The sequence below is a fragment of the Onychostruthus taczanowskii genome, unplaced genomic scaffold, assembly GCF_017590055.1.
Source record: "Onychostruthus taczanowskii isolate IOZ18803 unplaced genomic scaffold, ASM1759005v1 scaffold89, whole genome shotgun sequence".
NCBI classification, from domain to species: domain Eukaryota; kingdom Metazoa; phylum Chordata; class Aves; order Passeriformes; family Passeridae; genus Onychostruthus; species Onychostruthus taczanowskii.
In genome coordinates, this window is record NW_024506882.1 from 644,886 (window position 1) to 715,103 (window position 70,218).

Sequence of the window (70,218 nt, forward strand, 5' to 3'; positions counted from 1 at the left end):
CTCTTAGAAAGCCAGCCACGGTGAGAGCAGGAGGGTCTGAGGCTCAGCTTGGGTGTGGGAGCCAGCATCTGCTGTTTCCTGTGTGGTTCTGGGTGGGTCATTTGCCTGCCTGCTTCTCCTGCCTCGCCGTGGTTTCTGATGAGACATCCTTTAACACTCTGCACCTGGAGGAGCTGCAGGGGAGCTGGCAGATGTTTTTGTCAGAGAATTTGCTGCCCTGAGAGTCAGAGGGATGTGGCTGTAAGTAATGGCTCAAAGGTGTGGTGAGTGCTGGCTCCTCTTACCAGGTTCAGGGAGGCTTGGAAGGGGTCAGGACCTGGGACTACAAAATTTCATGGGTGTGCCATGACAGGGAGCTGAGAAATGAATTCTGCTTCAGTTTCTGCATCCTCACCGAGAGAGCAGGTGTCTGAGGACATTGTAGTGGGGTTCTGAACTTCTGTGTTCAAAATTAAATTATTTCTTAGGAAACCCCAGTATTGGTCCTGGCAAAGTTTTGAGAACTCTTTGTTGATTTACCTGCATATTTAATTGAATGTAAAGCAGGAATCTTATTATAAGTGACATTTCAAATACACCTGCTCTCCTGAACTCAGCATGATCTGCTAATGTTGTGGTGATGTCCTTTGGCTTTTAGAGCACAGAAGAATACAACAAATGGAAGTTTTACAACAGCCCAAATATCCTGGAGGTGCTGGAGGAGTTCCCCTCTGCTGAGGTCTCCACAGCTTTCCTGCTGACTCAGCTGCCCCTCCTGAAGCCCAGGTACTATTCTGTCAGCTCCTCCTGTGACATGACACCCAGAGAGATTCATCTGACAGTTGCAGTTGTAAACTACAGGACAAGAGGTAATGAACTGTTGTTTTCATCTCTCTCTTAATTAAATGGTGTTTAGACTACATTGTGGTTCAGGAAAAAAAACCTGTCTGCCACACAGCATGAAGCATATCTGTAATAAAAAATTTGTGTTGTCATACCTGCAGAATGGTACCTGCAGGGCAGGTGTTCCTCCTGGGCCAAGATTTGCTAAAATCATGCACCATCATCAGTGTCTCCACGTTTTATAAATCATTACTAGACATACATGTATTTTAAAGCTGTGGTTTTAAGTCTAAAGTGTGCTTTTTTACAGCCAGAGGGCTTTTGGGGGCTATCAGTGCTCTGCCTTGCTCTGTTTAGATGGAGAAGGGCCTGTGCACCACGGCGTCTGCAGCACGTGGCTGGACACGGTCGCGCTCGGTGAAACCGTTCCCTGCTTCATCCGCAGGTAAGGAAATGAACCCAGTAACAGCAGCTCATGGTTCAGCTTCTGCACTGGGTTTTCCTGTGCATATTTTCAAGGGATTGCTGAGTTGAAGTTGGAACAGTTGGGTCTGAGAGGGAATCCCCTGTCTTCCAGAGATTAGACCTGTTACTATGCCTTACATTTAGTAAAATTACAAATCATTAGAAAATTCTGAAATAATTCTATTGCTGTGACCCCATTCTCCACTGCAGAGCAAGGAAAGGGGAGGGAACAAGGAGCACCCAGTTCAGCCCCACTGCTGCTTTCACACTGGGGACTTGGGCTGTGCCGCTCAGTCATTCAAGCAACTGAGCACGAGTTTCAGTCAGAAACCAGGTACTTAATTAACACATTCTTGCCTTTTAGTGCTGGTGAGTTCCACCTCCCGGAGGAGCCGGCCAAGCCCTGCATTCTGATCGGCTCGGGCACGGGCATCGCTCCCTTCAGGAGCTTCTGGCTGCAGCGCCTCTACGACCTGGAGCACAGAGGTACTGCAGGGCCCTGGGCAGGGCCGGCCCAGGGACAGCCCGGGGCTGCAGCGGGGGCTCTGCAGCCACAGACAGCCATAAAACAAACATCAGCCAGGACCTGGGCAGGGCCGGCACAGGGACAGCCCGGGGCTGCAGCCACAGAGAGCCACAAACATCAGCCAGGGCTCTGCAGCCACAGACAGCCACACAACAAACATCAGCCAGGGCTCTGCAGAGGTTGGACCCCCAGGCTCCTCGGGCACTGCGCTGGCACAGCCAGTCCATCCCCCAGGGACCATTCCCGTGGGCAGGGGTCCTTTGGGGACTTGGAGAGCACAGCCTGTGTGCCAGTGCTGTGTGCCAGCCTGTGTGCCAGTGCTGTGTCAGTCCTGTGTGCCAGTGCTGTGCCAGTGCTGTGCCAGTGCTGTGTGCCAGGGGCTGTGCCAGTGCTGTGTGCCAGTGCTGTGCCAGTGCTGTGCCAGTGCTGTGTGCCAGGGCTGTGTGCCAGTGCTGTGTACCAGTGCTGTGCCAGTGCTGTGTCAGTCCTGTGTGCCAGTGCTGTGTGCCAGGGCTGCCCCAGGCACTCAGGCTGTCACTGTCCCACGCGGTTTCAGGGCTCAGAGGAGGGGACATGACCTTGCTGTTCGGCTGCCGGCGGCCAGACCTGGATCACATCTACAGGGAGGAGACTGAGGAGATGAAGAGGAGGGGAGTCCTCAGAGATGTCTACACAGCTTACTCCAGACTGCCTGGCCAAGAGAAAGTAAGGCTGGTTCCTTTGTTTTTTAAGGGTTAACTCCTCCAGAATCATCCCTCAAGTTAAGATCTGGACTCTGTTTGTTTGTTCTTAAAAAAATGTTAGAATTTTGCTTCAGTGTATTGTGAGCAGGTTTGAGCTTCTTCAAATGAAGGAAAATCCTGTACACTCCAGCACAAGCAAGCTGTGCTATAAATTGCTATAAATATAACCCCTCACTGCCACAGAGAGGCACGTCCAGTGCAAACAGCCTTTGGAACTAGAACTGCAACATTTTCAGAAACCTTGTATTTTGCAGGACTTGATTAGCCCATGAGTTAGAAATGAGTTGGCACTGGCCATTTTCCCCCATTTCAATGACACGGTGACCATGGAAATTAATTTTATGTAGCAGAATCTTGACTGGGAAAAACCACAACTGAATAAAAGTTATCCTCTTTTTAGCTCTCCTGGCAGTTAGGAGACTTTGGCATGTAGAAGAGTCTTTGTCTGCTCAAGTTTGATCAAGAGACAGGCCCAGCTTCCAAATGTGGGCTTGTAAAGGGCAGCCTGAAGACGTTTTCACCTTTGCTGCAGGACAGCGCTGGGCCCTCAGAGCCGGGCTGAGACAGGCTCGCGCTGGGCTCGGAGGAGCCAGCAGCCAAGCAGCGTTCCAGAAGCCGGGCGTGCTGATGTCTCTGTGTTTGCCAGGTCTACGTGCAGGACGTGCTGCGGGGGCAGCTGGCGGCCCGCGTGTGCGAGGTGCTGCAGGGGCAGCAGGGCCACGTCTACGTGTGCGGGGACGCGCGCATGGCGCGGGACGTGGGCGCCGCGCTGCGCGCGCTGCTGGCGCGGGCCCTGCGCCTCGGCCCGCGGCAGGCCCACGAGCAGCTCCAGCAGCTCAAGGTACCCCGTGACAGGCACAGCGTGCCCCCCGGGTGGGCACAGCCAGGCCGGGCTGCGCTCCTGAGCCCCGGGCTGGCCGGGGGGGACAGGGACCCTGCTCTCACACCGGGGTCCTGGGGATCAGTTTGCAGGGTGTTGGCAACACCAGGAGCTTGAGGCTTTGTTGTACCAACAGAGGAAAAGTGAGTTCAGGAATTTCGTGGGCCCCTCACTAAACCCAGTGCCTGGGGCTGCTGCTTTTTCAGACCCTCCTGTTACCAGAACTCGTCCTGGTGCGTTTGTGCCCCGGATTCAGGGAGCTCCCTTTCACTGGCAGCAGCAAAAGTCTGCAACCACACAACCAGTGCTGCAAATGCAAAAGGCCTTTTAGTCACTGAGCTGATGGATAAGGAGTAGCTGGCAGCATTTCATTCATCTCCTGCGTGTCCTTCTTTTTGCAGAGCCAAAAGCGATACCATGAAGATATATTTGGGGCTGTGTTCCCACATGATGTCAAAAGAGCTTTGCAACCCACCAGCTGAAGAAGAAATCCACTTGTGTTTTAGACAATGCTTGCACATTTGTTATTTTCAAGAAACAGAGTCAAATCCTTCTTCTTATACTTGCTCAATCATGCATGTGTATAGGGTTGTAGGATTTGGCTCTTAAACTTCAGCCTTAATTAAGTAAAATATTAAATTTAAATTTTGTTGCTATTTATTCTGACATTTTAATACATTATCTTAATACTGAAAGTGCAAATTATTTTTTTAATACCATCTATGCTAGTATAATCTGGTGGTTTTTATACATACAAGGAAAATCTACAGTTTTGTACTAAGTTAGCTAGAGCTGAAATCTTTTTTTTAAATGTATTGTTTATCTTTGTGACTTTATTTATATCAGATTGGTTTACTTGCATATTATCTTCACTTGAAAGCGAGTGAATGCAGGGTTGTGTTGCTGGGAGTTGTGTGGCCGCATGCCTGGATCTGGAGCAATGTTTGCAAATGAAATAATCATGTGCTGGTCCCCGGGTGGCAACAGCTGCTGCATCCACGTGGGTCTGCTCAGCAGGGAGCAGAGGGCAGCTCTGCTCTGGGGGACCCAGCTACACGGGCATCAGCTGCTGTTGCTGTTGTTGTTACAGAGCCTATAGCAGGAAGGTTCCAAAAATTCCAAAGCACTTTGTACATCTGAATTCTGTGCTCTGGTTTACTTGATTTGTTTGTAATAAAAGCTGTCTTTATACGGAGGCAAAGCGTGTGGGTCAGTGAAGCTCTTCTTGCTCTTGGCTCCAGCCTGCAAGGCAGAGTAACAAACAGCTCTGAGGCTGTGGTGAGGTGGCTTGGGCTCCTCCCTGAGCTGAGGCATCTCCAGGATTTCAGTCTGCCCATCAGCAGTTTTGCATTTTTGTTACTGCCAGGCGAGTGTGAAATGTTCCTGTGGGGGCTTTGAGTGCCTTTGAGCGCTGGGAATGCTCCCTCTGTGCTGGGCTGCTCCTGCTCCCTCTGCTGTGGCTCTCCCGGGGCACAGGGACCCCGATGCTGGGGCCTCCTGGGACAGCTGTGGGGTTCAGCTCTGTGCAGGGAAGCATCAAACTGCTCCAGTCACAGCCAGGGCAGAGCCTTTGTGCTTGGGGACTGGAGTTTGTGTGGTTTGGTTTGTTAAATGAAACACCTCTGCCCTTCAAGTATGATTGAGAATTAACTTTATTATTTCTTTATAAAAGACAACAAAGCTCAACTTATCTTAAGCTTTTTATTGTTTGCACGTGAGATGTAGATAAGATGGATGGATGTAAAGCTGTGCCTTTATGATGCCCTGGCCCATTCCTGGCAGGATGGCACAAAGCTGCCGTTATTCCCAGCACAAAGCTGCTGGCAGCAGCAGAACCTTCCTGGGATTAATTAACACCCGGTAATTGCAGTTCCAGTGCAGAGCCGGGTCTGTCTGGCAGAGCTCTGCCCCTCTCTGCAGGTGGCAGGTGGTGACAGGACCTTGTGCAAAGGACAGAGAAGGTGCTGGGGGTCCCAGAACGGCCTCAGGTCCTTTTGGGAGGGAAGCAGCTTCTTCAACACTGCAGTGCTTCGAGAAAACTCTGTGCTGGTTTTATTACCCATTTAATAATGTGACTCATCATATCCGGGAGGGAAAACTTGGGTAATTGCAAGGGACTTGTGCAGGGGGGATCACCTGGTGTCCCTCAGGGAATGGGCAGGGAGCAGAGGGGGTGGAGGAGCTGCTGTGCTCGGGGGCTCCGTGGGAGTCTGCTCCTCTTCTGGTTCAGCTACAAGTCAGTGGGAGGGAAAGGTCAAACCAGGACTCAGTAATGCTTTATCCAGACCAAAGATTTATTCACTGAAAAGATTCCTACATATCCAGAATTCCAGTAGCATAGAATGCACTCTTTTTTTCTCTTTTTTTTTTTCTGGTTGCATAAACTAATACAGAAACTGTTGTTAATTCTAACAATTTGTAATTAATTTAATAGTAATTCTGGAAGACACTCAGTTCATAGAAAATATAAAAAAAAATTTGTACTGTACAAAGTTTACATCACATTTGAAAAGAAAACGTGTCCATGTTCACCATGTTACGACCATTTACATTCACTACTGACATGTGGCTCCTGTAGCAGCATTGACAGCATTGTCACATTGGCAGCTCCACCGGGGCAGGACGCGTGACACGAACACAACCCAGGGTCTTGGCTTGGTGTGTGGGCTGGGACAGCCCCAGCTCTGTGCCCAGAGCCGGGCTGACCAAACAAAAACCACCCCCAGACACACACCCACACAAAAACCACCCCCAGACACACACCCACACAAACACCCCACAGACACACACCCACACAAACACCCCACGGTCGGTGTCGGGCTGCTCGGGGGCACAGCGGGAGCTTTGTGTCCCAGGGCAGCTCACGGGTGTCCCACTCGGCACCCAGGTCAGGCTGGGTTCCAACCCCAATGCCCCCGTTAAGGGCAGCTATGAGCAAACGCTGTGCCAGGACTGGGGCACAGTGTCCCACGCCTGAGCCGGGGCACGGCAGGACACAAAGGGCCACAGGCCTGGCCGAGGGAGGGACCGAGGCTCACAGCCCTGGCTGCGATCCCACACTGAACGCTGGGCTGTCCCAGCTCTCGGGGCCTGCTTTGTGCACCCAAAAGCAGAGTGAGGAGCACCCCGAGGCTGCTGCTGCCCTCGACACCCACTGAGCTGAGGGCCGGTCTGCACCCAGCAGCAGCCCCTGCCCTCCCTCCCTAAGGCAGGAAGCCCCCGCAGGGCTCCAGCCGAGGGGCAGCACCTTTCTTCCCTGCTTTGGGTTTGTGTTGTGCTGCTCTTAATTAAGCAGCACTTTTGGGAAAATTTCTGCTTTAGGCTGCTGACACATGGTAGTGAGAAGAGCAGAGCCCCAGGGGGAAGGGATCAGGACAGCACTGCAGTGCCTGGCCATGCCAAACACATTTCTCTTTTTGATCTGAGACACATTTAAAAAGTCTTTGTCAACACTTGTAAGAGCTACGATGGACTGGCACACAGGACTGAGGCTCTCTGCTCAACAGAACTCAGGTTTTGTGCCCCTTAACTCCTCACACAAGGCAGCCAAACTGAGGGCTGCTGCTTTGCCTGCTCAGAGATGTGGGAGCTCCCCCTGAGCCTCGGGATGATGTGGGAAAGGGGAGCCTCTGCTAATGGGGCCTGCAGGTGGTTTCCAAGGGGATTGGTTTTGGTTTTAAAAGTAACCTCTGAAACAAGTTTGAGGTGTTGGGGTCAGGCAGAACCTGACCCAGATATTGCCTTCTTGGTTACAAGATTTGTTATTATTAAAGGGTTTTTTTTCCTCAAAGCATCTGCTTTGGTCCTATGTTTCTCAAACAAGGAACTTGCAGGTTCAATCGTGGCCAGCTGTAGGCAGCGGCAACACTGTGTGTGTGTGTGCAGGGGCTCTGAAGCTCTGTGCATCAAGGCCTTAATTAATGCATTATTTAGGGACAGCTTTTCACTTGTCCTGTTTCTCTTGCCTTTCCCTGCATTCAAACTTGGGTCTGAACTTCAAAAGAAGAATTTGGTTGCTGTGCAGAGCTGTGGCAAGTCATGAGTTTATTTTTTAAGGCCAGCAATTCTTAATTCCTGTGGGATTGTATGAGAAGGAGCAGGTTTCAGTGTGAGTTCTGTGGAGAAGAGCACTGAGTCACCAACAGAGCCAGCCCCCGTGGCCAGACACTCCACCTGCAGCAGCTCTGTCCTGGTGAAGCTGAATTCAGGGAGACCCAGAGCTGGGGCAGCCCTGCTGGAACAATGGGTGCTTTGGGCAAGTCCCAGGGCAGCAGGCTGGCTCTGCCTTCAGGAGAGCTGACCTCAGGAGGAGCCACTCCTGCTCCACTGCCCTCAGGGCAGCGTGGCTCCTCCTGACCACGGACACGAGGAGGAACCAGAACAGCTCAGCTCTTTTTCAGTGCTGTTTGAGAATGGCTGTAGTTCAACTTGATTCACTGTTTATTATGTTTAAAAAAATATAGTTCACACAAAAGTATCATGTAAACATTGTTAAATAACTGCTGGTGCTCAGGCAGGCACGGGGCTGAGCTGATGGTCTTCAGTGGAGCAGCCAGGGAGGGTTTCTGGCGCTGTGTGGGAGCAGGCAGCCAGCATGGCCACAATGACACCGGGCTACAGCTTTGGGTTACTCGGCTCCAGGATTCCCAAGCCAAATCTTTCAAAACGCAGGACAACTTTGCTACTGTTAATGCTGCAGAGAGTGGGGAGGAGAGGAGAAGGGAGGGGGAAACAGTTACTGATGATTCCTCTTACAAAGCTACTGCCCTATCACAGGAGCTGAAATGAGTTTGGTTCTGCTCTCACATCACTTCAGATCACCCAAGAGATGCTCGAGTAATTCAGCAGCAAACACATGAAGTTGTTCATGCAAACATTATCAGTGGGAAGAAACTGCACAATCTGATTTGCTATGGGGGAGGAGCAGGAGGTTTTCCCAGGTCTCTACCGTGGGTAGAAGCCTGACACTGGTTTTCAGTGGGCACTTGCTTCTCTTGAAGTAGAAGGGAAGGAAAAACTGACAGAATGTTCTTTGTAGGAGAAAGAGGAGTTTTGACAAGGTACATGAACAGGCTAAGAACCCCAAACAGGACAAACCCAAACCCATTTGCTCCTCTCAGCCTCTACACACATAAAGGGGTCTCTCCCTTGCTCTCACACTGCTGGCAGAGCCAGAAGCACTTTCAGCTCAGAGCTTTCCTGAGCAGGCTCAGGGAATGATGTGGGAGCTTGTCCTCAGACAGCAGAGGGCCCTTGGTGGGTGCTCTCCTCTGTGCCTGTCCTCTCCCCTCCAGACCTTTTGTGGAAGGCACATGTTTGCTGTGGTAGCTGTGACTCTGCCAAGGCCCAGGGATGTAAACAGAAGCAAACCATAACATTCCAGGGCCTGGATCTGCAAGGGGAGGAGCTGAAGGGTGCTCTTGCTTTCCTCCTCTCTTACACAGCCTTGCAGCTGACCCCAGCTGACCCACGCGGACCTGCCCCGGACACTGCCCCTGCCTGGTTCTCAGTGGGCAAGGGCCCCTCAGCTGCTCCAAGCAGAGCAAGGACCATCCTTCCTTCCACTCCAGGACTGACCCTGGCCCCAGGGCCGGCTCTGTGCCCGAGGGAGAACCAGCCTGGCCTCAGCTCCTGCTGGTTTGCAGTGCAGGTGCTGTGGCAACGTCCCTGTCACCTGCAGTGACAGAGCTGCAGCCCTAAGGACACAGAGGGGCCGGGGGGCCTGGCAGGACACGCAGCAGTTTGGGGACAGCCCTGCCGTGGTGTGCACCTGGTCAGCGAGAGCGGGCCTGGCCCTTCCCGAGGAGCGTCAGCCGCCGCTGCAGCCACGGGGTCCCGCAGACAGGAGTGGTTATTGAAGCTACAGCCCACACCAAGCGAAAGGCAGAGAGCAGAACTCGGGTAAAGTGTTGATTATGTCCAGGGGTTAATTTCGTGGTTTGTTTTTGCTTTTTTAATGGAAGGTGATTGTCCAAGTTGCCGGTTAGGATACGACACATGGAAGCATGCAAGGTGGAGCCCGTTATTGCACCAGTAGCTACAACCTACAAAGAAATACGGGAGGGAAGGGAAAAAGACACCATGAGAGTTAGTCTTCAGTTATTTAAAGCAAGCCCTTGAGAACTACACACTGTACAGCTTCGAGCAGGCTGCAGCAGGGGTTAGTGCAGTGTGTGAAAGGATCTGGGTGAGGTGGGGCATGTTCTTTGTGCGAGGGGGAGGCCAGAGTCTGGGGGAAGCCTTCTGCAGTTTAAAGTTGTTGGACATCACCTGTGTGTCAGGGATCCAGTACAAATGGGAGGGAAACCACACAGGAGAAGTGGCAGAATTTTCAACCAAAACTCCAAAGCCCCCACGACCAGCAGAGACCAAACTGCCATGACAGTTCCTGTGTCAAGAGTTTGGGTGGTTCTGATCAGGTGTTGCAGGAAGAGGGTGAAGGATTATAGGAAGGGAAGGGGGGTTAACATCAGAAAAAAGAGAAAGTAAATACGAGCAGCTGAGGAGATGAAAAGAAACCCTGAGGCAAGGACGTGGTGAATGGGCACTGGGCACAGATGTGCCTGTGGCCTCAAAGCCATGCAGTCTGAACACTTCAGAGGGAAATGGTGGCCTGCTCCTGGGCCCTTCCCTTCCTCAGCCTGTACTGCCATTACCAGCACAGGGCAAGTTCTGACCACTCTGGGGTCAGCGTGGGCCCTTCCCAATGCTGTCGTGGATATTCTCTGACACAAACAGGGGGATCAGTCAGCTGCTGGAGAGAGGTGAATATGGTGAAGTAGGAAACTGTCTGAGGCTCATGGCTTAGTCACATCATTTCCCAGGAACTAGAGAAGCAGAGCAGCAGTGCTCCCACCCTGTCAGGTCTGACAGCCCCAGGAAAGCAAATAAAGCTCAGAAATGACCAGTCAGCAAATTGCATGGCATCAGTGCAGTGACCAGCAGCAGGTACTCACTCAGCAGACTTCCAGAAGTGCCCTGGGTGGGAGAGCCGGCGGTTCAGTTTTGGCAGTTTTTCAAGCATTTCCATGAGGACAGTGAAGCTGGGCCTCTCACTGAGGTCGAAGGCCCAGCAGGCCGAGAGGATTTCCTGCAGAGGACAGTGGTGGCTCATTATCTCAGCTCATGGGTCAACTGTGCAGACCAGAAAACTGTCTGAGCACTGGGCTGTGTGTGAGCCCAGGCAGACACTGCTCACAGAGGGCCTGGACACTGCCAGAACCCAGGAGTGTCCCGTGCTGGGGATGTTCACTGTGCTCCACAGTTACAGGCACAGGCTAAACCTGGTCTCCCATTCCCATCTGTTCTTTCCTGCCCCTTCTCTTTTGAGTTATAACAACTCTCTTGAAGCAGCCCCCCTCTCCCTGACCAACAGCTGTAGGAGGGACTCCTGCAGTGAGGTACTTACATTGACCTCTTTGCCCAGGCTGACAGTGGCAAGGACTTGTCTCACTCCCTCTCCGCTGCCGATCTGCCAGATGAGAGCCTCTGCAGGCTGGGTCCTGAACGGCCACTCCCGCGCCTGCAGCTCGTACCACACGGTCCTGCAATGCCACAGAGTGTCAGGCCTCTGCTGCTCCTGGCACACAGAGTACCCAGTGCTGGCACTGTTCCAGCTGCTTCAGCTGAGCTCTGGGAGGTGCCTAAGGCCGTGCAGCAAACCCCTTCCACCCGTGACTTTTGGAACAGGTGAGGAAAATGTGTCCCAGGCTGGAATCCTGAGTCTGAGAGAAGGGGAGCACAGACTGGAAGGCTTAGGCCAGTAGCCAGTCTCCCTCAGCGAGCTCTCCTGGTACTCCTGGGTGTTCCTTTCTTACCCAAAGGCATAGATATCTGCAGCTTTGGAGAAAGGCAGCTTGTCTTCATCTTTCCCTGGGGCCATCTCCCGGACAATCTCAGGGGCCAGGTAGCACAACCAGTCATGAGGCAGCTTCAGTTCATTCTCCCTCCTGAGTCCAAAAGAAAGAAGCAGGACTAAAACATCGGTGTGGAGGCCATATCTGTGCTGCACCTGATGCTTTGGCTTTTTTACTCCAATGTTTTTGGTGATGTTTTGTTTCTAATTTTCTTGCCATGTTAGCAAATAAGCACATGTTAGCCTGACACTCACAGCTCCTTCCTGGGCTTAAGGTCTGGTTTGTTCTGTGCTCTGAGTCTTAATCCAAACTCTCTAGCTGTGCTACTGCAGCTGTAGGAAGAACTTTGCTCAAAAGGAAAACAAAGTGAACATGCAGAAGGCAAAGTGAGTGTGTACTAATCCAATGGATGCTTCTCGTGCACTGCAGGAAATGTTTCCCTGTTTGACCATTTGTCATTCCAGAGCTGGAACCAAGCACTGAAACCTCCACTTACCTTCCTTCCTGAACCACACCCGAAATTCCAAACAATCCAAAGTCGGTGATCACAACTTTCCCATTGTCATAGAAGACATTTTTGGATTTCAGATCCTTATGTACAATCCCCTTTGCGTGGAGATACCCCATGCCCTGTGAAACACAGCAGAGATGGAAATGTTTTTGGGGTTTTATTATTTCCAAGCATACTCTGCTTTCTGACACATTTCCCCTTCCTAACTCCAGTGTCAAGGGTTAGCTGTGACTGGGGGCAGGGCCCCTGGGGCACTTGTGCAGGAAGGTGTTGGGAGAGGTTGAGGGAGCAGCTCCCAGTCCCACGTGCAGCTCTGAGCTCTGGCTGAGGCCCTACCCAGTGGCTCCCTTGGCAGAACAAGCCCTTACCTTAATGATCTCCTGTGCTATCTGCCTGGTTTTGTTGATGTCCAGGGAGATCTTGGGGTCCCTCACAAAGGAGTGCAGCGTCCTTCCTTTGCAGAAGCTACAGGAAATGTTTATGTATAAGAACAGTATTAGCTAGCTCTACAATACCTATCTAGTAGAACTAATAGAAAGACCTCTCTCCTCACCTGGTAATGATTGCTAAGTGAGGGGGGTTCATGCAGGCTCCCATGAACAGCACCACGTTCTCATGCCGGGTCTGCCTGTAGTTCATCACCTCCTTCTTGAAGAGCTTGAGATGATCCTGGTTGTTGCCGTCGATCTCCAGCAGCCTGATGGCCACCTCCCCGTGCCACTTGCCCTTGTAGACCTTGCCCCAGCGGCCCTGGCCGATGGGGTCCCCCAGCTGGATCTGCTCGAAGGGGATGTCCCACTCCTGCAGGTACACGCTGGTCTGGCTGGGTTTGCGGTAGATCATCCCCTGCAGGTGCGGCCGCCGGTTGGGCAAATCCTCCACCTCGTCCTCGTCGTCCTCGGGCTCCGACTTACTCGCCTCTGGCTCCTCCACCTGCCCACAGCAAGGGAAGGGAAAGGTGTGCTCGCAGTCCCTCAGGGCTGGCAGAGCAGCCCAGCAGCACAGGCTGCTCCAGAGACCTCCGGGGCAAAGCAGCAGACCCACCTGTGCTTCCCGCGCGCCTCTGCCCGTGCCCGGCTGCTGGGCAGCGCTGCAACAGAAGCAGTGAAAACAACCTTTGGCATCACTGGGGAACGGGGCCCCTGCTGCCATCAGAGAGCAGAAGAAGCCAATACACAACAGATCCTGACAGTTACAGAAGCAGAGAAAAATACAGTTCCTGCTCCGTGTAAAAGAGAAGGACTCTAAGCTCACTTTGGCAAATGAGGGACAAAGACTTGCAAGTGATTCTTGATAATTAAGTGGCAGGAATTGATTTGGCAGTGGCATAGCTCTGTTAATACACTGTGTTCCAGGAATAGATGCTCCCATTCCTACCCCTGAAACACCTGCAGTGGAGCAGCTGGCAATGCAGGCTGGAAGCTTTTCCATGCCCTGCAGCTGAGATCCTGAACGAGCTGTTTGCTTTCAGCCCAGTGTGCCATGCCCTTCAAGGTACAGAACTCCAACTGCTGTTTCATCTGACCCTTCACACAACCAGGACTACATATTAAAGGCTTGGACTCCTTAGTGTGCCATTTAAAGTTAAGTGTCATATTCAGCTTTATAAAACTGGCAATACCAGCATCACCCTCACTGACTAAAGTTACCCTGAGAATTCTCAGGTGTTAAATCTGGTTTTGGCCATAACACAGCACTTCTGGGCTAACCTGAGGATTACCAGGTAAATGCTGTGCAAATGAAAGGATTTAACTCTACTTACTTAGTGTCTGCAGCAGTTTCTGGAAGTTGTGCTGTTTGTGCAGGACTGGGAATTTCTGGGAAAGTAGAAACAGTTATGATACATCTTCTACACTTCAATCTCCTATAGACTGCAAGTTTTAATATTGCAATAGCAACTATTTGCTTCTTATTTAGGAATTACAAACTCAACCACATACAAAGTGATTTTATACTTTTACTGATTTAAAACTATGCTCATCTCTCCTGTGCCTGCATGTTGGCTGAGCCCAGTCCTCTTCCATTTCCCCCACCTATCTGTAAAGTCCTTTTGGCCAGGCACAGAGCCATAAAAGTGAATCTTTAGAAAGGAGGAACATGGATGTGAAGAGAATCCCACATCAGGAAACAAATGTTCTACAGCTAAATATTCAAAGTTCCATCTCAACACATAAATCACATCACTACCTCAGATTAGGGGAGAGAGGCCTGAGTACACACTGAGATAAGAGAAAGTCTGGATTGTTTTAGACAGGTTTTTTAAAGCAGAATGATTGTTCTTGGGCAGCATGCACAGGTTTACAAACAAGCTATGTTTTGGCAGAAGAAGTTGATTAGCAGAATTAAAACAATCAACTCACCTGGGAAGATAAATTGTTGTCTATGCTGAAGGTAGTAGGCAGCTTTTTAATTAATTGGGGTTTTGTAAAAAAGGAACAGCAAAAAAATACCAGGAGAAAAAAACAAAACAACACAAACAAGTTAGAGGATCATCAGTGAGTGCCTCATGTGCATTCAATGAATTAGTCCCAGGTCACTGCTGGGAACAGATTAGTGGATTATCAGCCTGCTGGGGGGAATTTCAGCACATGCATTTTGGGAGGGCCCTGACAGATGAAAGGTATCACACACAAGCTGTGCCTCCTCTCTCAAACAGCCTTGGATCCCCAGGGGTAGGAGCAAAGGGAGACAAGGCAGGCCCACATCAGGTGTGATGTGATGTGCTCTCATGTCTCAGCTTTGCAGAGGTGCCCCCACAGAAGCTGAAGCTCATGAACTGTCTGCCTTTTATATTTTTTCAGTGAATCTGAGCAGTTTGTCCCAATGCAAAAGTAGCTGCAGTGGAATCCTTACACTGAACTGCCTGTGGTCCTTTTTAGCAGGCTCAAACAGCAACTTGAACTCACAGGTCAGAAGGTGATGCAAAATTCAGCAGTGTTGAAGGCCAGATGTAGCAGCTACTGCACAACATGTGACTTCAGGTCAAAGGAATTACATTATTCTCACTCTTTAGATCTTTGCCCTTGTCAGAGATACTTGCCCCTCTCAGCCCTGGTTGAAGCTGCACACTGGGGCTCTCAGTCCATAGGGCATGAAGGGTAAACTTCTCTCCACCAGTCATGCTTGACAGTGGTTTAAAAGTTGGTGTTGATTGTGGGTTATATTTTGGAAGGCTCTGGTAAAGTAATTCATTCCAGTTCTCATTTTCACAGCCTGCTCCAGCAAGCACCTCCCTCCTGACTGAAAGCCCCTGGTGAGCACACATTGCAGGCAGCATGCATTGTACAGCACAAAGGGGAAAGGAGGAGAAAAAAAAATAGCTTTTTTCTTCAGTCCTTTTTCAAAAAGGAAAAGGAGAAACGTTCCTCAATCATCTGTTTCCTGCAAAGATATCTTGCTGATACCCTTTAAGAATTTGTAAGGAAGACATTTTCATTTTATCAGATAATGAGATACACTTTTACACCTTGTTCAAGGCACGAGCATGTATTCAGAAACCTACAACTCCCCAGGAATTCCTGGTCAGCCTGTTGCAGAGGCTGCTGGCACAGAGGAGCTTACCTGGGAAGTTGAAGCGCCCGTCCCTCTGGCCCATGGGGGACGGGTTTGGGGGCGGCGTCGCACTGGGGGGGTTGGAAGACTGGAAAGGTGCTGGAGAAGATGGAGTGGATGAGGTTGTGGAAGAAGGATTACTGCTGGAGTCCAGGTGGTTTATTGCTGGTGGATGCTCCTGCAAAGCAGGGAAAGACACTTGTGAGAGAACAGTAAGGAGAAAGGAGGAGCTCCCCTCAGTGTCTGCTGGACAACAGACAGAGGGAACTTGTTCCCAGGGTGATCATAGCATTGCTTTGCTGAATAAGCACCTGGAGTCTGCACAACCCCTGTTTCACAGGGAGAAAATGTCTCATATCCAAGTCCTGCAAAGGGAAAGCTCTCACAACAAGCAGTGAGATCCAGCCTCTCCCTACTGCAGCTCCCCAGGGACTCTGGACATGCTCCTACCTTTTTAGTTAGTGCTTTGGGGAGAGTTCCAAACTGGGGTTCTGTGGGTCTGTCTACTGGGTTATTGATATCAGATGGGACAGACTCTGTTCTTCTTATTTTTGTTACTGCAAAACAGGTTGGAGAAGGGAGAAAAAGATCTTTAATGAGACTTTTTATTCCTTCCATACCATCAATTATATTGAAGTGACAAGAATTTGTAGAAAATTACTTACTGGGAAGGAAGGATATTCTACAAGCAGGTGCCTCTTTAGTACATTTGTTGTGACATTTTAATCTGAAAGATAACCATTACATGTTAAATAGCAACTTGTTCTTTCCCAAAAAGAGGAAGCCTACCCTTAATTTGTAATTCTTATGCTAATCTCAGAAGGAGTTCTGGAATGCTCAGCCCCAGAGCAGCAGGCATTCGTATGGAGAATTCTAATACTTAGGCTAATGAAACCACAAACATATCTTAGCATCTGATTTATTTTTTATGAAGTTACTTTCACTAACTCTCAGCTAGCAACCATGAAGTAGTAAAACCTCAGTCCTCTGGACTAGCAAGCCTGAGAGAGAAACAAAAATTAATATTCTGGCTGTTATTTAGTGATCCAGCTCCCACTACAAGATTTGCCCAGGATGAGGTAGGAAGCCTGTGGCAGGGAAACAAATTTGGTTCATTCATGTGTCAGGCTGCCAACTTCAAGTGTGGGTTGTGCCAGGTCAGAAGGACTGAAAAAATGATGCCACTGACAAAAGTGCACCACATCAAGAGATACAAGTCACTGCAGGCTGTGGTGAGTCCAGTTCCAGGCTGTTCTGAAGGAGACCATCCCCGTGTGCTCACCTGCAGTACTTACACTTCACCCCGAACATCATGCTTTTCTGGCACACTTGGCAAATCTGAGACAACCAGGACTTTGTAGAGAACCTTCCAGAGACAAGAGAGGGAAAACTGATGTTAGCTGGTGTCCAAGGGAAAATGAACATTTGTAGGCAACTGAACTTGACAGCTGAGACACCCAACCCAACTCCAAACCCATCTCAGATTTCTGTGCCACATGGCCCTGCCTGGGCTGCTGGGCTCTGTCCCTGGCTGCTCACCTGTGAGCCACAGCCATGCCCAGCTCCTGGCTGCTCACCTGTGAGCCACAGCCATGCCCAGCTCCTGGCTGCTCACCTGTGAGCCACAGCCATGCCCAGCTCCTGGCTGCTCACCTGTGAGCCACAGCCATGCCCAGCTCCTGGCTGCTCACCTGTGAGCCACAGCCATGCCCAGCTCCTGGCTGCTCACCTGTGAGCCACAGCCATGCCCAGCTCCTGGCTGCTCACCTGTGAGCCACAGCCATGCCCAGTCCCTGGCTGCTCACCTGTGAGTCACAGCCAGGCCAAAGTCTCTTCGTACCGTCTGGGGGGATCCCTGGGAGAGCTCTGATGGAGAACAAGAACAAGAGGAGGGTTTAGGGAAGCATTGCTGACACGTGCCCACCACCTGCACAGAAAATGAGCAGTCACTGCCCCAGGTCAGCACCTCCAGCCATGAGGTGTCACAGGAGCACAGCTCAGACTGGTTTGCCCCCTGTGAAGTTGCTCTTGTATTTGTTTCCATATGATTGGATAAATCATGATGTTTTACATGTAGGGATTACAGAAGTCCATCTGATCAGTCTGAGCCATTCTTAAAGTGGAAAGTCAGACTTTACTCCTAATTGGTTTACTCCCAATTGGTTTACCACAAATGCCATCACCCAGTTTTCCTGCAGTGTCAGTAGATTTCAGAATATTCTATTTCACTGAAAATTATCTCAATTTTCTAGACAGGGTCAGCATGACCCAGAATACAAACATACATGTGAGCTCTCTTCACTTTCTGTTAAATGCAGAAAGGGAGATCTAGACTTCCAAATGCCAAACCAGCATGCCAGTGGTTAGGGCACATAACTTTCTGAAAACTCTCCAAAACTCAGAATTGTGGCATATTTCCTCAACGAAATCTACAGAAATATTGCACATCTGAGGCAAACCCCAATGTGCAAGTGTCAGCACAGCAGCAGGGCTGGCTCAGAGCCAGTCTCCTCACTTGACCATAGATGGCACCACAGTCTTTTTTATCATTAGTCCAGGGAGCTCCCAAAGGCATCTGTGATCCTCAGCCTCTTGGAAAAGGCTGTAATGGCTAGCTGCTTTTCCAAGGAATGCTGCTGGCCTAGTGTGGCCATCCAAACAATCCCAGCACAGCAGTAAAGAAGGCTGTTAACATCGGGTCAGATGGTTAAAACCTCACTGAATGAATATCAACCAGTCTGGGATTGTCTGGGACTCCCAGAGCCCACAGCAGACACTTCACCCCAGCCTACAGGTCTGTATGAAGAGGAGCACCAAAATCCTTCATTTCTGTTTGAATTTAGTCTAATGCCTTTTTCATTTATTGCACCAATTACTTCATTCTCCCCAGGGAAATGCTCAGATTTCTGCTGGCACTTTCATTTTACAATAGTTCTATTTCTGAAAGTAATTCCTGAGATTTTTGTTTTAAAGGGCATTAGATATATGTGCAGTGCTTGGACTTGCTTTTAATACTCAGATACTTTTGGACACTTTCCAAGCTGCTCCAATCTCTCTCCATTAGCTTCCAAGGTTACGGGTTGTGTCTGGGACACACCTCAGGATGGCCAGAACTCCCAATGGCCCTGGAGAAACCCAGCCCTGCTCCTGCCAGCCATCACCCACATGAACAGACTCCTCAGCACAGAGGGAACACCCCACATTCCAGCACATGCTGCAGCTTCCTCAGAAAGCTGCACACCAGTGCCTTAACTTCATTGCAGAGACACTGGGCAATGCATATCCAAAGCCACTAAATGGTTAGATGTGAAATTCCTGTACCAAGAGGCATCTGTGCCAGCTGCCTGAGGTCATAGGTAAGCACCCCCCTGGCTTTAACCCTTGAAACATCAGTACTCTTTTGCCTTGCTTGTGTCATCTTAGAAAATACCAGGTGCAACCAAGTAAAACCCTGCAGTTCTGTGGCAGGCCAAGCTCCTGCTCAGTTAACAGAAGCTCTGGGGTAGGAGGGTCCGTGGAGAACCTCCAGAGACTGTCCAGGGATGGCCAACAGGGAGCTGACAAGCACAGGTTCTTCTCTCTCAGCAAGGCACTGCAGACACCCCTGTGAGAATCTCTTACCGAACCTAGAAAGAAGAAAAGATGTATTTTTTTAGGCACTGATACTCCTGTGACAGGTACACACTTTGCTAGAGCAGGAGCTGCTGCCTGCAGCATGTGCTGTCAGGTCTACAGCACCTCTGGCTTTGCACAGGCTCCCGAGGCTGCTGCACTGCCAGCATTTTCCTGCCCACATAGGGCAGCTTTGCCGGGGAGAGCCCCAGCTCCAGTCGGGGAGCAAACTCACTTTATTGGAGGAACTTCGTCGATCCTGTTGCCCAGCTGAGACTCGTGGGACTTGCTCCTGGTGAGGGTGGGGAAGTTGGGCAGCAGCTGGAACACCTTGCGGCAGGGGGGCGGCGGCGTCCGCGGCGGCTTCAGGCGGTGCCGGCGCTTGGGCTGCGGCGTGGCCGGGGGGGTGACGGTGATGCTGTGCGGGGTCCTGGGCCTGCCGGGCAGCACCAGCGGCTCCAGCAGGCTCTCTGCCGGGGGACACGGCCCGTGGCTCGGCGCGGGCGGCTCGCAGGGCAGGGCCGTGGAGGCGGGCGCGGAGCGCGGCTGGCCGGCCCGGGCCGGGGCACACGGGGGGCAGGCGGGGTCCGGCTGCGAGCAGGAGCTGTCCCGGCGCTCGGGCAGGGCCATCGGCACGTCGTCCCTCAGCTCCCCTCCTGTCCAACGGAGCAGCGTTAGTGCCGGCCCGCAGGGAGGGCACTGCGGGCACGGAGCCCGGGGCACGGCTCGGGTGCCCGTTCCACCTGGCAGTGATCCCCCCTGAGCCTCAGGCTGTGAAAACTCAGCACAGGTTTGAGCTTTTGAGAGACATACACCCGGGCTTTTAAAAATGCCATTTGTTTCTAAGAGGTGAATGCCATAACTCCTGAGCAATGGCTGGTTTATACAGTGTGGATGGGAAATATTTGACAGCCTGGGACAAGAAAGATTAGAAAAAAGGAAACACGAGACTGAGCTGTTTGCTGATTTTTTCCATTAACTAATCTTTACCATTTGCAAATGGACGAACTGTCATAATACCAACAGGAAACATCACCTTTCAGTGACAGATTGATAACTGCTACAAAGAAAGATGTGGTGCATGTGAGTACCAGCCTGCTGGGAGAGGCTCTTGTACAAACAGATTTTACAGTGCCTGTGGAAGTGCTAGGGAAAGGTTTCTCTCTGAGCTGGCAGTATTTTGGGGAAGGCACCACCTACAAGGAATCTGCTTGTGTTTAAGTAAGTCAAGGATGTGTACTGACCCATGGAGAATGGACTGGAGCATTAGACACAACTCTGAACCAAAAGGGTTAATAAGGATATAATCTACGGAGTAGGAGAGGATTCTACATACATTTATTTCCATTTATTTATCTGACTTGATGTCCAAACCAAACCCAGCTGACAGCTCCAGACAGGTTTGATCAGTGCACATCCCAGAGCCCAGGCAGTGTGTGCAGGGCAGCAGGGGGGCTGGGCACCACCGGCCCAGGAGGACAAGGCAGTCTGTACCTGACTCCGTCACCCTCCGCAGGCAGCTCAGCGCCCCGTTGAGCCTGGAGCACTCCTCGTCTCTGGCTCCACACCTCTTCATCGTTTCCTTCACCTTTGACTCATTCATTTCTAGTAAGGCATCCAGGGTCAGCTCCTCTGGTATTCTCTGCAGGAAAGCAAGAGACCCTTTTTGTGGCTCTCTGTGTATAGTGAGTGTCACCTGCCTGTACTGCAGCAGTGGCACTGTCTCACTGCCTGGGCTGACTCGTGGGTCACTCCTTTTGGCAGTGCCCACAGCTGCTCTGTCCCCTGCCTGGGGTGTGAGTGTGCTCTGCACTCCAGGACTGCTCATCCTCTGCTATTCCACTGAGGATTACAGGGGATCAAAATACTCCTCCCTTTGTGGGAAATTTTTGCAAAGCTACTAATGAAACTTAACTTTTTCATTAAAAATAGGGTCAGAAATAAAACAGGTCTAAAACCTGAAAACGAGTCTGATAAGGATGTTTGGCTTTTCAGTACTGAAGTGAACGGCAGAAACAGTGAGGAAAATTACTTCTTTATTTGAACAAAAAATAAATGTTTGGACAAAGATAATGGCCTCCTCCTCAAGCAGTTTTTCCTTCATCAGAGAACCAGCCTTACCCATATCCTGCCTGGAGAGATATCTGTGCAGAACTCCTTCTACATCTTAATACACCAAAGCCCCACAGTGATAAGGCTCAGATCAGGCAAACACAAAAGATACAAGAGCCTGGAAAACACAAAATGATCTGGTATTTCCTGACACAGAACTGAGCTGTGTCTCTCTCTCCTCCCCCATTCAAATGTTTCCAGTGTAAGTCTGCAGCAATTGTGGTTAATAAACAAAACCAGGATACTTAGCCCAGTTACCCAGGAATTTCCCTGTAAAGTTCTGCCTAAACAAACCTCCCTGTTGCCTATTCTCACAATGAGATCACAAATTTCACAATATTTGGCCTTTATCCTAAAGTTTCAGCTCCTGGAATCAAACTATATAAAATTTTGGCTTTGAACTTTATTTGAAGGGGAAACTCAAAAGTGTGTCTCACTGCTTGGTGAAACAAAAAGCTTGGAATCCTCTAGTCCATAAAGCCCACTTCTGACTCAAAAGCAAACGTGAATGTGTTGAATGTCCTTTAGCAATTGCATCTTTCCTAACCCAGACTCTTGCTTTGAGAGCTGACGCAGGACTTTCAGTTGTGACAGTGTTCAACAGCCCCAACCTTTGGAGCTCTGTAGGTGGCAACACAAAGAGTTTCCAATTTTAGTAACTGTGGCATGGAGCAAACAAAAAGAATAAATTAAGAAAGGGCAGAAGTCTAAGAAACACATCCTGTATCTTCTGTCACATGCCCTGAACTGGATGAAACACAAAACACAGCTGAGTCAAGGGGAGGCCAGGAATTTAAATGAGCAGTAAGCATGAAGCAGGACCACAGTTCAATGAAGTTTGGGTTGATTTTCTTTTTGTTCTCTAACTAATCTTTGCAGAATAACAAAAGCACAGACATCACAACTGATGCAGGGTATTATTCACTTTTCTGCACATCTGCACCACTAGAATGCAGGACATAAGACTGCCCCCAAAATCTTGTTCCTGAATGACGTGAAGAAAATTCAGAAAGAACAGAGACAGTGCAAAATCTGTCTCCTGGGACTCCTGCCCTGCTATCACACTCCAAAAAACAAAACTCTCAGGGATCCAGATGCTCAGAGCTGGACCTGTAATGTGTTTCCACGATTCCAGCACCCCAGCATGAAGGCAGCACAGTTTGCTCACACAGAGCCCCAGCTGAGCTGGGCTGGTAACACCAGGATTGCACCAAGTCTCTCTCACAGTCAGTGCTTTCCCCAGCACCCCTGGCAGCTCACAGCAGCAGCTTTGTTCTGCCCCACAGGAGCAGCCCCTCGGCCTCGGGGGACAGCAGCACTCTAAAGGGGACAGGGGCAAACAGGGATCAAGGTTTAGTGGAACATGGAGACAGCTTTTTACCCCAGCCCAGGTGCTCCTGGAGCCAGGAAGCCAATGGTCCTCTGTTAAGTACAAGAAAAAGCCAGTGTCTCACAAAAACCTTTATCCTATTTCATACTGTTAGAGTAAGTGGGATTACAGTGATGCCATTTTTGAATTATCTTGAAACATTTCCTCACTCTCACCATTCTCCCCTAAGAAAACAACACAGACTATGTAGCCCTTGCTTAGGCAGGAGCATCACTCCAGATCCCAGCAGGAGCTCCCCAGTTCCATCACCCAGGACCCCCTCACTTCCCAAGCTTTCATGCACACATGTAACTAGTAACTGACCAGAACTGTTAGTAAGTTAGCTGGTAAAGTGGAGGAAACTAAGGCTTCCTCAGGAGAGCAGAGCCTTCCCACCACAGCCAGGGGTAGCTGGAATGCAGCCCCAGCTGGTGGACTGGTGGCAGCATGGCTGGGGATCTGGTTTCTCAATGCCTGTTCTGTGGCACGAACCAACCTTCAAGCTGGATCAAGGATTCAAGCCTTCCTGCTTGCAGAGAAAACAATTTTTTTAAGATTCCCAAGCTACTGAGCACTTCAGAAGTGTCAGGGCACTCTTCCTTTGCCCCATCCCTTTGGAGGACAGTCTCCCTCTGCCCAGAGCTGACTGGTCTGTGGTGGTCCCCACACCCCCAGCTCAGCTCTCACACAGACCCTGCTGGGGGGACTGCACCCACACACAGAGCCCAAGCTCCTCTTCTGCTCTGTAGTTTAATTTTAGAAAGACAGAATAGCAAGTTGTAGGAAAGTAGAAAGTACAGAAAAGGAGATTATATTTAAACAATCCCAATGACCTTGAGCTGGGAGAGCTCAGACTTTCTGAACCTGCTGCCAGCCCCCATGACACGCGACAAAAGAAATAAGCCTTCAAAGAGGGGGAGGGAGGGGAAGTAAGAGGCTTTCTTTAAACAGCCACTCATGTGCTGCACATATGTGGTGGCTTAATATAAAACTGGTCAACCTGATCCCTGTAAGATTGGCCTGCTCTGCCTTGGCTGTGTGTCACCCCCCAGGCAGTGTGACAGTGAGGAGGGTCACTAGTTCAGGGTGGCTCTCAAACAGGTTCTGCTGCTGCCCTGGCTCAGCTGCCGTGGGGGGAGAAGGGCCCCTGCTCAGGGGCACGTGGGGGGCTCCAGCCCCTCAGTGCAGCTCTGGGCCCTTGCACAGGGGTCACTCCCACTCTTCAGCACTGATGGTGAGAAATGTGGGTCCAGCTGACCTCTCTTTACCTGCTTCTTCAGTGGGTGCTGAGGCTTTTTTAAAAAACAGCTTTAAAAATGCAGGTTAAAGGCTTGCATTAGGACCAAGCCCAACACCACCACCCTGGGCACACCTTGTCTTGACAGGGAGAGCTGCAAGATACTCAGACAGTACTCTACTAATAAGGTCAGATTTAAAAACAGAGAAAAAGCAGGAGACAGAATCTGCTTTCAATCTTCAGCACCTCATAACTGCCAGCAAAATCTAAAGCCTAACCATGCACTGCTCAGCAAAAGGGATGCTAAAAAGTCCAAAGCAGGAAATTATTCCTCTCTACAACAGGTAAGAGGACTTTTCCCTGAAGCCCTCCTGCTTATTAGACACAGACTTCACTTCATGGTGCACATGTCTGAAGAGAGAAAAGTGAGTACCAATGAATCCAAGGAGCCATCCAAGGGTCAGTCTCAATTAGTCTGGGTGAAGAGTTCACAACAGTCTTTAATCTTGTCTGGTGTCCAACTTAAATCCCTGAAACATGGCAAAAATGGTGGTATCTAACACAGTGGAGGGGTTATTTTTGGTAAAGATTCCACCCTGCAGATAAGCCTACGTAGCTAATGCTGCTGCAGGCACTGTGCAAAATCAGCCTGACCTGCTCCTCGACCCAGTAGCCACAGCTCCTCCTGTAAAGCTGGACAGTTGTCAAGGCCCCAAATGCCTCCTCTTAAATCAATACATTCCCTCTCCAATCATCCTCCCGTGAAGCAGCAGATGCTAGAAGAGAAAGCCCATTACATAAGGTGCTTAAATTCCCACTGATAGCTCTAAGCAAAGCATGTAAAGATGCTCTTAAGAACATCTTGTGCCTGCTAGTTGTTATTTTGCAGTGTTTTTCTGGCGCCCAGCAAGGAAGGTACTGAAAAATTGCTGTATTATTAAATTCCTGGAGATTTTATGGGCATTCTGGAAAGCCTCTCACTTGAAATTTCCAGCTTGCATTAAGCTGTGAGCATAAACAGGCCATGGTTCCACCTAACATCACCCTCACTGTTCCACCTCACAGCAGAGGCTGGAGAGGAGCTGACAGGCTCAGGACATTGTCCAGCTGGCTCTTTGGGGACAGGAGAGCTGCTGTCACTACTCTTCTGTGGCAGACAGGTGTAGCAGTTGCCAATCCCTCAGGCTGACCTCAAGCCATGAAGGGTTCAGAGTGCCCAAAGCTGCAAGGGGCACCTGGAGCCCTTGGCAGGGAAGGGGAGCCCTGGCAGTGGTAGAGACAATCTTCCAGGAGCTGTTTACACTGGGGAGGGGCCTTCAGCTGGAACACTGAAGGAATTTTATAGCTCAAGGAAGCATGCAGGACAGAATTAATTTGCATAGGCACAATTAGCACATCCAGGATCTCTGCTATCTGACCGGCCAGCCAGAGCTCCTGCTGCCAGACCCATGGAAATCCCCAGCAAACAGCCACGGTCCTCATGGCCTGTTCATGCAGATATGCTGACAGAAAAAGATGAGAGGATACAGCTGGGGAAACCTGATAGGCGTAGGCAGATCTGCCTCTTCTATCCCCCATCCAAAGGATGCAGTCACAAAAACCTTCACAACTCCTCCAGTGACAGATCTGCTACGAGCTGGGCCACCCTGTGCAGACAGAACCCTCTGCCACGGGCTCACAGCAGCAGCCCCAGGCCCGTGGCTCACCCTTGGCAGGGACATTTTCCCAGGGGCAGCACGAGGCTCTGGGCAGACAATTCCTGCTCAAGGCATGAGCCCTTGCTGCTCTGCTCCTGCTGTGCCCAGCCCTGCCCCTGCCTCGCTCAGCTCTGCAGCTCTCTGGCATCGATGCTGGCTGGGGATGGGCTTCACAGGCAGGCAGGAGTATCCCAGAAAAGGGTACAATTGGGACTCAAATCTGCTCCCAAAAGGAACAGCCTCAAAGCAGCCCCAACCACAGCCCTGTTCCACCTGCTCCCAGTCTCCCTGGTGACACAGCCCTGCTGATGGCCAGACCCGGGGCAGGATGTGCCCCTCCCTGTGCAGGACAGTTTCCCACTCTAAAAACAGCTTTCCAAGCTTGACTGACTGGCACCCCTGCTCCACAGCCAGCAGGGCTGGCCCAGACATGCTTCAGAAGATGATAAGGAGATTACTCTGTTCTTAAGTTAGTTTTTAAGACAGTGACAAGTTACATGTGGGAGCAAATACAATAGTTATGTTTCTGGGAAGCACAGTGATAAAGGCAGAGAAAATCGCTTTCTGGGCTGAAGAAAATAAGCCAACAGAATTCTTTTAGTCTCTTCTATTTGGCAGACATACTCCAAGCTGAGAACCCAGTAAATAGCAAGAGGCTTCTTCCATCAGCTCAGGAGTGGAGACAGCACTCTGTTCTCATCCTCCTTCCCTCCCACTGCCCTCCCAATTCCTGACTCCAACTCCCAAGGCAAGCAGGACATTCCAGAGCAATGTATTTTTCTAGGACCGTTTTCAGAGCAACTTTTACCCATTCAAGATGACTACATAGCATGAACACACCTTCTGTCTGTAGGGCTCCTTGCCCTGTCTTTTCTAGGTCTCAGTTCAAATACCTCTTTGCTCACTTTCATCCCAGCATATTTAACCATTTGTACATAATTTTTGGCATTAAACTACACATACAATCGGTCTCTGGAATTAATCAATCTCTAGAATGGATCAGATTCTAGAACTCCTAAGCAAAAACAAGGACTCCAGCATTGCCTATGAGAATCAAACACTGAGTTACAGCACCACATTAGCCCAGCTCCAGAGCAGAGCCCGCCACCACTTTCTATGGTAAAAAATCTGTCTGGCAACTGATTAACAGTAACAAAGCGACAGAAAAGGCACAGGCTGGGGTGGGGGTTCCAAGTGTCCTTACCCCTCAGACTGTGCACTCCCAAAGAGGCTCCCAGACTGGGGTGGCAGTGCCCACCTACCTGCAGGCCCGCGAGGTCGGCGCAGCCCAGCCCTCGCACCCGGCGCAGCGTCACCGGCTCGCTGCCGTCCACGCTCCCGGCAGCTTTAGCTGTTGCCCAACGCCATAAACACTGCATTGTTATTGCTGTAATCTCCTCCAGAACTAAAGGATTTTACAGGCAGTCATTATTCTCGTTTTAAATATAGGTTTTCAAAGAAATAAAGGAGCCCAGCAATTATAATCACCAGAGCTTTCGAGCTTCACAATGTCTAGAGCAAGTCACTGAGCAAAAATAGTCTTCACTCAGGAGTAGAGGAGTCAGCAGATATTCTAAATTGGAGCTGCTGCTCTATTTCTGACAGGAGAGCCTGGGAGCTTCTGTGCTTCCCTGCATGGCAGCTTTATTTGGGAGAGGGCTGGGGGGAGCGAGGGGAGGGGAGGGGAGACAGAGAAACAGAGCATTGTTCCTCTCACCGCTGAGCTAAAGAACTGCTGCAATTAGGCTGCTTTTCAACAGTGTTATGTCACAGATTAGCACAGTCTTGAAAATACTGCCTCCAGTAGCACTAGAAATGCAAAAGGAATCAGGACCATTTAAAAAAGCAAAAACCCCATCAAGCCAGGCCTTTCTCGTGGTTTGTCCCTGACAGGCAGCAGGCACAGAGAGCCCTCCACTGCACCTCCTCCTGCCAGACCTGCTGCTCTGTTCAGCTCTCAGAGGTGCCCAGGGCAGGGCTCTGAGGCAGCTCTTCTGAGACTCCACAGGTACCTGGAAACCTCTCCAACTAGTTTCAGAGCCTAAAAGGCACAAGAAGAGAGGGCTGTGTGCCAGGTGACCACACTGTGACACTTGCACAGTTTTCCTCCTCTCTACACCATTTTTTGGAATCCTTAAGAAGGAAATCCAGCATGCCTATTTCCATTTTACAGCGAGCTACAGTATCTGAGAGATGGGAAGCTGTTCCCAGTAGCAGAGAGCCAGACCACTCGAGGGTGCCCATTTTCACAGCATGACCTGCTCAACCCTGTCTGCAAAGGCTCCTCCCCATCCTGTCACAGGCAGGGTGCATGAAGCAGGACACCACTAGATTTTGTAATAACTAACCTATTAAAGCTCCTTCTGTCAGTGATTTCCATTTTGAAAGCTTTCAGCTGAAATGCAGTTCAACATGCTGTATGAAATCTAAACAACAGCAGGAATGATCCCATGATACCTGAGACATTTCTGAAAGGTAACTCATCCCAGACAGCTCTCAGCACTGTGCTGATGCCAGTGTCCAACACCAGCAGTGGCTGCATGGCTATTTTTTGAGCAGTGAAATAACAGGACTAAAAAAAAAAAAAAATCACTGCAAGAGCAGAGCACTTAGCTTATTAGCCCAGCTATTTCCACTTCCCCCAGCTCATAGCCTGTTCCAGCATGTCTACTCAGAAATTATTTTAATGACACACAGGGTGTTGCAGTTCTGCTCTCCAGTTAATACAAGTGCTACAGAAGCTGCCTGCAGCTGCATGAAATGCATGCAGAACCCTTAAAAGATAACCATACATTTGGAATCCCAGAGGAATTCCAGTGCTTTGTACACTTACAGTTCTGTCCCAGAAGGAAAAGAGTTCATTCAGTTGGACACTGCTTGGGAGGGGGCAGCAAGAGAGCACAAATCAAAATAATACAGATCTGGGAAATACATTCTGCCTTAGACCAAACCTGAATTTGTTCACCCCTTTTAGTGACCACACATACAGAAGGGCAGTCTCAACCCTCTCTGCTTCCTGAATTAGCAGAATGTGGCAGATTTGAACTGTCCACCTCCCTCCTCCCTTTTCTTCACCTCTTCCCCCCTCCTTTCTGTAGGCATCACAAAGGATTTATAAAAGAGCTACAAAGACATTCTTTTAGACTCAGGCAATTCCAGTAACCTTAGAAACCAATACTAGCTGGGAGCCTGGCAGTTTGGCCACAGCAACAGGCTGCTTTTGTCCTCTCATTGTTACTGCTGCACCTTTGGCTGTGTCACCCAAAACCTCGCTGGGCTGGAAGGCAACACCAGCACCACATTCAAAATGAACAGTAGGAAATAAAAGGAACAATTTGGTCCTGAACCCATACTGTTTCACCAGAGACCCCACTTAGTTACATCAGAACCAAGCTGGGATAACTTCCATGAAAATTTGTGGAATTTTTCAGCCAGGCAGATTCCTGCTGAGGTCAAAGAAAAATTTTGGTTGTTTAGCAATCAAAGGAAACTGAATGAGAACATCGTGACCTGGCCTGCAGAGGCAAAAATGGGAAAAAGAATAGAAAAAGCCTTTTCTGCCTTGTTTAGCCTGTCAGTGGACTGAGCTGTACGTGTGTGTGTGTGAGACTGTAACAATGGTCTGTTTTGGCTAATGCTGGACACAGAACACAGTGCAGCACAGAACTATTAGTACAAAAAGGCAGTAAGTGATTAAGTCCCGCCGTGGCTCTCAGACCCAGCAGGCAGCTGGGAATGTAGTGGAGGGACAGGAGGGCTCTGTGAGGGCTGTGTCCCTCCTTACCTGCACCACCTCCTTCCTGACGTTGACGATGTCCAGCCAGTCGTTGAAGCGGGGGTAGCTGTTGAGCTCGGCCGTGCGGTCGCTCAGGGGCACGCTCAGCTTGCACTGCCGCTGCCGGTGGATGTAGTCAATCAGCTTCACCTGGGGACCCAGAACACAAACTGTGAGCCTCCTTGGCACGGGCTGGCCCCTGCCAGGCTGTGCTGGTTCACAAGGCATGCTGGCTTGTGAGCAGGGCTCTTTCGTGACACAGAAGTGACATCCTCCTACGAGCTCTCGGGGAAATCCACGCAGTGCATTTCCCTCACACTGAGCATCTTTGCTCTTCAGCATTTCAGCAGAAGGCAGGACCTGCCTGAGCAGAAACAGCCAAAGTACCTAAAGACTCTGAGGCCTGTTATCTGATGGGCATTTCTATTACAAAATCAACATTAAAACCAGTTAACTTAAAAGAACAAAAATTCAGGCAGCTGGACTAGATGATTTCTGCACATCTATTCTAAAATTTTATTCCAAAGCTTTTATCACCTGACCATCTCATGGCAAATGCACTACACAGAATTCCTCACTTAAGGCACAAAAGAATAAAACAGCAAAAAGGAGTATTGTTTGTGCCTTATGTTTGCTTATCAAAAAGAAAATACTCTCCAAAGATTGCTCACTGTGTCACACATTCCCATGAGGCAGGCTTAAGCTTCAAAACCTTCCTAACAAAACAATGCCTCAAAGCAAGTTGATCCATGATTTATAAATCAAAACGTTCTTAGTCAACAAATTTTAGCATGTGGGACATGATCAGACTGAAAATGTAAAGGAAAAAGCAAACATGGAATTCTTTGACCATTATCATGTGTCTCCTCTTAGAGTTTAAGTGCTTTTTTTATGAAGTTAGTTGAGAGCATGTTTTATGAGCAATCTATTCCTTACAACTATCAGCTATAACAAGTTTGTCCCTGCCCACACACCAAATTGTGACAGCAGTGCCATGCAGTCTGAGATTTATCAAAAAGTGTGTGAATAGTGAAGTGATTCCAATTCCTGTAATGCCCAGAGCAATGCAAAGCACTGCCATTCCCAGGAGAGGCAATCCAGGACTGCCATGTCCTAGAAACTCAGCCATCCCTTTGCCTTCTCACTCTGCCCACCCCTGCTGAAACCAGAGGAGCCTTTTCACCACAACTTCCCAACAGGGCTCTGGAGCACCAGCCCTGCAATGAACTGGAAATCCCAACCACTCGTTCTCAGTACCTCTTTTTATATAAAGGGGCTGACAGCACTTCCTTCTTTCCACCCCTGCTGTGCTTCCTCTGGCCACAGCAGAGCAGAGCAGGACCAGCCTCGGGAGGGACTGGCTGTGGGCTCAGCAGTGCCTGGGCCCCAGTGGCTGCCACGCTGCTGCTGTGTGCCAGGCAGTGCCCAGGGGCTCTGTCCCTGCCATGTGTGCCATGTGCTGGGCCCCGTGTGACGGGCAGGGGCTGCTGCAGGCTGTGCTCTGGCTGCCCTCTCTGCACCAGCCCCTCAGCTGTGCCCTGCCCTGAGTTCCCCTGGCTCTGGAGCAGGGAGCTGGGATCCTCCAGGGTACTGGGATCCTCCAGGGAGCTGGGATCCTCCAGGGAACTGGGATCCCCCAGGGAACTGGGATCCTCCAGGCAGCTAGAACCCCCCAGGGAGCTTGGATCCTCCAGGAAACTGGGATCCTCCAGGCAGCTGGGATCCCCCAAGAGAACTGGGATCCCCCAAGGGAGCTGGGATCCTCCAGGAAACTGGGATCCTCCAGGGAGCTGGGATCCTCCAGGCAGCTGGGATCCTCCAGGCAGCTGGGATCCCCCAGGAAACTGGGATTCTCCAGGGAACTGGGATCCTCCAGGCAGCTGGGATCCTCCACGGTACTGGGATCCCCCAGGGAACTGGGATCCTCCAGGAAACTGGGATCATCCAGAGAGCTGGGATCGCCCTGGCAGCTGGGATCCTCCAGGCAACTGGGATCCCCCAGGGAACTGGGATCCTCCAGAGAGCTGGGATCCCCCAGGGTACTGGGATCATCCAGGGAACTGGGATCATCCAGGGAACTGGGATCCCCAGGCAGCTGGGATCCTCCAGGCAGCTGGGATCATCCAGGGAATTGGGATCGTCCAGGAAACTGGGATCCTCCAGGGAGCCCTGTGCACGCTGGGGCACACACGTGTCACAGGCTGCCTCAGTGCTGACCTTCTGCTTTCTCACTGTCACACGTCCTTTCCCACAACAGCCTGCCCACGGGGCTCTCCTGTTCACTGCCATGGCAGAAAGGAGCTTGCAGGTGCTGTCCCAAGGATTTTCCTGCTCGGGGCTTGGTTTAAATTTTCTTTCTTCTCAGTGTGCTTTTCCCCTCTATGGACACTGACACTGGGCAGGCTGGGATGAGTACATGGGCAAGGGCCCCTCAGGACAGGCAGAAAGAAGAGGCTGCAGGAAGTTTGTAGACTCAACAGCCCCCAGCATGCCAAAAATCAGCTTACACAAATGAGAAACAGCTTCCCAACTGTGCAACAGCTATGTCATGGAAAAGAGAAGGAAGACAGAAATCACCCAAGTCTTGTCTCTTAGCAGAGGCCACTCGAGAGAAGGGCCAATGAAGAGATGTGTTCTGATATACAAACTGCAACCACAACATCCAGCCCCAGGCAAGCAGCTCAGCGTGTTTGTGAGCCTGTACATGGAACTCCCAGGGCACTGGGGGATGTTGCTGCTGCTGCCCCTGGCTGTCCTCATCCTTCCCCATTCCTGGGCCTGCCACAGGGTTGCAGAGCACCTGGGGACAGAGGCAAGATTGCACAGTGATTTTGGAACTGGTACAGCCAGCCCTGATGGGCCTGTGTCTAAAGCAGCAGCTCAGCTCTGCAGTCTGACTGTAATCTGTTATTTTAGTGTAGGATCTCCCATCAGGCAAGATTTATTTTTCCTGGAAGAAGGATGAGCTATCAGCATACTCTGTAAAGCCAGAGCTCCACACTTCATTATATGGAACACTAATTACAGGCAAATGCCCTAAAAGCAGCACATGATCCAGAATAAAGCAGGGAACTGCAGGCAATGGAGGTGTCAGAATCTGTTCCAAAAACCACAGTGGAAGGAAAGGAGGGCTTAGCATCTATTTATAAATGAAAAATCACAAATTATGTAAAAGAAACTATAGAGAAAGTTGTGCCCACGTTACCCCATTGAGCGTGCAGTGTCACGAGGCCAGCACGCTGCTCGAGGCAGGATATCGCTGAGGTACAGCACTGCTCTTGCACTCCTCACAAAGTTCTGCTGGCCACCCTCAGAGTAACTCCAGAAGCATCACATGAGTAGAACAGAGCCGGGCTGCACTCCTGGCTCTGCCACTGACCAGATCTGTCTGATCAGGAGCAAATGCTCTCATGCCTCCCCCTCTCCCTGCACGCAGCTCTGCCTGCTCCTCCTGCAGAACTCCCTGGAGCAGGCGCTGGCCTCAGCTGTGTTGGTACTGCTTAAAAAAATACTGGTTCAAGAATTTCCCCTTCCCAGGTGTCATCCATAGCACAAACTCCTAAAAGACACTGCTGGAAGGGACTCTGTGCAGCATGGATTTCAGCGTCGAAGTTTTCTCCTTTGTTGGAATGTAACAAACTCCAAAATGGATAAGCACTCTGGCAGCACAGGTCTGAGTGTCTCAGAGGGCCAAGGCTGGTTTTTCCCGGATAACTCTTTCGCATTTACTCCTCAAGTCAAATTTGTTTTCCTCTAGTCCTATAAATAGTGTATTTGCATTCTCTTCCCAGCCTACATGCACCACGCTTCTCCCCTAGGATGAATTTCATTTTGTTGTTTCCTGCCCAGACTTTTTACTAAACTACATGGTTTGGCTTTAATAGCTGAGCTGTTGCAAAACCCTTTTCTGAGAATATAATAAAATTTCTGGGTTCAGTGACGCACATAAAAACCCACAACCAGCACACAGGTCTCCAACCACAAACTAGACTGAGATAAAGCCAATAGCAGCTACTCACTGCCTGCTTGCTAAATGGCACGTCCTACTCATCACAAATGGCAAACCCCACAGCAGGAGCAGCAATACTCCAACTGCCTTGAACCCACAGAGATGGGAAAGGACAAGGAGACAGACAGGATATGGAGCAGCTGGATCAGTGATTCCAGGGCACAGCCCTGCTGCCCTGCCTGGTGCAGCTGATGGCCAGGACACAGTGCTCATTGCTCTGAGAAGGGCCCATGCTGCCAGCTGCTCCTGATGCGTGTTCATCTCCCTACAGCGCCTTTAAAAGATCCCTTTACAGCACAGATGAGAAGCAGGTCCAAGAAGTGTAGGAGAAAACTGCCAAGCTTGTACTTTTTTATTTATTTCTGCAAAATAAACAGCAGATCTCTTGAGATGCAAGTCTGCCCGTATCCATGACCTCCAGCCAACAGCTGGGACTTCAGAGGATGATAAACAAAAAGCAAATGCCCACAAGTTTTCCAGCTGCACTTCTGCACACATGGCACAGAAAAGCATCTGAAAAACCAGATCACTGACATCGGGGTGCAGAATTCAGGAGATATTACAAGGAAGAAGGAAGAATTCTGTAGTCAAACTGCAGCCCAGGTATTTCTGACCTCTAGTTAACTGATCAGAAATCACATTCTAGCTTCTTCATTTGTCAGAGAATATTAGTAGTTATGCTGTCTAACCAGATAAATCAAGTTTCATGCATTTGGGGGTCAATTTCCCAAGCTTCTTGTTGATTATGTTTTATTCATGTTTAGAAAAGTGTTCATGTTCCAGAGTCACTAAAAGGCATTAAACTTAGACCTATTGCAGCCTCTGCACTTGGTCAAAAACCCAGTCTGAATCCAGTGCACTTGATCCAAATAAACATGGAAAAAGGAGCAAAGGCTAGAAGACTCCCCATTTCTCTGAAGCCTTCTGTGGTTTAGTCTCATGCTTTTAATCTGCATATCTTGAAATACTCCATAAATGCAGCAAAAATAATAATTTTCAATTGCCAAAAAAAAAAAAAAAAAAAAAAAAGGAAACCATAGCAGAGAATAGCAATTACAAACTAAACTTGGGGACAGGCAGAGGGAGGACTCTGCTGTACCAAGGTGCCAGCCAAGATTTCTTCAGAATATCAACAGTTGGAGACCAAGTTTGATTCAATCATACATTTCACAACCAAATGCCATGTTTTCACACTTTCACAGAACTTATAATCTGCTCAGTGAAGCCTGCAACTTTTCTTGTTGACTTGAAACATACGCAATGTTTAGAAGAGGAGTTTTGCAATACCCAAAACAAACAACTGTCATGATTTAATCAACAAATCAAGCACATGGTCAAAAGCAGATCCTATTGCTCCTGTGCCCGGAGATGAAATCTCAGGGAGCCTGGCAACACTGGAGGAGACAATAAACATGAGCTTACACGGAAACTTCCAAGGCTACAACCAAGTCCTGCCCTGCAATTTACCCAGCTGGTGGCTGAGGCTTTAAAAGGCTCAGATCAATGTATGGCCCAGCTCTTGCATGTGGTTAAGAGAAATGCAAATCATCTATCTTGCCTCAGACAGGAATTAATCAGGAAGGAACTCCTCTATTAACCTCCTGCCAAGGAGCAGCCCAGGGGGCAGGGAGCACTCCCTGAAGCACCCCAGCAGCTCCTGGTGCAGCAGGACACTGCGCTGGCCAGATCAGGATCTGTGAGGGATGTTCTGCATTTCTGCCTCCTCAAACAGAAGACAAAACTTCTGAACTGGAGTTTATCTGCACAGGGCACTGGGGAAAGTCAGATGAGTCATCTGAAGGCATCCAGTGAAAGTGGATTCCCTTCACACCTTTAGCTGACTCTTATCTATTCTCCCCAGTGCCATTATATACACAAACGCTATGTCAGATCAAACAAACCTTCTAGGCCACCTGAGCATTGAAGAGAACATAAAAAGGTCAGAATTGGACTTACCAAATCTGTCTCTGAAGTCATGCTTGGCAACCATGTGAGAAACTGATAAAGATCTCACCAGCTGCTGGAAGAGCAGCAGCATGTGAGGATATTTCAGGGCACTTTCTCAAAGCCATCCAGTTTAAAGTGAAAAAAGGGTGCAGCAGGGTTGATCCATGCAACAGAAAGACCTAGGATGTCACTGTTACACAGCACACCGAGATCTGGGGCAGAGCCTGGGCTCTGGAGAGCTCAAAAAGCCCCTGTGCAGGTGCTCACACAAGGAACCAAGCCCTCCCCTGCGAGGCACCCACCACAGCCACTGGAAATACGGGGTCAGTGCCTGCTCTGCCTCAGGACCTACCTCGGAAACAGCCTCCAAAGCAGCCCTGCCCCTGTGGGTTTTGGAGAGAGGAGCACCACAGAACTAACAAGTCCCCCAGATCCCACACTACCCGTGTGGGAATGCCAAACTGGTGGAAGTAGTAAACACCAAAGAGGTACAAATGTTGGCTGGTTCTCCAGCTGGGACTGAAATCAGCAATGCTGAGCATGTCCTGAGCAGAACCTTCCCCCAAAAGCAGGAATCAAGGCAATCTCAGGTGTGATCAGAGTGCTGCTGAGCCTGAACACGGTGTGGGCCAGAGGGGTCTCCAAGGAATACACCAGGATAAGTGCCTGAGGAGGGGACTGGAGCAGGGCTGAGGAACCATTGCACAGAAAGAGTGCCGAGGTCTCTGCAGTGTGGATGGGGGATCACAGAACACAGCTCCAGGCTCAGCTCTGCCAGGGATCTGCAGGCACAGGACAGGCTTCTCTGTGCTGTGCAGCCAACCATCAAACCAGTTGTGCTCCAGTGAGAGGGTCTGCAGGGCCCTTCAGCTGACAGCAGCCCAACCGTGCCTGCAGCTCTGCCCGCACAGCCCTGAGCTGCTCCTCTGCGAACTCCAGCTCTCAGCAGCTGACTCATCTGAATGCCCCCAGCTATCTGGATGGTTATCAGCATCTGATCACAGCATCACCAGCACCAAATGCAGCCTCACTGCAGCCTCAGAAATTCTCATTTCAGAGAACTCCTCCTTGTGCCTGTAGGTATAAAGGTACCTGACAAGAGTGTGAAGTGTTCCCTTTCTAGTACAGGGAGAATTGAACCACTGCCTGGTTTTGACTGGTTTAGAACCAAACCTGCTTGCTTAAACTGAGAGAGTGGGTCTGTACCCTTTTCACATGACATATGCTCAATTTGCAGTGAAATCTGATCCAAACCTGTTCATAGAACACTTCGTTCAGCCACAGAGAAAACCATCTTTCCCATCTGTGCTTCCATTGGGAACAGTCACATAATGCAGGATTCAGCTGGAGAGTCTCACAATCTCACAAATTTCCAAACTACCTTGAGATCAGCATGAAATTTGAACAGCTCTTTCCAAGGCAAGCACAGGATCTGCACAAGACCCAAAGTACGAGGAAGAGAAGCAAAACACTTCATTTCAAGGAACTATTTGTATCCTAAAAAATTAGGTCACTCCATTTGTCACCCACATGGCTTTGCCCTCAAAACCAATAGAACTGAAGCTACTAAAGGATGACATTGTGACCTGTATTTTCACCAGCAATGCATGGTAAAATAGATATCAGACAAAATATTACAGAGAAATATCTGGCAACAAAGTCATTTGCTTTATTTGAAGTGGCATCTGAGAAATAAAGGGGATCACTTACTCACACGTCAGCCTCTGACCTGCAGCCTGTGGAATTCATTCTCTACTTGAACCCAGCTGACTCATTCAGCAAGCAGCTTGGCAGTGAGCAGGACACCTGTCCAGAATGGGAGCCTGGTTTCTGTAGTTTTAGCTGTGCTGAAGCAGTAGCAGAGCCCTTGCTCGCCTGGGTGCATCTCCTATCCCCCCCTGCCCTGATCACACAGGTGCACTCACAGGCTCCAGTCTGGAGGTGACTGCTGTGCTGGGCCACAGGCACAATGCCCTTGAACAAGACTGGCTGCAGAACAGTGACCCCGCTTTGAGTGCCACAAACACCTCAGGAACATCAATATACTCAAAGGACACCATGCAGTAGCACCTTGTTAAAGACATGAAAGAGGAAGAAGGATTAAAATAGTTTGCACAAAGTGAAGGAGCAGCTCTGAAAAGGGTCCATGAAAGCTCTCTCAGCGCTCTGCTCTAAGCAGTGGCTCCCAGCAGCAGGGACTCTGAAAAGCAGAGGGTGTCAGAAGGATGCCAGGCATGGCACAAGCCCCTGGGTGGCAGTCCCACCATGGAGCATCAGTGCCAGCCCTGCTGCTCCTGCAGGACCCAGCTGTGCCGCTCAGGGACTTAGGGCGCACTTGTAACAGAAAAGGAAATAGTTCTCAATGCATTGCTAAACAAACCCTGCAAAACAGGACCCAGCACAAGCCAGCAGGAAAATGTGCAGGCAAGGTGTGCTGGAGGGGAGAAGCCTTGGGAGAAACTGGTCAATAAAAGCACAGAGAGGTACAGGGGTAGGGAGAGATGGAACACCAGATGGATGGATTTTCCTTTGAACCCTCAGTCATGCCTGAGGCTGACACAATAGCCACTGCCCAAACACTACAGTGTTATTTCTGCTTTGTCAAATGATGCAGACAGCATCATTTCTGGGTCACTTGGAGGCCACATACCACTCTTTTTCTTCTCCCCTCTTCTCTTTTTCACAATCCCAGCAACTGAGGCTGTAAACATTCAGTTGAGGCCTTCCCAGCTAAGAGTGGGAGGATGAAACTGCACAATCAAGTAGTTCCCTGAACCTCATAACATAATTCTCTTCAAAGATTTCATCCCAGCGAGGCATCCGAGCCTAATGCAGCTACAAGAACAGTCCTCTGCTAAAAGATCAGAGATTTCACACCCACTGAACACTAAAAATGAAAGCCTTCCCCCTTCCTTTGCAACCCGAGGACACACAAGTGTAACAGAATGACTGAGAGCACTCTGCAGACTAAGAACTGTACTTGCCATTTGCTGAGCACAGCGCTGCTGCTGCCACATCAGATCTGCAGCTCTGCTCCTCTCAGCTCTCCAGCACCAGCGAGCTTCTCCACCTCAGGCACGCTTCATCAGGCTCAGCTGTGCCTCCATACGGAGCACAGCAACCTGCTCCTGCCCTGAGCCTCTCCTGCAGGGTGCTGCCCCTCCACACTGCCCTACAGACCTGCTCCTGCCCTGAGCCTTCTCCACAGGGTGCTGCTGCTCCACACTGCCCTACCGACCTGCTCCTGCCCCGAGCCTCTCCCGCAGGGTGCTGCTGCTCCACACTGCCCTACCGACCTGCTCCTGCCCCGAGCCTCTCCCGCAGGGTGCTGCTGCTCCACACTGCCCTACCGACCTGCTCCTGCCCCGAGCCTCTCCCGCAGGGTGCTGCTGCTCCACACTGCCCTACCGACCTGCTCCTGCCCCGAGCCTCTCCCGCAGGGTGCTGCTGCTCCACACTGCCCTACCGACCTGCTCCTGCCCCGAGCCTCTCCCGCAGGGTGCTGCTGCTCCACACTGCCCTACCGACCTGCTCCTGCCCCGAGCCTCTCCCGCAGGGTGCTGCTGCTCCACACTGCCCTACCGACCTGCTCCTGCCCCGAGCCTCTCCCGCAGGGTGCTGCTGCTCCACACTGCCCTACCGACCTGCTCCTGCCCCGAGCCTCTCCCGCAGGGTGCTGCTGCTCCACACTGCCCTACCGACCTGCTCCTGCCCCGAGCCTCTCCCGCAGGGTGCTGCTGCTCCACACTGCCCTACCGACCTGCTCCTGCCCCGAGCCTCTCCCGCAGGGTGCTGCTGCTCCACACTGCCCCACAGACCTGCTCCTACCCCGAGCATTTTCCAAAGGGTGCTGCTACTCCACACTGCCCCACAGACCTGCCCCTGCCCCGAGCCTTCTCCACAGGGTGCTGCTGCTCCACACTGCCCTACAGACCTGCTCCTGCCCCGAGCCTCTCCTGAAGGGTGCTGCGGCTCCACACTGCCCTACAGACCTGCTCCTGCCCCGAGCCTCTCCTGAAGGGTGCTGCGGCTCCACACTGCCCTACAGACCTGCTCCTGCCCCGAGCCTCTCCTGAAGGGTGCTGCGGCTCCACACTGCCCTACAGACCTGCTCCTGCCCCGAGCCTCTCCTGAAGGGTGCTGCGGCTCCACACTGCCCTACAGACCTGCTCCTGCCCCGAGCCTTTTCCACAGGGTGCTGCCCCTCCACACTGCCTTACAGACCTGCTCAGGCTCTCCATCCCTCACGGAGCTGGTGCATGGCCATTGAGCAGGGGATGGATTTACCCTGCTGTGAAGAATACCACACAGACTTCTCCAAGTACTGCAGGTAAACAAGTACCTGTCCAACCCTGTGAAGTCCTACAGAGGCAAATGCAGCCCAGACATAACACTAATACTCTGCCTCTCTATAATTATTCAGTATCTTGGCAAACCCACTGGATCTCTCCTCCCATTAGAAAACAATTACCCCCCACCCCTGTAGGCTTTCCAAGGCAAGCAAGTGACAGGGAGAAAGACCATGGAAGGCTCAGAATGTGGAAAGGAAGCACCAGGCCATGCTCTGGGAGTAGGGGCTGTGTCACAGCCCATGGATCTCTCTGTAAAATTCAAAACTTAAAGTGCCTTTAAAGAGAATATCCTCCATAGTTTTTATGATGGCACTAATCATTCTCACACATCTCTGACAGAACTCTCAGGTATATTTGACTGATGGTTCAGGAAGTGGAAATAAAGACACCAACAAGCTGTGCGTGTGTAAACTTAGAACCTAAATAAAGGAGAGTTTACAGCAGACAATATAAAGCCAGACATTTCCTTCAGCAAGATCAGGAAGAGAATGACTAATTGTAGATCCCCGTCATATTCCTGCACTTCCCTTTCCTCATTGCAAGCCTCATCCTGCAGGTCCTCAGCACCTCGAGCTGGCACAGACAGTGAGCTCCAAGGCAAACACCTTGGATGAGGTCTGGACACTCCCCAGGACAGAACTGAGAGGTCTTGGAAGGAATGAAGCTCCTTCAATGGAGCATTTTGCTGCCCAGGATGGCGTCCCTACTCCCAAAGGCTTTTTCCCATTTTTCTTCCCCTGCCTTCCCAGCGATCTTCCTTTTGTCTTACACATTTCTTTTTCTGTAGCCTCAATAAAATACAAGCACAAACCTCCAGTCTCTACCATTCCCTCACGTACTGGCTGGGGAAGGAGACAGATTAGCAGATTGTTCTCAGGCTTATTAGCACACCAAGGGAAGGAAACAAAAACACAACAAAATCCAATCCTCTGCTTGTTTGACTCAATTATTTGAGCACTTGCAGAGTTCCACCTTCCCCTCCTCCACGGCACACACTGTTCCCCAGACTGCTGCCGGGCTGGGCTTTGGGGAAGAGGTTTACACAGAAAAGTGTTAAATCTCTGCAGGAGCAGGTTGCAGGTCTTGGAGCTGAAGACGTTCTGTCTCTGCACCCCGGGAAATCTCAGCTAAGAAACTGTATTCTCTGAAATGCTCCCAATTATTTGGTTTCTGCTAGAAAGAATTGAGCTATTTTGGCAAGGACTGGGGTCACATTTCTCTTTTCACAGACACTGAGTGAGAAAGCTGCCATGGCTCACTGCTCACATTTTGTTTTTCAAAAAATCTCCTTGGGGCTCTCTCTTACTGGTTCACATTTGCCTGCAGCAACCATGAGAGGTTTCTATCATTAGTTAAATACAAATACAGGATTTAGAGTGCAGACACCTGAACCCAGACTGCCAACCACGAAAAGAACTTTTCTTATGACCCTGAGACTTTCACCCAAACCATGCTGTGCCCACTTAAAAAGTAGAGGAAAATACAGCTGCTGACCCAGTAATAGCTGTATGAGGAAAAATACAGAGGGGACTGATATGCAGCAATTGGCCATACACCAGACAGTTCTGCAACAGCTACCTGGCATCATACAGCAGCCTGGAAACATTTTAATCAACACTTGAAAAAAGATCACAAATACAAAGACAACAAGCTCCAAGCTCAGCATCTTTCAGGCAGGTACAATATCCATTACTTTTGTGAATTTCCACAGAAACTTCACACACCACATTTGTCTCTGTACCTAAGCAGAACAGGAGGTTGGGGTTCGGTTGGTTTTCCTTTGGTTTTGTTAATTTAAGAGAAGTGTATTGTAACAGTTGGCTAAAACCAAGTTTCTCAACCAATTTTCAAAGCATTCTATGGAAGCAAATTAAAGTTCTCAAAACATATACTTAATAAAAATCGACATTAAATGTACAATGGAAGAAAATGTGCCAGTTCAGAATCAGAGTTTAAGCACTTTGCTTGTGTATCCAAAAATTATTTTATGCAGAATTTGTGAAAAATCTGAGCCTGACATTTTTACTCCAGTTGGGGGTTGGAAAAAGGCTTTTAGAGCAGCAAAGCTCTCACATTTGCCATCATTTCCACAATTCAGGAAAAAATCTAGAGCATCAGACTGTAAGAAATATTTCTAAAACCTTATTTATACACTTGTATGCTTTCATTCCATTTCTCTTTTCATGCTCTACAGGCTCTTTATGAAATACTCTTCAGAAAACTTCTTCATCACCCCTCTGCATTCCTTGTTCTGAGTTGCATGCCTTTTGTCTTAAAGCATCTCCTTGGATTATGTGCTGGAGAGAAGCTGAGCAGGCTCTGGGTTCAGGGCTTCAACTGCCCCTGCTCAGCCCAGGAGGGACTCACAGGAGGGACCCATCGACCAGAAACACACAAAACCCCAACTGCTGAGGAGAAAAGAAAAAGCCATTGTAACAGCCTGTGTGCCAGTCTGTCATGGAAATACTCTCCTCCCAAGGAGCAGGGGAAACACAAAGGGATTCTGTGTTGCATTTCTCTGCCTGCCAGCGGCACAGCTCTGAGTGCTGGATACAAATTCATGCCACAGGAGCTGAGATTTTTCACTGCAGCCAAGCAGCTCTGCTTCCATCGTTACACAAAGATCTCTCATGGGTTTGTCCGACTCCTTTCATTTACAGTACTTCACCTCCATCTCTCCAAAAGGAACATGGATAAGTTAGGCATTACTGAAAATCCTGGATCCTGAGAATGCTGTAGAAAGCTGCAACGCCACACCTGTACAGTGGGAGACTCTAAATGCCACCGCTACTCTACTACACCTCCTGCCAGGTGTGCTGTAAAACACTACTGGGAGTAATTCTTTCTAGCACTCCTCCAGAATACCAGTGAAGGCCTATAAATGGCTAAGGGATCCAGCAGATCTGCAGACAGCTTCTTACCTGTCTCACAGGCACAAAGTCAGTGCCCACACTCAGCTTTCCTAATACTTGTCTTGTCTGAAAATAGAGCACGAGCAGCTCAGTCACTCTGAGGATCTCCACAAATGCAAAACTTACAGTGCTCAGCCATCACAGGATGAGCATACAAAATAGCAGGATTCCCTAAGTATCAGCAGTCTTGCTTTACAATCAGCTTCTGAATATCTTGAACAAAAGATATTCAAAAATATCTTGAACAAAAAGAAAAAAAAAACCTTTGTACCTCCATTCCTCCTTCATAGATAGTCTTATTTCTCTTTTGTGTTTTGGCAAAGGAAATTTATAAATTCAACTAGATTGTTTACAGTATAATCTTGAAAGTGCAAATAATCAGCAGCACATTATTATTAGCTTTCCAGCTGTGATGTCATTCAAAGAACACTGAAGTACTGAAGTTATCTGAAACTTCCAGATGCCCTGATTTCCCTGAATGCTGGACGAGGTCCTGCCCGTGCTGCCCGTTCCCCCAGCAGTACAGTTGAGCCTCGTGCTGGGTTAGGTTACAAACACAGGCATTTGGGAGCTCAGCAGAAGCAGTCTGGCTGCCCGAGCTCTGGAGCCCATTTCCATGGCCTGCCTGCAAAGTCCCTGCATGTCCAGTCTTGCCTCTTCAGCACAGCCACAGCCAATCATTTCCTTCAGCTGAAAAGAGAAAGGCAGAGGACTGAGCACAGTCACCCAGAAATGGGAAGCTGTAGCATTACTCACTACCTTGAGGACTTGCCTGCTCTTCCTTTTCAATTACTCAGCAGATGTTCTCAAATCAGTTACTCAGTTCCTACAGCACCTGCCAAAGCCCAGTTTCTCGGGACACCATCCAGGCACGGAGCTCAGCGAGGCACATCCTGCTCCCCTCCGGCAGCCGGGCGCTGGGAGCGAGCCTCGCCCGCTCGCTGCTGGGCACAGCCCGGGGAGGATCCCAACCACTCCATCTCAGAGCTGCTTCTGAGGGCTGCTGCAACAAAAGGGCAAATCTACCCCCATGAAGGAAAATGCTGTTTCCAAAAAAAGCCACAGTTTTTAAAAATTCCAGTTTGCCACATACACTACAGTCCCCCGTGCCAAGGCTCCATGTTCAGTTCTCATGATGAGACTCAGGAATGGGAGTTTGCTTCAAGTATTAATACAGAGGTGGGGGCTTCTGTCTTGTCTGGGGTATTTTGTCTTCTTGCAGAGAAAACAGAGTAGGGACACGGCTGAAAAAAACGAGCATTAAAAAAAAGTCAACTAGGAAATTGCTTAACTGGAATGTGGCAACTTGCCACATTCTCTTTTAAAACAGCAAAACAGCTTTATTTTAACAAGCTGCTATGAGATTGTACTTTGGGATTGTCAGGAAGAACAAAATACACTAAACCCCACTCTATTCAAAATGCTTTGAACCTATAACCCAAGATTTTAAGAGGGAAAAAGAAAAGCTTTGGTATGTTCTGCCATGTAGTGGGATCGGAGATTTTCAGTTTGCTCGCCAATTATCAAGAATGCTCCCAGAGCAATGTGTACAGGCACTGAGACACAAAATACAGGACTGGAAAAGCTGTGAGTGCAACTGAGTTTCAGCTGCCAGGTTAACTGGGTCCCTCACAGCTCAGCTCTAGGAGAGACTCCTAAAACAGTTAAAAAGTAAAATGGTTTCAGTGGATTGCATGAGCCTTATCTTCCCTCCAGGACTGGTGATGCCGTTTGCCAGTGAGTCTGCTTCCAGGGTCAGCTCTCTTTCCTTCTCAGCAGCACCTGTCCAAAGCCCCGTCTCTCTGCAGCTCCCCATCCTCAGGTTAGCACTCCTGCTCTCTCAAGACCAGGAACCTCACAGTCTCAGACTAACCTCTCTGCAGATCCTTCCTGAAAGCCCAGGACCATCCCACTGATGGAGGCAGTATAATTGCAGTGAGAATGAAGGATTACTTGAAGAAGTTTGGGTTAAACGTGGGATGTGGGGAAAGGCTGTGAGACAGAAGATGGTGTTGCAGAAAAATTTTATTTATGGCCTTTTCCCTGCTTATATTTTGAAGTTACTGGGATGAGCTGTGTGTTCTACTCTGCTCTAAAGCTGCTGGTCAGCTGCTGGGTGTCTTTGACTGTTCAGTGAGGTTTTGTACTGGACTAGTTCTTCCTTCCTACTCCTCTGCTACTCTGCAGGGCCACAGGCAGAGCGAGCAAGGCAACAGGAAGAGCAGGAGTGTAGGAGTCACCTCTACAGAGACAGAGCAGGATGTGACCTCTGCTCCCTAAAGGGTCTGATCCTCATATCTGAGCTGGTCTCTCCCTAAAGGAAAGGCTGTAGCAAGGACCAAGTGAAGCTGTTAATCTTGAGTCAGAAACTAAATTTAGTTATATCAGTGGCACTTTGTAGGAGGAACTTAATTATTAACTACAAAGAAGTCAAATTATTGACTGTTCTGATGGATGCTTGCTAAAGGAAGCTTAAACACTCCAGTATTTGACGGAACTTCAATTCTGCCAAACTATCTCACAAAGTGCTGGTGCTGCTCCTACCTGGAAGGATCCAGCTCCTGCAGCCTTGGAGCTCTGCTCAGGTAGGACAGAGTGTCTGGAAACCTGTGAGACCTGTTTGTCCAGCCCAGAGGTTCACCTTCCCCACTGGCTGTGCAGGCCTACTGCACTCTGAGTTTAACAGCCTCTGACCCCAGCTTGCTCCATGGGCTGCCTGAGCCCCATTTCCCAGGGCAGCACAAATTCAGCTGGAACGGGCAATGACAGCCAGCCACCACAAGTTAGTCTCATCTCCACACACAGCTACTGAGCTGTGCAAAGTGTCTTTTCAGCCTCAAATCTTAACAGAAGGCTGTATTAGTGTGCAGCAAAGTACAATTGAGGGAGGCTTTACTTCTGCTCACTTGGTGCTCCCATCCTGGCTGTAGTTACACACGGATTGCTGCTGCTGGGTCTGCACAAACACCAGGCATGGTTCCCCAACACTACAATTTCATACTTTCAGGGAAATTATTCATCTAGTTAAGCCCCTTTAATCTCCAGTCTCTCTAAGAGACAGTGGCAATAACTTCTGAACATGCCTGCCTTCTAAATTATCCTAGATCCTGTCTACAAAGGGCTTCTGTAGGATCCTGGATAAAGAGAAAAAAGGCATTGCAGTTAAGATGACCAACTCAAAAGACAAAAACAGGGAGCTCCCACTGCTGCTTTAGAGCTTAGTCCTCCATGTGTATCTTTTTCTACTTAAAAAAGGGACCTTACTTAGTCCAATATGGATGAGTGCTGAACAAGCTTCTTGCAGTGCTTCAGCTCCCACTTGCTCTTCCTGTTTAGCTGAAACCCTTGTGTATGAAGCTAAGTAAAACTGACCTAGAGGTTGTTTATGCTTTCAAAGGGTATATGGTCTGTGCTGGAAATGAGTACCTCGATCCAGCCTGACTCCCTACTACAATAATAACTGGAAATGAACTCTGGACCATCAGTTCCCAACCACTCTGGGTTACATCACGTTGCACAAGGAATATCCCAGCCTGGGGGAGGGGAAAGCTCTCAGTGACACGGAGCAGCACCTTCTGCTGCAAAGGCTCTCCCAGCAGCTGCACAAGGCTTGGGACCAGGGATGATCCATATGGGACCAACAAACAGCAATGGCAGACAGAGAGAAGAAAACACCTGTGGGTTCCACGGCAGCTGAAAGGAGAGGAACCACTATAAAGCCTACTACTATGCAGTTATCACTTGAACGTGAACCTTGAGACTCGAAAGTAACCTGTCAGGTGTGTGCTCCAGATACCCAACCCAGATAAGCAATGCTAAGGCTCCCTTTGTCTGCCAGCCAGGCCACCTGCAGCAGCAATATGAGAATTACAGGGCAATAAAGGTGCAGTTAATTCCCTTCTTATCCCAACTTCCACATTGTCCTGGCCCAAACACTAAATGAAATCAGGACTAGAAGCACTTTCTCTGAAATGAGTCTGCCCTTGCTACTTGCCAAGAGAAGTCAGAAAAGCCTCCCATGAACAGGCCCACTGCTTTCAGTTCCTCTCAGTGAGATTGTACCTACTCAGCTTTCACTTGCCAACATTAAAAACTCCCTCCTCGTCTTTGGTCATTCTAGAGAATGAGGAAGGATCAAAGGATGGGCTGAGTGTGGGCAATGTCCCTCTTATTGCAGAGGGAACTGCAGAGTACACAACTTCTCACCCTATTGTCCCTTCTGAGGAGCCTGTGAAGCATGCTGACACATCCAGGATTTCAACACAATTAAATTGTAAATTAGTCTTGTCCTTCACAAAAGGCTCATGACACACAATAATCTCCAACGAGCTACAATGACCTGCTAAATTCTCTATTGGTCTCTTGGGGGTTTCCAGGACCTCCCTGTACATCATTCCCGGAAGTCAAACAACTGCACTCACCCACTGAAAGAACGCGCGGATCGGGCAATAGTAGGGGTCGCTTTCCTACACACAGTTCTTGATTGCCAGCTGCACTAGTAGCTCCCTATCAGCCCCAGGAAAAGGTCCAAGCACTTAAAAATTCAGAGAAGGAGCTTAAGAGTAATTGGACTTTAAAGCATTCCTGTAATCATTTCAGTGGCAGAGATTTCAGAAACAGATGTGAGCAAATAAAATCTTCATACAAACAGTGACTGTTATTTCTTAGTGGGTAGCAGCACTTTCTTGTTATGGATGAGAGCATCATATAATAATTTCTTGCCACATACATGGTTCAAAAGGGAGAAGAACAATTAAGTGTCAGTTCTGGATGCTAAGAGAGAGCTGAACAGTTATTGCTGTAAACTTCCAGGTGTGCTTGGGTGGATGGCAGCCTCATGCTGGGGCTGTCTCATGCAGCATGGGAGCTGAACTGGCAAAAGAGCAACGTTGCTGAAACGTGCATTCAACAAGATGAAAAATGAAAGGTTATCTTATAACTATAGAATTTCTACCAAGAGTCAGGTGAAATAAGGCACAGAAAGAATCCTTCTGTATTCTAAAAATATCCACTTTCTCAGTTGGTTATCCTTTGCTATGTGAATGTTGTTTTTTAGTCCCTTGCTCATTCAAAACACACTTTAACATCAGACCAAGTCTGAAGACAGTACAACAGTACTTGTGTTTAAATAGCTGAAGCTTCAAGTGGGGGTCAAGGCCATGCTGTTTAAGGTATTCAGCCTTGAAAGGCACTTATAAAAGAACTGAGCCAGCAGAGACTAGAGCTAAATTCAGCTCTTACCCTAGTTTTAACCTGCTTCAAGTCCTTTGTTTTCAGTACAGTCACACTCATTGCTACTCCTGTAAAGGAAAGTGGGCTCACATAACCCGACATTCATCTGATGTCAACTGGACAACCCCAAGGAACACAAGTGGGGTCCTCAGTCAAAGGCAGCTCTACTCTTTGCTACAGATGTCACTTACATGATACCTTTAGCAGACCAAGTGTTCCATCAAGTGATACGGCTGTAAATAATTCACCAGCAACCCCATAACACTTGATTAAAACCTACTGAAAGAAGATCTAATTAAATTGTCTTTTAAAGAACAGACTTGATATGACAACTGTGTGAAGGGCAGATGGCAAGCAGAAGCTCACTGGAACATGAGAAAATCATTTAGAGGACAGTACTTGGTAGCCAATACTATAAGCTTTGCAAGGCCGTTGGCTTTAAAGCTTTGTATCTGCTGTGAAATATAGTCTTATTAAATAATAGTTGGACAATACATTACAGAAATGTAACAGCTACCTTGCTGGAAATTATATGTGCTTTGAGATAAAGCAACACAGCTCACAGAAGACTTTTCCATGTCTTTCAACTTCTGAGGAAGAAAAGAGCTTTATTTCATACCTCCAATCTAAGAAGAGATATGAACACAAAGCTAACATCAGAGAGTCAAGTATAAATCTAAAGTAGCCCCAAAGTTCAAATGCAGTATCACCCTGTTCAACGTTTTCCATGAAAACAAGAACTTACTGAAGAAAATACAGATTTTTGTCCTCTGTGTAATGAAGTCCATTCCAGCTGGGGGAAGAGAATCTACTGCTCAGAGACAGACAGAGAATGTACTGCTCTACAGGCTTTCAAAGTAATTAAATGTGATCCTGGTGCAGGTACCTGAGATCAAAGCAAAGCTGTGCCATGGTACCCACCCTGACCTCCCAGAAGCCATGGTCTGTTTGCAGTCAGTCGGATCTTAGAGAAAAAGCTCTCAAAATTCTTTTTCCCAAAGAAATGAGTGTTTCTTAATGATAAATTTCAAAATCCCTCATGCATCAGGGTGGCTCTCCAACTTACCCCATATTCTCTCTCACAGAGTTGGAGGTTAGATAAATCTCAAGCCAGAGCTACTTGCATGAGGAGGCTGAAGGCTCAGCACTTAGAAGAACTCTTAAAGAATCCAGAGTTGGAGGTTAGATAAATCTCAGAGCCACAGCTACTTGCATGAAGAGGCTGAAGGCTCAGCACTTAGAAGAACTCTTAAAGAATTCCAGCAATGCAGAGACTTGCAGAGCTCACTGATGCTGTTCCCACACCACTGAGGCTCTGTGAGGGAAGCTGACAGACCATGCTGCCAACCCACCATGTAAAATACAGCCTGAATGTGGAGACTTTATTCTCTGCAGTATAAAGAGGCCATGCCTGCAATGGCAGGGACCTCACAGCAGGCTCCTCGTGTCAGGAATACAGGAAGACTGAAAGGGCTGAGCCAGCCTATTTATGTGGAGGATCCAGGACGAGTGAGAGGCAGGGATCAGACCATCAGACCATGCATTTCCTCACGTGTTTCCCCTTCCCCTCTGCACCTTGGCTTTCCAGCTGCAGGAAAGATCAAGCCAGAAGTGTGAAAATTGCTGAGTCAGGCCATGTCTGTGGGGCCTCGCAGAGGCTGTGACAGTGCCGGGGCCAGAGGACAAAGCCTGGTGCTGAGGCAGAGCTGAGCAGACACTGCAGGGTGGGGACAGGCAGGACACAGCCACTGCAGGCACGGGCAGGAGGCACTGGGCAGCAGGGACATCACAGAGCCCTGCCTAGCAAAGATGAAGAACCAGAAGCATTTTGCATTAAGAGAAAGAGGATGGAGGTTAAGCCTAGCAGGATTTAGCTGGTCCTGGCTAAGTTAGCATAAGGGAGACAGCCAGAAATGAGCATGGGTGTCTCTGTAAGCTCCCCTGCAGTGGTATACTCCTCTTCTGGTGTACAGCAGTAGATTCTAACAGTGAGAAACGTGTCCTGTTTTGGCACAACAGTTCAAAAGGACATTGAAAAGTCTGTTAATAAAATGCTAGAGGCAGGATCTACCCCTTTACTAGATGAGCATCTGGGCTGACTGAGGAGAGGAGCTGCAAACAACACTGAATCTGATCTGCACTCAGAGTTTTACACTTCTAGCTGGTGCTGGCCTGAGCCACTCAGATCTGTCTCTAAAGAAATTATGGGAAATTGAAGGTAGAACTCTGTGGAAAGTTTCAGTTTTGCTCATAAAGACAAAAGGCCTGGAGTCTTTTGCTTGGCAGATAAAGAACAGCTTTTAAGGAGACATCTAAAAAAGTCAGGAAGCTTTAAAAAAACAAAATCTCCCTACTTCAGCTTATTTTAGAGGAGCTATGTACTGTATTTCAAAGCAGGATTTAGTCCTCTAGCTTGCTCTAGAAATAAAAGGGAAAAACTGGAGAAGAAAAATGCTGTTCTGGAGAAGAAAAATGCTGCTAGAAAATCGGTAGGAACCAGGTGTGGAGAGGTTGTGCAAGAGCACTGTAGGCAGCATGAGGGGCATGGACACACGTCTCCCCATGACTGCACTCACTGACAAACCCATCACCTCCCCTAGTAGTGTCTTTTACTGCTGATGGCCAAAAATCAGTGTGTCGTTCTCAATCTGTAAAACCTACTAATTATTTCTTCTCTTCAGTTTATAAATAAAACCTCACACTGGAACCTGCAGGCCTCAACAATAACCCATACACAGTAACAACGAGGAGCTAAAGATTTCTTTTCCAGATTTAGGTTGCTTCAAACAGAAGTGAAAGTTCTTTGATAAATCAACAAACCCAAGTTTTAGAAGCATGTAAGGAGAGCAGAACTGGGCAGGAAGGTACTAACTCATCACAAAAAGCTTCTGAAGATTTGCAAGGCCCCAGCCCTGAGGCTCCTGGCTGCATGCTGAACACTGGGGTCAATGACCGGCTCTGGTAGCATCAGATCAGACCAGATCAGAGCCTGGATCTGCTGCATCCCAGCAGCATTCCTCAGTGCCACGTTAATTACTGCTCTAAAGAGAGCTCACAGCCTCTGCTATTAGAGCTCTTCCATGTGGGATAACTACTAATCATCCTATCAGGGGCACTGCATAACCCTGACCAGAGCATGATTCTCTACTCTGCTGCTTAAGTGTCCTGTGATCCTTCCCTGCTTCCCCAAGATGCACACAGAACCAGCTGGATGTTCTCACTAGGCATAAAAGGAATGAGAGACCTGTCCTCTGCTCACTTTAGAATATATATACAAATTACAAGTGTATTTTACCTTTAAAGACAGGTTTTGAACAGTCCTGAGCTCAGGTGTGTAAGTCCAATGAGATTTGGATCTTTCATCTGCCTCCAGCCTCAAGAGCTCGGACTTCAGCCCTCTGTGCTGCACTTAGAGCAGGATAAACACCAGACACCAGAGCCTGGGCTCTGATTCCCTCAAACCCTAAGAGCAGGGCCTAAGCAAAGGCTTGAGTTTCCACCTCAAGAATGCTCCAGGGCTCCTTTTAAACAGGTCACGCAAAAAGCAGGTTTACAAGGAGGGCAGGGAGCCGAGCCCAGCACAGGTGACTGTCACCTAGCACAGCTGCAGCAGTGATTACCTCTTGTCCTTGCAGGTGTGCAGTGGGAGCACGGCTGGCTGGGACACGCCTCGGGGATCTGCAGGTGGCACAGGAGCTCTGTGCAGCCCTGGCTTAAGGCAAAAGGCCTCTCTGACCACCTGTAAACTTTGGTGCTTCCCAGTTGTCCTCCCACAAGCAAGGCAGGGTTTATCTAGTTTAACTGGGGACTGATCCTGTCCTAGATTCCAGGGGCTGTGCCGATGAGGACTGGCTGCTAAGCCAGGATGCCACACTGTTTCCTAATCATGTGCTAGTCTGACTAGGTGCAGACTCCCAGCACCAAGCAGGAATGCCCATGACACTTCCATGCACAACTGCTCACAAGTCACGTGTTGGAAGAACTCCCCCTTTCTTTTGGAGCAGGTGTGTTTCCAGATTCAGAGAGCTTCTGTTCCCTGTATTTGCCTGCTGTGGCAACTCTGTGCTGCTGGTAGTGTCAGCTGTGTGGGATTACTCCATAGGAGTGAGAAATGAGCAGGGAGGGAAGTCTGAGAGCTGGTTGAGTCAGGATCATCCATACATCACTCTGTGCCTTTCACCACAGCAGTAATCCAGCCAGTACATTCTCCAAGCCCCCTAACAGTGGGAGATAGCCAGGCTTGCTTTCAGCACCATTTTCCTTCTATTAAGGAAAAAAAAATCCCTCTAAGCTGAAATAGAGGGTAAGAAATATTAATCTTAAAAGAAAGATGAGGGTTTATCCCTCAAGCATCTGATAGATTACACTTAGTTGGAAATATCATTGTAACAGACACTATTCCCTAAATAATTTGGTATGTTACCTGACTTCTTTGTTAAGTGTTCCTATTTATGACCAAAGCAGGTGATAAATTAGTGTACCCAATGCTGACTCATTGCTGTACATCTGTCTCTAGCATGCAGCTGGAACACTGATGGGGGCTTTCCTTGTGTGAAATGCAGTTGACAGCACTGGAACTGGAGTAGCAGCCCGAGGCCTGCGCAGGTGGGATCTGGGCAAGCTTGGTCACAACCAGGAGTTCAGCTGGACACAGCTGGGGCTCATTGGCTACTTCCCTGATTAGATCAGTTCTGTGTTAGTTGTATGCAGAGAGCGAGGCACCACAGGCCGTGCGTTCCTGTCGCTGTGTGCAGGCACAGACCGAGCTCCCAGCCAGCCTCTGCTGGGCTCCTGCCCTGCAGGAGGGTGAGCAGCAACAATGCTGTTACCAGTGACACACAGGCAGCCTTAGAAAGGCAAAGGCAGCACACAGCCTTACTATGACACTTCCTTTCTTGTTTCCCAATCACTGCACCATGGAATCCAACAAGGCAAGAAAAACACAGAGCCTGACAGAAAAGTGAAGAGTCCCTTGTCCTGTCTTCATACTGATGAAAACCTGCTCACCAGAGCTTGTCCTGGGAACTCCAGGTAAGTGAAAACACTGCTGCTGAGTTTTTGTGTCAATGTTTATATAAAATCAGTGCCAAGAGATGTGCTAAATTCCATTATGATGTGGAAATTCTGATCATAACTGTCACAAAGGAAAGATGATGTCTGCAGACTAGATAATAATATATGGTCTTCCCTTCTTCCAAGTCAAATAGAATCTCTGTTGAAGACTATCTTGTACAAGAAGTGCACGAATTTAAGAAAGGAGAAAGAGTCCTAAAAAAAAGCAAGACACTTTAAGAAAAACAAATGTGTTGCATATATGCAAAATGTAAGATGAAGTAAGAGACTTTCTTCTCCTCTTACATAAGACTTGCTGGGAAAGGAAGTCTTTTCAGCTGAACAAAGCTCATAAACATGTGGCTACAGGTTGCAGTTTGGCCTGAAAAATTCACTACTCCCCCTACTTCCAATTTACAAACACAGTTGTCCTTCCCTTATACATACCACATGCCCAACTTCCAACCTGCAAGTGTGGACTAATACAATCCTTCTTCCTCTTCTCTCATGCCTCCCCCCATTTTCAAAGCATTTGTTTCTGTTCAGAGATTGCTTGGTAAGATAAGCCTTTTCTAGACAAATTGCCAAATGAATTGAGATAATGCCAAAGCAAGTTCAAACAGATTTAATCCACAGGTACCATTCTGCCACTGAACGACTGATTTGTGGAGAGTAGACTGACTTATTTGTGAGACAGCCCAGCTGGAGTCAGGCTTTCTGATCTGGTGCTCTGTTTGCTGAAGGTGTTGAACAGAAGACATTCCCGAGGAAGAAGCCAAACTGATCTTTGCACACAGAGCCAGGAGTGTCTCTATCACGGATCTAGTCTGGCCAGAGAGCCAGAAGGACAGTTTTCCCAAAGAGCAGGCAGAACTCAGAATGTGTCCTACTGCCTCACCCCGACACTCCCACCACAACCAGTCTGGAGGCAGCTGCCATGCCAGAGCCACTGCAGTCAGCTCTCGAGGCAAGAACTCAGCTAGAAAGAAAATACATCTGCAGTCTAAATCCACTCCAGGTCTCGCAGTTCAGCCTTCCTCCCTCATCTTCGCTGCAATCAAAACTGGGGGGTGCTGGGGGAAGGTGTCCCACTTAGTCTGGGGATTCCCACGGCTCACCAAACCAGCTGCTTCTAGCTGAGAAACCACAGGAACCTTTCCTGCTGCCAGCCCCTGTGACTCTCCTGCTCACCTCCAGCAGACTGGCTCGAGCTGAGGCTGGAAGTTGGATGTGCTTCACCACAGATGTCTAGTCCCACCAGCAGTTTCCCAGCCAGGGAAATGAATCCAGAAAGATACTGCCTTCACAAAGAAATACAGCTAAAAATAATATGCTTCTAACTTTGCAAAACCAATTTGAGTCATACAAGGGATTAGTGTAAGGACAGAGGTAAAGACTGACAGAGCTATTTCTTTCCAAGGATGCTTGGAAACACAGTGGATGCTCGCTACATGGCAAACATTTTTTGCTCTCTTACATATGGGTTAAAATTACCATTATTTTCCATTTCAGTTTTGTAGTCAACTTGAGAAGTGAGTAAAAATGCTAGGACAGAACTGAAAGCACAGATCAGCACTGGGTAAAAACACTCAAGCACTTATTGGGCAGAAGATATAAAACTTAAAAAAAAACCAAACCAGATCTTGTGGCATCAAAGAACCCAGTCTGCTAATAACCAAACTATCAGAACCTACTTTCCACTACAGGGAAACTCCCTGCCCTTCTAAGAAATGGCCTTCCTACCCTGAAACAGGGTCAGCTCTTCTAACACATTACACTCAACACATCCCTTGCAAGCAATTCCCACAGCCCTTTCTTTCCTCTCCTTCCTGTATCTCAGTTTTCCGTGAACTCTTCTAAGCCACTGTGAATGCTTATCTGTACCTGCCAAGGTCCAGTTTGAAATCCTTATCTACCATGTGTTTTATTTTGAGAACACCTTACAAGCAAGAGGAATGAGGAAGGAATTAAAGCATTGCAGTAAATGGGGAGGGAGCTAAGCATGAGCCCAAGTGCCCTTAGGTTCTTGACCTGGTGACTACATGTCACTACACAGTTTACCAGTTATACTAATGGAACTAAGTTTTCACAATTCTTCTTCCTCGGAAGTCTTTGCACAGAAGAAAAGCCCTGTGAGAGTTCAGCCCCAGCCTAGATGAGCTCCCAGTCCAGGACTGACATATAGTACAGTATAGAACAGTGCTCACAGCACTGCACCACCAGTAGACACTAATCATGACCCACAGAGCCATTTGGTGACTCATGGAGGTCACCAGGGAAGCACAGCAGGCCCTGGAGATCTCCGAGCTCCCAGCTGCACTCTGGACTCTTCAGAGTCCACCCACCAGTACCCAGCTCCCTGCAGGACCAGAGCTCATGTCTGTGCTGGCACAAGCCCACAGGCAGAGGCACACTGCCACAGTGGCACTGCTGGCACAGGAATCAGGGCACAGGAACTCCCCCTGGTACCTGAGACAGCCCTGGGCCCACCTCCCTTAGGGGCACCACAAGCAATGGGGAAGCAAACACAGACCCTGAGCTCCTGCAGTCTGGCTCTGTGACTGCAGCCTGGCACAGTGAAGCACAAGACTTGGGCTATGCCTGACATGTATTTTGGTACAGGCAACCCAACAGTGCAAAGAACATGGAGTCTGTACCCATGCCCACAGCTCCATGTGTGGGCAGAGATCCAGCACTTGGTTGAACTCCCAGAAAAATCACATACTGGACTGTACATCAAAGAGATTTTCTTCTGAACACAAATTTTATGATCATTGGTGAATGTGGCACCCATTTGTTTAAAAAGATAAATGCTGAAGAGGATGGTGTGCACACTCAACAACTATCACTAGAAACAGCTTTCGTTGCTTTAAGAGCCTCAAGATCATAAAAAGACCTTTATACTTTTGCGAATAAAGGTTTTCTTTTAGAACAGGTCCACAAGCAAAATAGTGATGATCATTTTCCAAAATGATGCTGATCGACATTGTCTGGGCATCAAAAAGGCCCTCAAGGAGGGCTGCCAAAAGGCTATACAAATATTGTTTCACAGAGAATAGCCTTTTGGATGCTATTTGGAGGTGACAGGAGGAAGAACAGCACTATAAATTTGGGGGGAAAAAAGGAACCAACCAAAACAACACACCCCACAAAACAAACCAATCAACCAACCAAAACCACAAAAAAAGTCAGACAAAGAATAAAGGCAGAATGATAGATTTCCATGAGGCTGTGCCAAAAGCTACCTACCACCTATTGTTTCATGGTTTTCTTCCCAACCCTCATTTCTCATGTGATGGATTTTTCAGCATGTAGGTTTATTACAGTTACAGTGTTGTGATGACCCTTTCTTCCTAAAAAGCCTAATGCTCTATCCAGCTTCACGGTCTCCAGTACCAGTAGAGAAGAGGAGCATTAGCATTTACATCAAACTTGAATCAAAGAAGGGGACAGGAGGGGATTGCTTGCTTAGAGCAAAACTACCTGCACAGAAGGTAAAGGGAAATGCTATTTAAGTTTCTAAAGGTCAAATCAACTAAAGAAAAATACATCTACTTTCCTTTCCTATGTACTTATACAGACTTTTAAACAGATACAGCTCTTCTCTGAGAGCATAACATCAGTGCATGTTTTGTGTTTGAAGCATTTCATATAATCTTTCTAAAGAGCAGAATATCTCTCCAGCCCGGTCCATGATGCTGGAGCCACAGCAACAGAGGGAAAAGGAGGATCAGATTAGATCAGTGAAACTGAGCCAGGGATAGAGACAGGCCTGGAGCAGAGGGCAGGAAGCATCAGGAGCAAACACCAAGAACCTGAGGCAAAGAGGAGTTTTCCCAGCACGCCAGGACAGCGGTGTGGGGACACACCTCCTGCCAGCGAGCCTCGAGTCACCTTTGCTCGGCGCCTCACATCGCATCCCGCTCCACAGGGACACGGGAGCCCGGCACAGGCCCGGGGCGCGGCCGCACACTGCCTCACGGAGCCCCCGCGCACCCGCCCGACCGCCCGGGGCACCCGAGGGGCTGCCCCGCACCTGTCCGCGCCCCGCGGCACCGCGCTCCGCTCCGCGGCTTCCCCGGGCGGCGGGCCCCGCGCCGGGAGCGCCGAGCCCGCTGACAGCTCCGCCGCTGTCCCCGCCAACAGCGCTCGGCCCGCGGGAGAACGAGAGGGCGCGTCCCCGGTGCCGAGGGGACAGGGCGGCGGGCAGCGGCAGGCCCCGGCCGCAGGGACAGAGGCGGCAGCGCGGCCCCGCTGCGTCGCCCGCGGCTGCCAGCCCGCGCCGTACCTCCAGCGTGCGGATCTCCTGCTGCGTGAGGTCGTTGGACGCGGCACACTTGGTGCGGAGCCCGCGCAGGTTGGAGAGCGAGATGTCGATGAGGTCCTGCAGCAGCCCGCACTGCTGCAGCGTGCTCCGCACGGCCGGCAAGCCCCGCGGCCCCGCCGCCTCGCCGCCGCTCCGCTCCTTCCTCTCCAGCATGCCGGCGGCTCGCAGGGCAGCCGCTCTATCCATCCCTCGGCATCAGGGAGGCCGGGAGGCGAGGCGGCGGCGGAGGGAGGGAGGAAAGGAGGGAGGGAGGCGGGCGGGAGGCGGCCCGGAGGCGGCCCGGCCCGGCTCGACCCGCCCCGCTGCGCTCGCCGGGCAATCACCGCCCGGTACATGCGCGGCCGCCGGGCTCCGCAAGCGCGCCCGCTCCGCCCCTGCCGCCGCCCTCAGCGCCCGCCGCCGCCCCGGGGCGCTCCCCTCAGCGCGTCCCTCAGCCCTCATTTCCCGCCTCAGCCCTCCGCGCGTCCCTCAGCCCTCCGCGCGTCCCTCAGCCCTCAGTGCCCGCCTCAGCCCTCAGCGTGTCCCTCAGCCCTCAGTGCCTGCCTCAGCCCTCCGCGCGTCCCTCAGCCCTCAGTGCCCGCCTCAGCCCTCAGCGTGTCCCTCAGCTCTCGTTTCCCGCCTCAGCCCTCAGCGTGTCCCTCAGGCCTCATTTCCCGCCTCAGCCCTCAGCGCGTCCCTCAGCCCTCATTTCCCGCCTCACCCCTCAGTGCCCGCCTCAGCCCTCAGCGTGTCCCTCAGCCCTCGTTTCCCGCCTCAGCTCTCAGTCCCCGCTTCGCTGTCTCCCTCTCCGCGCCCGCCTCAGCCCCTCAGCCTCCCCTCAGGTATGTCAGGGCTCGCAGCCCGCCCCGAGGAGCCCGCGGTGGGCTCCGCTCCCCTCCATGACCCTGGGCCTGCCCAGCTCCGGGGAGGTGTGAGCGGGCATTAGGACAAACGTATTTTAGTGAATATAAGCTTTGCAATAGGTGTGTGGGTTCATCCCTGTCATGAGTAGGAGGGAGCTTCATGATGTCCTTGTGGAATCGCTGTGGTTTCAGTTTTCACAATGGAGATGTGAGAAAAATAGTCCAGGTAACTGCATTACATTTGCTTTCATATATGAGCAGGAGCCACTCATCTCCCGATTATTAGAATTGGGACTGTTCATCTGACATGAGGGAACCAGAGAGGCAGTTAGGTTGTACCTTACTGACAGGAGAAGACAGCCTCCTTAATTTGCACTAAATTGATACCAGGTTTTAAAAGCTTAAATGACATCTGAGCCATGTGTGGCAATACAGAAGGGAGATTCCTGGGGAAAAAAAAAAAAAAAAGAAAAAGAAAAAAAAAAGAAACTATGAATTTAGGACATGAGGCAGTGGAACAGGGCAAAGCAGCTGACACGGAGCTGTTTTTCTCATGGTTAGATAAATACTGGTATCCACATTAGTTTGTGTGGATTTGCATCAAGTAGTGTGGCATATGCTGTTTAGTAATTTTCTTAAGAATGTGGGTCAGGTTAAGTATTTGATTTCATTGTCATTATTCACATGCTGTAAATTTCATACGCAATAAGGGCTTTGCTGGATTAGGGTTTAATTAGTTTGCCATCTGATGAGTCCTGTGGTTTTGGGAAAGTAATTTTGCTTATTACCTCCATATTTCTGACCTTGTGAAAAAGCCTTTATCTACCCTGTCTGCTCTCATGAGCACTGGAAGTTTAGCACAGGAAATTTTAATTTCTAGGACTCTGACAGGTTGAAATCCTCAAATACAGGTGACTGTGGAACTCGGGATTGTTATTAGCAGGATTTTGTTCTTGTAGACGTTTCTCTGTATGCACCTGAGAATATCCATTTGCTTATAGACAAGAGGCCGAGCGCATTGCATAAGAAAGCAGCCTAGGAAACTTGTGGGCCGTGCATCACAGGATACTTGGCATTCCCTGCAGTGTTTGTGTGCTGGGAGTGCCGGCCTCATTACCCGGCTGCCATCCATGGGCAGCATTCCAGTCCCAGCACACAGGGCTGCCCTTGGGCCTGCGGGAAGAATGTGCTGACTAAACACTGCCTCTGCTGCGTCCATCCCTGCTCAGCATCGCTGCTGCCTCGCAGGTTGTGGGGCTGGCGCCCGTCCCAGGAGCTCAGGCTGCTCTTCCACCACAGGCTTTGTGTGCAGACCTGGTGGTTTGAGTCGTCTGAAACCACAGCTTTCTGTCTATAAGGAGATGGGGTAAAAGCACTGCTTATCCGAGGGTTGGAAAGAGAAATACCGTGGCTGGGTCATGCTAGAGGACTGTGTGAGCACACTGAAGGAGCTCTTTTCCCAGAGATTTCAGGAAGTGGCATGTTTTGTGTTGTACTTTACACATTTATTGATGCACGTCTTAGGATTTTTCTTTTAATGTACAGTTTATGTAGGGTGGACATTATAACTGTATTCTCTAAACAACTGCTTTTTTCTTGACTTGAGTGAACCATACCCACATTGTCACCTTCATTGTACAGTGATGTTTTTTGCTACTGTGTCAAAAAACAATCGTTTTGAAAACAACAATAAAATGTGGAATGCCTGAACTGGATCGGAGAAAACTGATAACTCCTTGGTTAAGCCACTGGCCTAAGGAATGAGGGGATTTCTCTTCCCCACTGCCCCCATCTCTCTTGCCCACACAGATCAGGTTCTAGCTACCTCAATAAAACCTTGCTAAGCTCCCCTGGATATCCTGGACCATAGCAATGGTCGTGGACTCAGTAAAATAAGCTCACTGGGGAAAAATACCTTTTTTTTTTTTTATTATTCCTGGAGAAAGAAAAGCACTGATGCATTTCACATGCTGCCTGCATGAAAAGCTTCTATTACCTTTTTAGCTATCTTGCCCCAATTTCATTCAGCTATCACAACACTGAATTTAGATGATGAGACTGAATTGCTCTATTTGATGTGTTTAACACATAATAGAGACCTGTTTTAAGAAAATGCAGTGTTGGGATTTGAAGAGCTGAAATGTTAGGTATTTCAGATAAAAGAGGCCTTTATTATCCGTGATTTTCCCCTCAAAGGCTTCCTCCTACACAGCCATAGGAGTATTCCTCTCCCCGGCACAGCACAGGAATACACAGTAGCTCTGGCATGCTCCTCTGCTGGGAAGCTGAGAAACTTAAGTCCTATTTTTAGACATGCTGCTGGATATTCTTGTTAGGATATACAGAGAAAGTGAGGATGGTGAGATGGTGTTCCCGGAACAAATCCTCACCATTCCCCAGTTTAGATATTTCCATGGCCTGCAACTGAGCCAAACCAGTTCACACAAGTATAAGATATGACCTCCACCTTTAAGAAACATTTTAGTCTAAGTCCGCTTCTTCCATGGATTTTTTCCTGCTCAGCTGTCTGTGTCAAATGGCACAGTCAAATGCAGAGATGGACCAGCAAATCCACAGGTTTGGCAGTGGAGGATCCCAGTCAGTCAGGGATAGACACAGGAAACTGAATTGTGTGCTGACAATAATGGAGGAAAAGATGTGAAAATTAAACACCGCTCCTTTTCTTAAAAATAATTTTCATGGGTGGAGAAAGCAGTTGTGTTTGGGCAATCTTGAGGGAATTTCTGCCCCACAAGTGGGAGGCACATGAAACTGCTATGTAGCTTCACTCAGTGTTTTCTGTGGACAGGTGTCGTGGTTTAACCCCAGCTGCCAGCTAAGCACCACCAACCCCCTGCTCACTTCCCCTTCAACAGAAAGAAACTTTGAGATGGGACTGGGAGGAGGAGGACTGAAGTGATGTGTTCATCTTACTTTCTGGAGTCACGTGAGTAAACAAGCATCGCAGCTGTTACAGCAACCAGAAACTTCCTAGCTTTAAGAACATAAGAATTTTAGTTGTCTATAAAATAAATAAACCCCCCAACATTTATTTTTAGAGTAATCTCATGGGTTTTGCATTAGCTGTGTTGCAATAGTGCTGCCTTTTTGTCTGCTATTTATCACCAGTAAAATAAACTGTTTGGGCAGGAAGAGTCTTTTACTGTCTGCTTGCACGGCAACGCCTGAATCTCAGCGAGAAGCCTCTGAGCTCTGCTGTAATATAAATATTCAATAATTACAGGCCCAGAGGCTTTAGCCCCCACCCCACTTGGAGCCCTGCCAGCCCGTGGGTTTTTTTTTCTTGCAGCAGACGTGCCAACAGTGAAAAGTGACAAATTTTGTTGGCGAAAGATTCATAGGTCTAACAAGGATAAGAAACACCCGCCTTTAGAAACAGAGGCTTATGTCTCTCCAAGGATAAACACACCCTAGATTGACTCATGCTGGCATAATCCCCTTGTGCAATTTGTATATTGGCATTAGATATGTGTGTGAGGCAAAAAGACAAATATTTGGTTAACGAAACAACACAGGGATAATAAAAAAATAATTAGGCAGCTTTACCTCTCAGAACAATGCAGCAGGTGAGCTGCTGCTCTTCCCCTCAGACAGGCGTATCCCTGCAAGCAAAGCTTCCTCATGTTTGTTTTATTTGCGGCAAAATAACCTGTTTATTTTGTTAAATGGTCTCAGAGTAAAAATAATTAATAAATAATTAAATGAATCAAGCCCAGTAGCGCGCAGTCTGGTGAGGGAGGGGGTATATACTGTGGTGGAAAAAGCAGGCTCATATTCCACAAGAGAGCTTTGTCAAGTGTATTGCATAAGGAGATTACAGGCCTGAGTCTGAAACAGGCTGAAGGTTTTAGTTGTGTTTGTCATTAGCACGCTGTGAACTGCGGCACAACAGCCCCTCTTTCATCTGGGTGAGAAAAGGCTCCAGGTCCATCATTATGATTCTGGAGCTGGGACTCCACATGGCTATTAGCTTCATTCCCCAGAGCCCTTTCTTGGTGTTTAAATAAAGGAGAGGAGCTGGGCGGGTTAATCATGTGCTGCCATTATTCCCGGGCACTCGGATCCGTTTGATGTGACAGCCCTCCGGGAGGGCCCCGGGCCCAGACTGCTCTGCACACCCCGCTGAGGCTCGTCCTGGCTCGGGCTTTTGCCAACGGAGTTATGTTGATTAGCAAAATGAGAACAAACTCCTCCCATCCCCGTGCCCTATGTCTGTTGGCAGCTCTGAATCAGTGCCAGTTTTTCTGCTAAAAGGAAAAAAAAAACAAACCAAACTTCTCCTGATGCAGCCACTTCTGTGTGGAGATTTTACCACCAGCTCTTGTCCTGCTCTGTGGGAGGCCTCCTTTCCAGTTCTGCAACCCTTCCTCCACAGCTGTGTGTGCAGTGCCTCACAAGTGGGGTGACCACAGCCATTTCTCAAGCAGTACATTATGTCTCTCATTACATACCTAGCAGGAATGCTGTCCTGGGATCATCAGGGTCTGCTGGATACTCCACATCCCTTTCATGGGAGGGGCAGCACCACAAAGACCACTAGATCCAATATCCACATTCTTCCCAACATCCACCTGCACATTTGATGTAGCTGTATCCCTCTGCTGTGCATGGTGGGACCTGGGAGGATCTATTGCCATCTTCCCCCTGTGAAACATCCAGGAAATATCTTTTTCTGAAGCATTCTGGTGCACGTCTTGAAGCTCTCAGTTTTATAGTGGTCCCTGGGGAGAGCTTGCATGCACTGACAGCTCTGTTTAGAATAGCTGCAATAAAGAACTCTGCCATAGACAAAATGGAAGGAGCTGACTTCTAGAGATTTCTAAACATAGAGACACTGTAGAAGAAGCTGAGCCAAATGGTAAGAATGGAGGGACTGCCCTGATGCATCTGAGGGGCATTGCCTGTGGCATTCCTTCATTGGAGATGGAATTCTGCATGCAACTGCCTGTGCCTTCTGCTGTTCCTCCTGGCCTCACAGCCTGATCCTGCTCTACTGAGTCAGGCTCTTGGAAACCAGGCCTGTGAAAAGCCTGCAGACAGTCTAAAGAAAGCTTGCAACATACTGAAGAATATTTAGAAACTTAAACCTGTCCGCTGCAAAAGAAAATGACTTCAGCAGGAAGTCCTTAGAGCATGATAATAGAAAGGACATTTTATGCAACTATCAATCATTCTTGCTCTTGATGAGTTGAGAATTAATCTGCAGAAGGAAAAGCAAACACAGATCTTTTGTTCCTTCCAATTCAAAGTTCTTTGAAATCAGTGCCTTCCCAGCCAGTAAGTTTTGGATTAAGTCCTTGTTCCACCCTTTTTTCCCCTATCCCTACAGTACCAAGAAAATTCAGGCTGTTTCTCTTTACTTCCTTCCTCTTCATAAAATGTCTAATAATCAGCCATCTGGTGTCCAAGATGCCTTGAGTATTAGGGCATTTCCTTTATCCAGGGGAGGCTTGTGAGGAGGAAGATAAATGTGTCCATGACCCATCCCTGCTGTGTGCTGATTAGAGTCTGGCAGTTTTTCTTTGTTCACAGTGATTACAGTAGTGCTAAGTTGTTTAGGAGAGAAACATATTTAAAGGGAAAATCTTGGTTTCTGATCTGCTAGATTTCATGACATTACTTAATTATGCTTAATGAGAATTCTGTAGAACATTATAATACTTGTAATATATGTTAAAGACAGAGTGGGATTTTGAAGGGAAGATGCAAAATGAGATTTATAGAAAACACTGTGTATCCTAAAGAACTGCAGTCTGGATTCGTTCTCATTTTAATTCTGTCTCACAGTGACACCCTATTTTTCAGAACTAGCTGAAAAACTTAACCCTTTCCTTTCATTTTGTATTCCAGAGACCACAGCTGCAAGGCAAGCTGTGTGCAGAACTCTGTTCAAGTCAGTGTCAGTCCCTGGGAACAAGGGTTCTGTGTGCCATGCTGTGTAAAACTGGGTCAGGTCTCAAGGTAGCCAATGGCTTGAAATTCAAGTTTAGGAGGAAAATACTGAAGGGCACAGAGAAACTGTGACTGAGCATCCACTGGACAATTGCAGTTTTTTAAAACAAAGCTGGAGGGACAGGGCAAGTCAGACTACAAAGAAAACAAAAGCAGCAGGAAGAATCTGCAGTCTTAGCTCTGGAGTTAAAGAAAAAAACCTACCCCCTATTATTCTGTGACAATTTGTAGGCCAAATTTGTGACATAAAGGAGGTCTGTGTCTTGATTTGTGAGCCCTTGAGAGTTGCAAATTTTTGTTGCCTTGGCTGTGGTGGTGTGAAGAGATGCCAGCAAGGTTCTGATGATGCTCCCATCCCATTAGGGTGTGGACAGTCACTAGACATTTGTACCAGGAGTTTTCACTTGATGGTGTGTTTATAAATAGTAAATTATTTTGGTGCAGCTGGAGTTTGTCAGGTGAAAGAGACATAAAAAGAGATGTCCTTAAAATACCTTTAGGCTGTTTCTGTACACCTTGGTTCTCAGCAAAGAAATATTTCTGACTTTTTTTTTTTTTTCTTGAAAGTCACCTCACCTTTAAGGGCATGTACTGTCCTAATCCCTGCTTGAACTCTGCGTACAGTTCAGTGGATTATGGCACTCGTACAATGCATAAGCTATTTAGGGCACCCATTAATTAACCAGCTAATAGCATGCATAGCATGAGTGTGAGGAGTATGGTAGCCTAAACTTTCTGTGCAGGACTGTGCAAATCTTCCTTTAAGTGGGGTCACAGAGCTTCATGCATATGCTTAACTTCTCACAGAGGAGATAGATGCTGCCCAAACTACCCACCAAGAACAAATGCACAAGCAGATAAACCTTTTTCTGATGATGCCAGAGAAAAGAGTGAGCCACATACTTTATAAAATCAAATGGGCATAAGTTTAACTGTCGACTTGAGTTTCTCATTTAGAAAGGAGAAACTGTCAGTAACTGCCAGCATGCTGGGGCTCAGCTGCCCCAGTTCTGCACAAGTGCACACTCTGATCTTGCTGAGAGTGTCTGAGGAGAGAATGGCCTTGGCTGGTTCTTGTCAGCATTTGAATTCAGTCTTCTGATTTTCTGCTCACTCTTCTTCCTCAGTTTCCATCACAGTCATTGACTTTGTCAATAGCACCATCTCTGGAAATAGTTTGCACCGGAAGCAAGATAAGAGCACATGAATGCTGGCAGGGGCTGAGCCAAAGTTTTGAAAATTCTGGCTCTTACCCCACAGCACCAAATAGGAAACCTTCTGCATTCACAGCGGACAAATAGACAGGAAAGGACAAAGTAAACCCTTACCACTTTCCCTCATACTTGAGTTTAGTTTTCTCTGATCCAGCTGCTTGCATGTTTTACCCCTGCTCTGAGTGCAAAATGGGAGAATTCAGCAGCTAAGGAAAAGGCAGCTGTCCCTGGCTGCTGCTTCTGCCATGCAAAGGGTCCAGGTCCCACTGGTTCTGCCTGACAAGACCATAGTGCTTGATCATAATAAGGACAGAGGGCTCAGTGCAGGAAAGTGGTTGTATTCAGAATGTTGCATAAGCACAGAGTTAGTTTGAAGTCCATATCCACATTTGGTGCATGATTTCAGAAACCATTTCAAGGCAGGGAATGATGACCCTGTGGTTGAGACATTGAGACTGGACCAGTCTGGTTCAGTTCCTGGCTCTTTTAGAAAGTATAGCCATGGGCAAATCATCTCATCTGTCTGCCTCCCCCACGAACCAGAGATGAGAATGTTTCCTCTGTCTGACATGTCTATTTAAACCATGGAGAGCACTGAGGAATTAAACTTAGGAGATGAAAGGGGTCGATGTGATCCACATCTGCGCTTCCCAGAACCCTTTTCAAAAGGTCAGATTTTGCCCATTGCAATGGCCATAATAAAACATGAATCCATGGGTTTAGTGGAGTTACTCCACGTATTCACTGAACTTAGTGAAGTCAGAACTTGGAATACTGGACTTAAATGCTTTATGGGGTGCTCCTTTGATGAGACTGTGGTCAGAGCTATTTGATAGAATGCCTCCAACTCCCATCCATCCATGAGCCCCCTTTGCAAACTCCTCCAAATTCAAGAGCCTTGTTCAATTGTATTGCCTGTCTTTTACCAAAACATGAAACAAAACATCTCTCCTCAAACTATAAACACTGTCATTTACCCCAAACAATTCATGTTTAAAATAGGAAGTCAGAAATATCAAACCCACAAGCATCCAAGTATTTTCATGAAGGATAATCAGGATGTTAAGAGTTGCTAATAATTTTATGTAGATGTTCAAGCTATGAAAGAACCCATGTGGTCCTTTTCCATTCTGCATTTCTGTTACAAAATGAGACATCTGTAGAATTTTAGCAGTTGTTGGTTGTCCTAGATGTCTTCAAAATAACATGCTGTTCACCTGTGCCGTGAGACTGGGAATTTTAGCTCAGCCAATGCTCCCTGTAGTCCACATCCTGACCCCTCTGGTATCCTTCAAACCGGGAGAATTCCACCAGCTGTTAGAGGAATTTGCCCAGCTGGGCTCATCAGCCTCGGCCCGTGGCAAACAGCAGCCCCGGGGCTGCAGGTGCCTTTGTGCTCGCATCTCCCCTCTGCCCTAGGGCAGAGCTGCTGGGAGCACCAGGTGGAGTTTGCCTCTGCCCTCTGCCGAGCACACACAGCCATCTGCAAAGAATTCCCAGCCCAAAGGTGCAGGTGCCAGGGCCTGAGCCTGCCAGCCCAGCAGGACGGGTGCAGTCGGCAGTGCCAACGCTCAGGTGCACTCACAGGATTGCATCATTCCGTGCTGCCAGCTCCCTCTCAGACAATGTGCTTCAGATACTGGCTGCACAGAAGGTCAGCTTGTGCTAGGAAAATGAACCGGCTGCTTGGCTTGGTGCAGCAGTGAGGGAGGGCTGGGAATAGCCTCTGACAGGAGACATTTTGCCTTGTTAAGTGTTGTTACTGTGATGTGGTCAAAGCATTTTGACCCAGCTTTTAGAGAGCCAGGCTTAATGCACTTCTTTTTCCACACAGTGATGTGTAGAGGGACTAATCCAGATTGGCTTCTGACTGCATTAGTCATTCCAGAGACAGCTCCCAGTCCAAACCAGTGGCTGTCTTGGGGTGTGAGGCATGCAGGTAGGGGTGGGCTGTGCTCTCAGCATGGAGCTGGGGCACAGAGTTCTGCTCCACATGCTGTGAAAGTATTGGGTACAGCAAGGCAGCTTGTGTGACTTCCTAATAAAGTATTTATTTATTTCAAACAAATGTCATAGAAGGGTAAAGGTATTAGTGATAATTAAATCCCTTCCTGATTGGGGAAAATGATCTTATGATGGAAGTGCCAAGCTGCAGCATGAACTCATTGCTGATTAGACACCAAAGAAAGGTTCTCAGCAATGACTTTCCTGTTAGAAATGCTTTGTTTGGAGCTAGTTACCTCAGTCAGGTTATCCAGGCTCTTGCAGTCAGCACAATCTGACATTCCCAAACACAGTAGCTTTCCTCACAGAAAATCAATTGGGAATTACAGAGGGGAAGGAAAAGTAAAGTTGTGCATTAGCAGCTGAGCTGAGAAAAGAACACAGAGGGTTGCATTTGGACAAGTGAAAAATCCCCACATGGACTGCAGTGTGCTGGATGTGCCAGGGGCTTCCATGTCTTACAGAATATTCCCAAGGGTCCCAATGTACTTGGGGTTTTTTCCTAAATGGATGGAGTCAGAATGACACAGCCTTGCCTCCCTGGGGACACTAGAAAAGCAACCAAGAAGTGCCTAATTAAGGCATAATTTATTTTTCTCTTCTGCAGCAGCTATTGCTATTCTGTTAGACAGATAAAGCAGCACATTAGGAAGGCACACAAACTGTGCTGCCAGGGAAACCTGACTTTGGTTCTTGTTTCCTTTCTTCCTTTAATCCCACATACGGTATCCCTGCTGAGAGCAGACTGGTAGGAGCTTGTGAATAATGGAGAGGGTAATTCTGAGCAAAGTCATCCCAATGTACATCTGCTGCACACAGTGTTTGTATTTAACCCTTTCTTTTTACCAGGTGCTTCTAAGGTATATGGACTGAGGTAGTTGCATGCATTGAAATTGAAAATATACCACAAGAAGAAATAGTAAGATGGCCAGGAGATGCAGAAATAGTAAACACCTGCTAGGTTTGGGGTTTTTTTTCCCCAGGGTATCTATTTTCTAGAATGAAGTGGTCATCCTAGACAGCCCCACCAAGGCAGGGTTAGTAAGTAGTGCAGTGGCCTGGAACAAGGGTGGGGCCCCTCAGAGACCGGTGCAGCTCAGGTGCCTCTTCCTGCATGTTAAAGAAGCAAAATCTACCATGTAGAAAGGTGAAGAAAAGAGGGCTCTGAGGAGAGGCTGTGCTGCCAAAGGCTGGGTTTGGAGGCAGCATGCTCTGGAGAGGACAGCAGAGGAGAGGAAGGCAGAACTGGCTGCCTCCTCCTTGTGTGCCACATGTAGCTCTGGGCTTTTTTTTCCCCAGGGTACCTATTTTCTAGAATGAGGTGGTCATCCTAGACAGCCCCACCAAGATGCAAGGCAGGGTTAGTAAGTGGTGCAGTGGCCTGGAACAAGGGTGGGGCCCCTCAGAGACCAGTGCAGCTCAGGTGCCTCTTCCTGCATGTTAAAGAAGCAAAATCTACCATGTAGAAAGGTGAAGAAAAGAGGGCTCTGAGGAGAGGCTGTGCTGCCAAAGGCTGGGTTTGGAGGCAGCATGCTCTGGAGAGGACAGCAGAGGAGAGGAAGGCAGAACTGGCTGCCTCCTCCTTGTGTGCCACATGTAGCTCTGGGCACATCTCACAGGTGATCTTCTGATCTCCTTGTAAACTGGGGCTGATAGAACTTACCCAGCTGTCTCTTTCACAAGGTTTTGGAGAAGGCTGGTTATTTTATTAGGAGTAATTTATCATGATGACTCCTATGTAGAGTACTCTTTGGAGGCAAGCCCTAGTAGGCAAGCTCTGAACTTGCCTTTAGACATGAGCGCTGTTCAAAGTCCTGCAGGACCTGGGACAGGCAGGGAGGAAAGTGTCTGCCTGAAGCTGTGGGCTACTGGCAGAGCTGAAAAGTGGACTGCAGCTGTTCCACCTGGGAAATGCTCTGTAAGTGTGGAATGATATAAGAAATTGTTGATCCTGAAAATCAGGAAACAGGCTGGACTGGCTCATCCCTCATGTGACTGGGCACTCCCTTCTGATTATTACCTGGGGCTGTGATAGCAAAGAACAGGAATGCAGTCAGGGTGTCACAGAAGGCTCTGACCTGTGCTCTCCAGATGTGTGCTGGATGGTCACAACACCTCCCTGCTGCTCTTGAGAGCTGCAAAAAACTGAGATGAAAGGCAGAGTATCATGCTGTAACTCCAGCAGAAGCTTATCTGCCCACAGAAACAATGCTTGTAGGTCAGCTCTTCATATGAGTTTTGTGATTGAAATTATTTGGCAAAGAGGAAGAAAACAAGTGATTATACACATTAAATCCTCCTGACCTGGGCTGTGGAAGATGTGTTTCAGTTGGTAAGTTCTAATAGCCTTTGGCACTCATGAGTGCAATGGCTGCTGCAAGGCTGAATCCTGGGAATCAGAACCTGCTGGATCAATCCTGGCTGGCTAAAACTTTCTCTCCAGCTTGCAGTATTTTTTCACTCTTATAACTGAAATTGAATCCCTTTTACCTTTTCCAAATCCCAGACTCCATATCCATTTACTTCAGCACTCAGAAGGTGAGGGGCTCTCCTCCCATGAATCTTGCTGTAAGCTCATAGAATTGGTGTTTTCCAGGGCTCTTAGAGCTGGACCCATTTTCCTCACGGAAGGATCCTGGTTCCCAGGCATCTGGAGCAGAGAAGCTTTCACCAGTAAAGAACCTGCCCAGCCTTCAGCCTTCTCTGCAGGAGTTCTGGGAAACTGCCCTGGGAGGGTTGTGCCAGCTCACCATGGAAGTGAGACTTGCAAATTGAGGCTGGGTGTCCCAGGGGCAGTACAGATTCCCCAACCACTTGTGGAAGCAGTTGTGATCGCTGTACTTTCCCTCACACACAGAACAACCTCAGAGAGCTTATGCATAAAGATAGGGGAAACAAAAAGCCCCTGGTAAAAAGAGACAACAAAAGCCTTCAGGAGACACTGTCTTATCTGCAGTTTGCACTCAAATAACCCCAAATGGCTGCTTATCTGTAGCAACAATGGAGTTCTTACCGATTTAAAAGTGGGAAAAATAAACCCCAACAACCCAGCCCTGGAGGGCTTATCGAGTTGCTCAGATAACTGTTCTGCAGTGATGTCAGGAAGAGAGCAATGATGAGGTCATAGGGAAAATGCAGTGCTTTTCTGTCACTGGGAATGGAGGATCGTGTCTGCTAAAGTCACCTGAAATATTGAC

At 48.8% G+C, this 70,218-nt stretch overlaps 2 protein-coding genes across 4 annotated transcripts in view; one reads left to right on the plus strand and one right to left on the minus strand.

Moving 5' to 3' along the window:
• The window catches only part of NOS2 (nitric oxide synthase 2), a 15,354-nt gene extending 11,240 nt beyond the window's left edge, over nt 1-4,114 (plus strand). Inside the window, exons 21-26 of the mRNA XM_041425347.1 lie at nt 638-848; nt 1,180-1,267; nt 1,652-1,773; nt 2,370-2,518; nt 3,203-3,397; nt 3,838-4,114. Coding sequence (XP_041281281.1) covers nt 638-848; nt 1,180-1,267; nt 1,652-1,773; nt 2,370-2,518; nt 3,203-3,397; nt 3,838-3,918 — 846 coding nt within the window. The 3' untranslated portion in view covers nt 3,919-4,114. The remainder of the gene's footprint in view (nt 1-637; nt 849-1,179; nt 1,268-1,651; nt 1,774-2,369; nt 2,519-3,202; nt 3,398-3,837) is intronic.
• Nucleotides 4,115-7,826: 3,712 nt separating this feature from the next.
• On the minus strand, nt 7,827-57,205 carry KSR1 (kinase suppressor of ras 1). Of its 3 annotated transcripts, XM_041425378.1 has the most exons (20): nt 56,950-57,205; nt 29,167-29,307; nt 20,462-20,609; nt 19,203-19,623; nt 18,977-18,981; nt 17,161-17,221; nt 16,638-16,721; nt 16,021-16,082; nt 15,806-15,912; nt 15,365-15,533; nt 14,164-14,205; nt 13,566-13,620; nt 12,848-12,893; nt 12,357-12,736; nt 12,172-12,268; nt 11,789-11,922; nt 11,254-11,385; nt 10,845-10,980; nt 10,393-10,526; nt 7,827-8,129 (listed from the first exon to the last, which is right to left on the minus strand). In XM_041425378.1, the coding sequence occupies exons 1-20, from the start codon at nt 57,172-57,174 to the stop codon at nt 8,051-8,053; spliced, it is 2,658 nt and encodes an 885-aa protein (XP_041281312.1). In that variant the 5' UTR covers nt 57,175-57,205; the 3' UTR covers nt 7,827-8,050. The 3 variants fall into 3 exon arrangements, with proteins under 3 accessions (XP_041281312.1, XP_041281313.1, XP_041281314.1); XM_041425379.1 differs by lacking the exon at nt 14,164-14,205; XM_041425380.1 differs by lacking the exons at nt 29,167-29,307; nt 56,950-57,205 and adding an exon at nt 26,645-26,893.
• Between the last annotated feature and the right edge of the window lie 13,013 nt (nt 57,206-70,218).

Bases quoted from the DNA above. Each gene is read 5' to 3' on its own strand.
- KSR1 (XM_041425378.1), bottom strand. From the start codon at position 57,174: ATGGATAGAGCGGCTGCCCTGCGAGCCGCCGGCATGCTGGAGAGGAAG. The intron at 20,610-29,166 runs GTAAGGAGGGAC...GCTTTCCTGCAG, and splicing joins TCAGGAAGGAGGTGGTGCAG to AGAATACCAGAGGAGCTGAC. The intron at 15,913-16,020 runs GTAAGTAATTTT...CCTGTTTTGCAG, and splicing joins TAGAATATCCTTCCTTCCCA to TAACAAAAATAAGAAGAACA.